At 47.6% G+C, this 71188-nt stretch overlaps 3 protein-coding genes and 1 pseudogene across 8 annotated transcripts; all 4 read left to right on the top strand.

Moving 5' to 3' along the window:
* Window positions 1-5961: 5961 nt before the first annotated feature.
* LOC123156415 (uncharacterized) lies at window positions 5962-14054 on the top strand. Of its 5 annotated transcripts, none has more exons than XM_044574548.1 (3): window positions 5962-7162; window positions 8330-8429; window positions 13515-14054. In XM_044574548.1, the coding sequence occupies exons 1-2, from the start codon at window positions 6028-6030 to the stop codon at window positions 8380-8382; spliced, it is 1188 nt and encodes a 395-aa protein (XP_044430483.1). In that variant the 5' UTR covers window positions 5962-6027; the 3' UTR covers window positions 8383-8429; window positions 13515-14054. The 5 variants fall into 5 exon arrangements, 3 of the variants coding, with proteins under 3 accessions (XP_044430483.1, XP_044430482.1, XP_044430481.1); XM_044574547.1 differs by lacking the exon at window positions 13515-14054 and adding an exon at window positions 12328-13002; XR_006478048.1 differs by having other exon boundaries at window positions 5963-7162; window positions 8262-8429.
* Window positions 14055-28866: 14812 nt separating this feature from the next.
* LOC123162749 (scarecrow-like protein 34) lies at window positions 28867-31485 on the top strand. The gene has a single exon (XM_044580512.1). It carries the CDS (start codon window positions 28950-28952, stop codon window positions 31155-31157), a length of 2208 nt encoding a protein of 735 aa, XP_044436447.1. The 5' UTR covers window positions 28867-28949; the 3' UTR covers window positions 31158-31485.
* An 18604-nt stretch (window positions 31486-50089) lies between these two features.
* LOC123161782 (E3 ubiquitin-protein ligase arih1-like) lies at window positions 50090-55350 on the top strand (annotated as a pseudogene).
* Window positions 55351-58404: 3054 nt separating this feature from the next.
* LOC123161869 (alternative NAD(P)H-ubiquinone oxidoreductase C1, chloroplastic/mitochondrial) lies at window positions 58405-64895 on the top strand. 2 transcript variants are annotated; one of them, XM_044579688.1, is made up of 12 exons: window positions 58405-58654; window positions 58854-59044; window positions 59601-59696; window positions 59893-59959; window positions 60064-60244; window positions 60833-60926; window positions 61213-61428; window positions 62023-62415; window positions 62488-62564; window positions 62704-62807; window positions 62897-63009; window positions 63688-64895. In XM_044579688.1, exons 1-12 carry the CDS (start codon window positions 58567-58569, stop codon window positions 64723-64725), a joined length of 2658 nt encoding a protein of 885 aa, XP_044435623.1. In that variant the 5' UTR covers window positions 58405-58566; the 3' UTR covers window positions 64726-64895. The 2 variants fall into 2 exon arrangements, with proteins under 2 accessions (XP_044435623.1, XP_044435624.1); XM_044579689.1 differs by lacking the exons at window positions 58405-58654; window positions 58854-59044; window positions 59601-59696 and having other exon boundaries at window positions 60829-60926.
* The last annotated feature ends 6293 nt before the right edge of the window (window positions 64896-71188 follow it).

Below are 71188 nucleotides of genomic sequence, written 5' to 3'. Positions count from 1 at the left end.
TCCATTAAAACTATGAAGGATAACATAGCATCACATGCTTTAATTTAAGAAAATGATTTTTGATTAATGCTAAACCAGAGGAAAGAAAGGTGTATGTTAATACAGATAATTCCTCCGCATATTTGTGCCCTGTTGTACAGAAATATTCAGCTTCCCTAAGTCGAAAACCAAAAATAGTATCATTTCATGTCTACTATAATTTTGCGAGACCACCTTCCCGAGTTCCCTGATATTGGATTAATAAGCTCACTCACATTTCACAAGAAATTGTTATTATTTTCTTAAAAATTTACCAATCATTTAGATCAATTTGTTTTTGAATGTGTGCAGAGTCTGTTGAAAACTTGAAATGATAAAGCTTCTTGAATCTCATTACCTCTTGATTGAGGTCTAAGACTGATACTGGTGGCAACCGTGTGCCTGATCCTAGCCGAGATACCGATGGTAACAGTGAAGCATCAGTTGTGATGAGTTAAAAAAGTACACGTAAGTATGATCAGATAGCCTGCAAACGAACCTTGATTACTACTCCGAGTCGCAACTGATGGAAGAATTGATCTTGCGTCAGTAGCTTCCTTGCCTGACAAAGTGGGAGGTTAGTAGATGATTAATGCCAAGAAGAGACACCAGCCCACCTAAGAGATACATGCACAGAAAAAAATCGATTAGGAGATCAACAATATCACACTGGCATATTGACAAACAGGTTGCACGCAGAATACGTACAAGATATGAATCAAGGCATAGAACTGCAGGGCAAAACTGCAGGAATGACGCCATCTTGGTACATCGCCTGGTGGCGTGGGCAAGCTGCCATGGCCGCCTTCGGAGGCTTTTTCCACCTCGTTGTTGGTGTTGACAAAGAAAGAGGGAGAGGCTCTCGTTGTTGGTGTTGACAAAGAAAGGGGGAGAGGCTAGAGGACACTGCTTGCTGCGCTGCATGTACCAGTGAGGATGGCGTCGCTGCCGCCGCCATCGTTGTTGCTGGAGGCTCTATGCCGCAACCCCCCATGCTCATCCATGAGAGGAAGTACAGCCACGCGCCCCAGCACATGGAAGACGAAGTACATCCGCGGTGCTCCTCTCTGGCCACGGTGGCAGCCGGTGTTGACAAAGAAAGAGGGAGAGGCTCTCGTTGTTGGTGTTGACAAAGAAAGGGGGAGAGGCTAGAGGACACTGCTTGCTGCGCTGCATGTACCAGTGAGGATGGCGTCGCTGCCGCCGCCATCGTTGTTGCTGGAGGCTCTATGCCGCAACCCCCCCATGCTCATCCATGAGAGGAAGTACAGCCACGCGCCCCAGCACATGGAAGACGAAGTACATCCGCGGTGCTCCTCTCTGGCCACGGTGGCAGCCGGCAAGGGGAATTGACCACGGGTCGATGTCCCCATGTCTGTGATGTCCTAGGTGCCCAGAATCATCCGAGAAGATGTCGCAACGAAGCAGATCGATGGGGCGGCCGAATGCTTGAGGTGTTGGTGCAGGCTAGGACGCGGTGTCCAGAATCGTTCGAGAAGGCTTCGTAGCAGAGGAAATAGATGGCGTTGCGCGGTGGCGGAAGCTTGAGGTGGTAGCGCAGGCAGGGGTAGCGCGCGGCTCAGGCGCGTCGAGCGCCACACGCATTGGGGAGGGAGGGAGAGACATGGGTGCGCGAGGCGGTAAGCTGTACAGCTTGGGGAGACGTGCGTGCGAACGTGCGTGGTGGGTTTCAACCGGCTGCTTTTTTTTAGGGGGAGTACGTGTGCTTTGCTTAACCCGGTGGTCTTTTTTACGGGAACACGATTTACGCTAAAAAAATCGGTGGGAGGAGGACACGAGGCGGGGGGATGGAACGAGGTGGTCGAACCATCACGACGACTGCAGATTCCCCTTTAATAGTAGAGATGAGCAAGAACTAAGTAACAAAAAAAGTACCGAAGAACAAAACAAGATGATGCAATGTAGAGGAGCCGAACCCAAGCAGGACGCTCTCTCGGACAGTCGGACTATCGGGCGTCACATGCTCGCACCGTGTGACCGTGCCCCGCGATCAACCCTACCAGTTGGTGCGTGAGATTGGAATTGGGAATGTGATGAGATGCGTCGCTGGTTCCCCTGATTGTTCGGTTCTGTGGTTCTGCTTCCTACAAGCGATCGGGCTACCAGGCTGTAAACGTTTAGAAAGTAGAGATTATGGGCCACTGGGCCATGTGGGGGTGGGAAGGGAGAAAATCAGAGGTGCGCTATCCTTGTTTTGGGCTGAATGTTTAGTTAGCCTCATATATTCTGTCAGTTTTCTTTTTTTTTCTACACATTTACGTACTATACAGAATATATCCTCTGAAAAAGAATATATGAGCACCTTAAATAATGGGCCAAAAATAATGGTATTCAGAATACCCTTGAATCGAACTGGGCCCGCCCTTACCTATGAGCATCTTTGAGAGACTGAGTCGGCATATCATGTTGAGATTTACAAAGTCAGCGTAGGCGCCTCGTCGTCGACGGAAACATCTCCTCCCACTGAAAGCGTGTCACCGGAAATCCTAAAATAAATCCTAGTGGGCTGGGGATACCACTGTCCCTCTAACCATCCAACCACAGGTTGGTTCGCATCAATAAGTTTCAATTGCATGAATTTCTTGGACAACTCATTCATTAACAACTATCGATTATGAAAATGATTGAACATCATCCGAAAAGATGAGAGTTTAATTAACATTTAGAATGTTTACATGCCGACTAAACATTTTTTCCATTTTCCATTTATATTGATTATGAATATGATTTTACATCATCCAAAAGTATGTTTTGAACAAAGTCATGTGCGCAAATCAACCTGTGGTTGAAGAGTAAATTGCAGAAAAGCACCACTTTAAATGCTAGGTTAGCAAAAGACACTATACTACATTTCTTTTGCAGAAAATACCACGTCTTGTGTAATCGTTTTGCAAAAACCACTGATTGACATATTTGACTATGTTGATGTTGATCGTGTTTATTACAGATGGGGCCTGCTAGTCAAGTTACGTGGCACCACTTAACGTCTCATATGTAACAGCGACATTAGGTAATGTTCAAGTTATGTGGCACCACTTAACGTCTGATATGTAACAGCGACATTAGGTAATGTCATCATCAAGTGTGCCGCTTCGGGGTCCACCTGTCATTGGAAGAAAAAAATCGGCTTCGTCTTATCTTCACCCCCAGGTCAACGCACAGGCGTGGGCGCCAACGCATAGGCTCGCCCCGTCCCCGGCCGAGGCAGATGCCTCCGCTGCTGTTGCCACACCAAGGGCCCGGACAGCGGCCTCGAGCAAGGCCTTGCTGAGGCCGATCCCCACGCGGTCGTCGTCGTCCTCGTGCTGCTGGGGTCGATGGATCAGACGAAACCACGAGGGCCAGCAGTGGACACCGGCCGTGCCCACAACACGTTGCGCGCGAGGCCCGCCTCCTATCCCACCTCCGGCAGTGGCAGAGGCCTCCGTATTCGTTGCCGCGCGGGGCCCGTCCCGCCCCCGGCCTAGGCAGAGGTCGTCGCCGTCGTGCCGCGCGGATCTGAAGTGCGGAAGCGGGAGGTTAGCAGCGGCTTGGTTCTTGCCAAATCTGCGCGAGGACGGCCTAACGGCGACAATGGTCGCGGTGTCCCAGTGCTATGACGTTGGGCGGCAGCGCGCGGTCCGACGAGAGAGAGAAAAAGGGAGAGATATTAGGAAGGAGAGGAGAACCAGAGAAAAGGAAGGTACTATTACACGGACAAGAGGGTCCCACATCCAGCAAAACAAGTCAACGTAACGGTGTGAGGAATTGATGCCACGTCAGCCTGACTAGTGGGCCCATCTGTCATAAACGCGATTAGCCAAAATCTGTCGATAGTGGTTTTTGCAAAAACGATTACACAGGACGTGTAGCATAGTGTTTTCTCCAAACCTAGACTTTTTTTGAGGGTAAATATTGCGATAAATCGCGAGTGGACATACCACCACGCGCGTCCGGAATCCACACCGCACGCTACCGCGCGATGCGTGCAGCTTTAATACCCTCCGGCCGTATAAGGAATTCACCTCGTCATATAGCATTCGGTATAGTGTGTGTATTTGCACCTGACATATGCAGTGCATGGCCCGCGAGGCAGCGCGTGCATTAATCCCACACCCAACATCCCAATGGCAATAATTCAACGATCTAGCAGCCCACATGCGGACAACATATCTGATGATACCGCAACTCAAGTGATACAATGCTCCGATGGATCATGGGCCTTTGGATTATGTTGGAAGGGACACGATGAAGGCACACATGATGAGCAGCCTCTCCACCGCAAAATATACAAAAACACTCTGATTCATGTTATTAATTAAGCATCACACCCTTTTCCTACTAGTACTGTACTAGTTTATGAGCCTCGGTTTCACTTACGGGCAGAAAAAAAAAAGGCTTGCTATTGTGCAATCTTCATATAAAATTATGCCATCTCCGTATTTTGCTTTTATACTGCTAAAAGTTCAACAAAATAAATCTAGTAATTGCTTGGTTACTTTGTTCAAACACTAATAGTAGTCTGGTATGTCTAGTCCGTAAATTTGCATATAATGTCAATTATGATAATCCACAAAGAGTACTATTATAAATGAATATTTTTCGTTGTTAGTCCTCACATATTCCATGTGCCGTTCTAGCTTGTACAATCTCAAATCAGTTGGACAACTGACCTAGTACATGCTATATTTGCTTTCACGGAAGCTAACTGAGTTTTTTGTAGAGAATGTACAAGCAAGCATTTCCAGCTATCTTGAAGAGGAACTGAATCTAATTGAGTGAATGTTGTGGTTAATTAAAATGCACAACTGTTTTTTCTAAGTTAACACCTACAGTTTTAGAATGTGTATATGTTTTTTACCAGTAGAGCGTGTCGTACTTTTTTTTCTTGTGATAACAAGGTTACATGCATCATTTCACGCATGCTTCTGCTAAATAAACAATGGGCAAAATTGAGGAAATCCAGATATCATCATCTTCCCATTCCCTTGGGCTTAATTAAGTATAGAATCCCGGGTGTTTCTGGTATATTCTGCGGTGGAGGAGCTGGTCATCACCCTTGCATTCATCATGTCTCTTAGAATATGATCTAGCGGTCCAGGATTCATTTGAGCATTGTAGCACCTGAGACCCGTATTACTACATATGTCCTCCCCACATGCGATGCACATATTAAAGACACAACAGAGGAGTGAATACGCTCAGCTGCCCCTGCAAAACGTAAATGCACCCAACAATCCATTGATGATCCATCAACGCAACGGCCTCCTAGCTGCGTGTCTCCCGCAACAAAGAAATTTGGAGAGATGCTTACGGGCGTGCCGCAGCTAGAAGACGACGACGACAGCACTGGTTTTTTCCTACTTGCTAAACGCGAGAGAAGCGTGCAGTGGGTATGTTGTGCAACCGATGCGCTCTCCGTCTGTGCAGAACCCATATCCACACCTTGCTCTGTTCGTCCACGGTCGATGGAAAGACAAGATGCGCACTGCGAAAACCGAACTTGGCAATGGCTCAATTATGTCCAGCCAGCGCCCAAAGCAATTATTCAATCGGTTGGGCATCGCCTGGCCCGTGTATTCGTACGACATTAAATGCAGCCCTGACCCACACAATGGCCGTATAAAGTGAGGTATTTGGGAAGCTTGTAATTAAGCCGCCCGGTATTCCAGATGGCTTATTAAAATTAGTCATCACGACGCACAGGCGGACGTCCTGGATATAGGCTGCGCGTGGCCGCATGTCTCAAAAATCCGCGTCGGTAAATATTACCGCTTTATTTAAACCACGAAGTTTGGAATGTCATCCGAGATTACATCAAGAACAAAATCCGGGGGAGCTTCTAACCAGTGTGGTTTGCTGCATTTTTTCATATGCTGTGTTAGAAAAAATAAACAAAGTCACGTGCAACAATGAGAAATGAAACCCAACTCCTCGCCACTCAAAAAAAAAAAAGAAAAGAAAAAGGCGAAACCCTCGACTCCATTTCCTCCCAAATCCCAAACCCCCATGGACGAGCTCGCCGGCGACAGCCGCCGCGCCGATTCGGCGCCTCCGCTTCCGCATCTCCCCGACGACATGCTCGTGGAGATCTTCCTCCGCCTCCCGCCGGAGCCCATCCACCTCTTCCGCGCCTCCTTCGTCTGCAAGCACTGGCGCGGCCTCGTCCACGACGCCCGCTTCCTCCGCCGTTTCCGCGACTTCCACGGGGGGACGCCTCCCGTCCTCGGCTTCTTCAACAACCAGCCGGTGTCTCCCCTCTTCGCCCCCACCTCCGACGGCTTCGCCGTCCCCGGCGCCGCCACGATGCGCCACGGCGAGTGGTGGGCCCTCGACTGCCGCCACGGCCGCGCCCTCCTCCTGGACCAACGACACGGAAGGCTCCTCGTCTGGGACCTCATGAACGGCGACAAGCACTACCTGCCGTTCCCCACGCAGGCCCATCTGGAGCGCGTTGAGTACAATGGCGCGGTCCTCTGCGCGGCTGGCCACGCCGATCACGGCGACTGTCATTTGTGCCCGTTTCTCGTGGCGTTCGTGTTCAGTCAGCAGAGTGATTTCAATACCTCCGCGTGCGTCTACTCGTCCGAGATAAGCGTTTGGGGTGAGATCTATTCGATCGAAATTCCAAATGTATTAGTTACATGGGCGCCGACGCCACTGATTGGAAATACACTCTACTGGATGTTGGATACCTCTGGCGGCGCTATCAAAAATGAGTGTTGGATCGTTGAGTTTGATTTGGATGCACACAATTTGGATTTAACTAGGGAGATTCCATACTACGTGCTCGATAAGTACAATAGGCAAATTGTTCTCATGCCAGCAGATGATGGACGGCTTGGTTTCGCCGGAGTTGACAAATTCAGTCTCCATTTGTGGTCAAGTGTAGCTTGTGTTGACGGGATGGTAACATGGGCACATTGCAGAGTCATTGATCTGGAGAATTTTCTTGCACTGGAAGCAGTAGCGGCGTGTCAGTATGTACCAGATGCAGTTGGCTATGCTGAAGATGCCAATGTGATCTTCATTCGTGTGGATCCAAACATCTATATGATTCATCTCAACACCATGCAGATTGAGGAGGTTTCAGAGAAAGGGGCCTATTGGTTTGTTTTTCCTTACACAAGTTTCTACACTCCAGGTATTGCCATTGTTTTTGATGTTCCAAAGTTCACTTCATTTTTCCAAATTGTATATACCCTGTAAGTGTTTTCAAGCACATGAGCCACTGTTCACTTCGCTACCAGTGACAAGTTTTCATGAACTCCTTTTGAAAGAACTGCTTATTAAATGACAAACCATTCATACTCTGCTTACTCCTGGCTGCTGCTGGTTCTCATGTTCTCCTCATTTTGTGGTGTTCTTAACGAACTATTCAATGTTGTTCCAATTTACAAACTGATTGATAATGTGCTGGAAAATGACCCTTTTGGTGTCTCACAACTCAAACAATGCATATGTGCATTTTTCATTTTTACTTGCAAGCGTTTCACGTGTTTTTGCATCCGAACCCAGATCCAACCATTTTCTTGTATCATATTCGCTGGATGAACTAGTTTATCTGTAGCACGGGGATCACAATTTCGTGATGTTATCCCGTGCCATACATATTTAGGTCTAAACAGTCAGGAAGTGTGTCATCATTTAAAGGCGCCTTTGCTTACCATACACATAAAAGAACAATATAGCTGCTTCCCACCAGAAAATTATAACCGTTCTGTTCTTGTGGCCTTGTCGTGGCACTGGATAATATAAACACTGACACATGAGAATTAATCAATTAAGGAAACAAGTGACTGATAGTCTGCCTTTCTTTAGTCAGTGCATAACTGTTCTTTTCTGTCAGTTTAAGCTAGTGGATTTTAGTGTCAATACGGTGCCTTGTTAACGTTAATTGCTTATAAGCTTCATATTATGCGGGGATTTAGGGTGGTATTTTTGTTTCTCAATTCTCTGCTTAGCATTCTTTGTTCAGGTGAGTACGAGAAGGGTATATTTTCTCATATTCCTTTTGCTGTATTACGCACGAAACTTAATTGTGTGTATGCTCTGTTCTCTCTTCTCTGGACTTATAACAACGAATGGGCTCGCACCAAAACAGTTCTAAAAATGATTCCTGGTACAAAGTAAATTGCTGAATGACATGTCCTTTGTTTTGAGGTAGTTGGTGTCCAGTGACTTGATGAATTATTTTAATCTTGTATTACATGTGATTTTTTTAATTGTTCCTAATCTTGCAGCAAAAGCTCTTCGCAGTTGTTTTATTGCCCACGATTGCCATCGGTTTATTGGCTCATTCTTCTCATAGGACTTGCCATTGGTGGTGGAGATGATCAAGCGGAAATATTGAACGGAAGTTAAGATGATTGGGCTTTCACATCTGCAGTCACGCTTTGTTGGTCTAAGAGGTGATGTAATAATATCTTTTACTACCTCTCTATTAGTTTGCTAGCGTGATTTGATAATTTTGTGGTTCAATGGATCAATATCCTTACCAAATGGTAATAACTAAGAAACTGCAGTGCCAGTGTTACACAGAATGCAGTCTGATCCTTTTCCCCTTGAACAGATCATTTCATTTGCCCTTTCCCTATTCTTTCTCAGCTACAAAGTTTCGATAGAGAAGTCTTCACTTGTCTTTCTCTAGCCTTAGATTAGATGACTATTATCTCCCAGACTTCATCCGGATTTTCTCTTGGAGCCTGGATCTGGGCACTTCGTTCTGCTGATGTACTAGCTTGATGCAATTCATCATGTCAGTCAGTTTTATATCCTTTCTCGAATATCCATTTGCTACATAGTACAACGATGCCTGCATTTGAGAAAAAAAACAGTGTCATTAAGGTTTCAGTCCTCCAAATGAGACGCCATGGTTCGATTAATCGCAACATGCTAGACTGCCAGTAATCATTTTGAAGCCCAAAAGTATAAAGTAGAAACCAAATGTTTAATATACATGCCGTGCCCCTGGCATTTACATGGTATTACCTCTATCCCGTACAAATGTACCACCACACATGACCGGTACGCCTTGCAGTATATGTTCATCTCTGGTGGCCTATTGTTTGTTCGGTTGTTGCATGTCAACTCGTATAAACTGTTTTAATTTGCATGTTAACTTGTGTTGTGATCAAACATGGGAAAATATCACCGTTGGAAGGGAGCTCTTGGGCGACACGGCCGGCGACCGTACTATGGATTTAGCACTTCTGCTCTCTGGCGGGAAGGAGGTGTCTCCTGCTGGCACGTATGGCGCCGCATTGCTGAAGGGGGCGCAAATCTCCTCGGCTCTCTCCTCGAGGAGGTCGGTGGGCAGGTTATAGGCACTCTCGGTGGGTGAGGCGGACTCGGAGGAGGATGAGGATGCGACTCCTCGGTCGTGCATCGCCATGGATCTGGGTGGAGACGACAAAGCTTGCTCCGGCGGCAGCGCGTGTAGCTGCTCTTGGCGTGGGCTTGGCAATCCTCGGCGAGGACGGGGGTGACTCTTTGGGTTTCGTGCTGGTGTCTGGGCGGAGGAGGCGCTTTGTGGGGACCTCCTGCTACCAGGCATCTCCAGCCTCGGTGGGCGTCCGTCAGCCCTCTTCAGTTTGAGCGTCAGGGCGTGGTGCCACTGGGCAAGGTGCTCAAGGTGGGCGCGATTTCCGCTGGCAGAAGGCCGTGTCGTCACCAAATCTGAGAGCTTGCGCTGGGATTTGTGTGTCGGACCTGGCCAGAGGACATGGAGCAACCTGATGCTTGGGTTCGAGGTCTGGTAATGATGTGTGACTCTGGCGGTGCCCGATGGTGGTGGCTCCTCTCATGCGCCTGGCGTCGCCTGCTTGTAGCGTGAAGGATTTTTTGCCATTGGGTGGGGGCGGTGCCCTTTTGTTGGACCCTTGTGGGCCGCTTCTAGAGCCTAGGAATGGCGGGTCGCTGCACTGGCACCTGGCCAAGGAGGGCCAGGGCCCTCTTTTGGCTTCATCTTTGCTGACTTGGTGGCCCAACCTGCGCGAGTAGTGCAGTTGGTTGATTTGGACCGTACACCTCTTCTGCCACCCAGGGTCGTTAGAGCCAAGAAGAGAAGGCTAGAAGGTGCTGGTGGGTGCCGAGTTCCCTCATCCTCACTTGCTAGGTTCCCTAGTCGCTCTCTGAGACATTTGTCACTAGGGTAGAACCACACGCTTCCTCTCTCGAAGTTGCGCCTCGTTTGCTTCGTGGTGCCCTCTCTTTGGACTGTGGCGGCGGTGGCCACAAGAGACATTGCAGCGAGCGCCCATTCGAGGAGGATGAGCTGCATTCCTCCATGAGCAGCTCGTTGGCGGTTGTGAGGGCAGGCAAGAGGGGGCGGAATGGTGGCTACCGTTGTGACCCCTCTCCTTCGCGCCGTTCTTCGTCGTCTGGTTCCTGCTCCCTCCCCCACCTCCAGGCCTGCCCCAGGCCGGGACGCGGCCGCCTGGCGTGTCTTTGGGTGTCTCCTCCCGTGGTGGTGATGTAGGGGGAGCCCAGGAATCGCAGTATAGGGAGGGGCTGCAATGGCAGTGGAACTACGGGGCAAGGAAGGCTGGCGGGAACCGGTTCAAGGAGCGCCTGGCGGCGTCAACCACAGAAGTCCAGTGCTACAATTGTGGCTCGAAGGGCCATTACATCCATTTCTCCTCTTTCTGCTTAGCTTGCGAGGTAGAAGGCCACACATCAACTCAATGCCCTGGGAAATTTCTGAAGCGGGAGTTGGTGATGTATGGGTTTGGCATGAGACAACTTGGCTTCTACCTTTGGGAGGGCGGTGTCAATGTGGAAGAGGTGGTGCCCAACGCGGTCTTCGTGGTGGTTACAGATGGCGAGGCGACGGTCGGGTCTCTCTTGACAGATCTCCATGGCATGCTCGAGGATGACGAGTGGCATTGGTAGATCAAGCAAGTCCAAGGGAAGAGCGGCACCATCACCTTGCCGATCAGCAAGCACGAGGCGGAGGTGGAGCCCAGGCCATCTCTTGGCTCAAGGAGGCGTGGGTTCGGGTTCATGGGGTGTCCGACAAGCTTTGTCCAGTGCCTCTCGTCAAGGAGTTCCTCCGTGTTGTTGGTAAGACCACGATGATCGACGAGGTGTCCATCATCCGCCTTGATGGGCCCTATACGTGCCTTGGTTTGGTGCCGAGACCTAGAGAAGATCAGAGGCAATTTTGAGATTTTTCGAGGCAAGGGGGCTTCATCATGTGCATGGAGATCTAGAAGGGCGGGCCTCCTCCTCGCTCAGGGCTGGACACCCCAGCACGTCCACGCCCGCTTCCGAAGACGACGGTTGCATCACCATGGAGTGGACACCGCCAGTCGAAAAGGAAAGTCATCGGCCTCCTCTGATGCTCACCAGCGGGTGTGGCCTCAGGCCAGCCGCAACTGCAGGTTGCGGCTATCTCATTCCCGTCGTTTATCCATGGGGGTCCTGTTCGTCCTTGCCTTCCCCTCCCTCCACCGGCTTTGACATCTCACACGGAGTTGCCGCCGGTGGTCCCTGGTCGCTCGCTTCGTCTTGTATCATTTCCGCAGTTGGTGCCCATGGATCAATATGGCTCTAATTTGCGTTGGCATCTTGCTTGGGCCTGCAGCACTCTGGGTTGATGTCGCCCCCGCACCCATCGTCTCTCCTGTTGTGGTTGGAGCCCTAAAACTTTGTGAGGAGGCCTCTCGCTCTGGCTCGGCGCTGCTATCGCCTCTGGAGGGCGTCGCTGGTTCTGTTTTACTGGTGACGACGGTGGCTTCCCCTGCCTCGGTCCCCATCTCCTCTGCGGGCTCCCCTTGCCCTACGATTCCGACAACTACCAACCCCTTTCTCTCCACGGCAGCCTGTGCTTCGGTTGCGAGACCGGGCCCGATGACCATGGAGCCTGTTTCGCTCTTGGATCGCTTAGAGGGAGAAGCCATCCTGGACTCCGTCCTGCCTGCGGAGGACTACCTTAAGGCCCAGGACCTGCTCGCGCCCACAGAGGAGTTTGGGGAGGGGCTGGACTCCAACCTCCCATCGCTCCCCCCTCGTCCTCCAGGAAGAGCTCCCGCACAAGGAAGCTCGGCGATGGCTACATGGAAACTGGAGCCCTCGGGGCAATTCTCTACGGGCTCCCTCTATAAGGAAATCTTTAGGAACCATGCGGTTTGTGACGTTATGGATTTGGAAATGCTCCAGCCCAGCCAAAATAAAGATCTTCTTATGGCAAATTGCGCGAAAATAGGATCCCTAGTGGCGACTAAGTGTTGAAATGCCATGTGCCAGGACAAATGTTTGTGGTGTGGGTGGGATGAGACCTGTGACCACATTATGTTCCGTTGCCAGGTCGCACAATTCATGTGGAGTGTTACTCGAAGCCACCGGCTACCGTCTTGGACTCCAGCTTGCTCTCTTCTACTTGTACAAATTCTGCTCAAGACCCCGAGAAGGCCCTGATAGAAGTGGGACCGTCTCTTCTGAGCTTTGAAGTCCCGAGTAATTGACCCGTTTCCCAAGCAGAGTCTCACGAAATTCGTCGAATACAAAGGGCTCCGAGAGGAAGCTTGCCTCGAAGGCATTTGGCGCACTTGCGTGGTACTTGTGGGGTGTCAGAAATAAAGCTTTATTTGAGGGTATTAGATTCAAACAGCCGGCTGATGTCTTCTACAAAATGATTGCCCTTCAGCTTGGAGACAGTTGGTGAGGCATGGGGAGGAATTACTGTTGCTTGACCACTTATTGGACACCATGCGAGCTAGGCTTGTCAGCACAACTCCACCTAGGCTGTTCTTCATGGTGCTTCTGTTTTGAGCTCATCTCTACCACGCTGCGTCGTGTGTACCCGGCCCTGAGGCCCTGTATTGAACCGATTCTTTATTTTCTGCTGCTTGTATGTGCCTCATCGCCTATTTGGTCCTTCGGATCCCGTACCTTTACACGGTGCTGCTACCAGACTGTTTTTTAGGGCATTATTTAAGGTCAGGTGACGTTCTAATTAAAAATATGTTAACTCGTACCGAATGTTAGGGCATTTGGCTCTGCAAGCTGAACATTAGGTCCCAAACCCATTTAGGGCATTTGGCTCTGCAAGCTGAACATTAGGTTCCAAACTCTGCTATTCGTCGATGCCATGCCATGCCAGCATGACATTCCCAGGCAAGTAGTTGTCATGCGGTTCTTTTAGCAATAAAATTGTAGCTTTGGGTGAGGATGCTTTTTGCTGATACGGTGCAGAAAGCTATCTCTTCAGATATTCTTGAAGGTTCATACTCGTGAACGAAACCACTTGATTTTGTTTTTACTGTCTTTTGGAGAGAACCGTATGTTTCAATTGGATTTAGAGTTTTGGGTTCATCTTCAAGTTACGTACTTGCACTGAGTTTGGAACCAAATGTTCAGCTTGCAGAGCCAAATGGGTTTGATTCATGTGCATACCGACTTTAGGATGCATGACCACGAGCATGATCATGAGCACCTGACGACTTTTGGGTTCATCTTTCATCTTTAATTTTTATTTACATTTTTTTTTTCAGTTTTGAAGAGAGAGAAAGAGAGATATGAAACTGAATCCCGTCGCCACCCAAAATAAGAAAAAGACAAGAAAAAAGGAAACCCTCGCGCCAATTGCCTCCGTCGCCTCCCCCCGACGACGTGCTCATGGAGATCCTTCTCCGCCTTTGTTTCCAAGCACTGGCGTAGCCTCATCCACGACGGCCGCTACCTTTGGCGGCTTCGCGGCGTCCACAGCTGCCAAGATGTCCCATGACGACTGGTGAGTCCTCCACTGCCGCCACGGTCACGCTCTCGTGCAAAGCCGCTTTACCAGGGCGTTCCTCGTCTGGGACCTCGTGACCGGCCGCCGGCGCCACCTGGAGCTCCCCACGCAGGCCTGTCAAGGGAAATTCGACTATGGGGGACAGTTCTCTGCGGGGCCGGCTGACTGCCATTCCTGCCCGTTGCTTATCGCACTCGTGTTTAGGAATCACAAAGAGGCTAAATTTCGTGTTTTGACCCTTTTTTGAAAGTTAGTCCAGACTCTAGTTTGCAAAAATTTCAGGATCTGACATTTTTCTTACCGTCAGAGTCTATGGCGGTAGGATATTTTAAGTATATTTTCTTGACGTGGGAGAACGCCGGCCTTCGGGAAAACCAATTTTCCCCGCGTCAAGAAAATATATTTAAAAAATACACAGCCGAAATGAACATAATTAAACATTATAGTCGGTCAACCGCGGGCCAAAGTCCACTTAAACATTAATAAAACTTAAAAGAAACTTGCGCGGTCAACACGCTGCCCTAGGCGGCGGCGGCGTTCTCCCGAAGGCTGTTCTCCCGACCGGTCGCGTGTTTTTTAAGTATATTTTCTTGACGTGGGAAAAATTGGTCTGCCATCCGTTCGTCGCACTGGCTGACCCAAACCAAAAAACAGATGCACTCGTCTGCTCGGCTGATTCAAATGAACAAAAAATGCACGTTCGTTTGGGTCATCATGTTGGCGTTGCTCTAAGTTCCCTAGTCTTTTCTTTTTCTTTTGATCATATACACAAAAGTTCCCTAGTCAACGTGTTGGCAGCGGCAGTGGCAGAGGGAGCTCCTATTGAGCGCTTTAAGCGCCGCCGAAGTAAACCGGCGCCTACAGCAAACGATTCAGATGAACAAAAAACAGATGCACTCGTCTGCTCGGCTGATTCAAATGAACAAAAAATGCACGTTCGTTTGGGTCATCATGTTGGCGTTGCTCTAAGTTCCCTAGTCTTTTCTTTTTCTTTTGATCATATACACAAAAGTTCCCTAGTCAACGTGTTGGCAGCGGCAGTGGCAGAGGGAGCTCCTATTGAGCGCTTTAAGCGCCGCCGAAGTAAACCGGCGCCTACAGCAAACGATTCAGATGAACAAAAAACAGATGCACTCGTCTGCTCGGCTGATTCAAATGAACAAAAAATGCACGTTCGTTTGGGTCATCATGTTGGCGTTGCTCTAAGTTCCCTAGTCTTTTCTTTTTCTTTTGATCATATACACAAAAGTTCCCTAGTCAACGTGTTGGCAGCGGCAGTGGCAGAGGGAGCTCCTATTGAGCGCTTTAAGCGCCGCCGAAGTAAACCGGCGCCTACAGCAAACGATTCAGATGAACAAAAAACAGATGCACTCGTCTGCTCGGCTGATTCAAATGAACAAAAAATGCATGTTCGTTTGGGTCATCATGTTGGCGTTGCTCTAAGTTCCCTAGTCTTTTCTTTTTCTTTTGATCATATACACAAAAGTTCCCTAGTCAACGTGTTGGCAGCGGCAGTGGCAGAGGGAGCTCCTATTGAGCGCTTTAAGCGCCGCCGAAGTAAACCGGCGCCTACATCAAACGATTCAGATGAACAAAAAACAGATGCACTCGTCTGCTCGGCTGATTCAAATGAACAAAAAATGCACGTTCGTTTGGGTCATCATGTTGGCGTTGCTCTAAGTTCCCTAGTCTTTTCTTTTTCTTTTGATCATATACACAAAAGTTCCCTAGTCAACGTGTTGGCAGCGGCAGTGGCAGAGGGAGCTCCTATTGAGCGCTTTAAGCGCCGCCGAAGTAAACCGGCGCCTACAGCAAACGATTCAGATGAACAAAAAACAGATGCACTCGTCTGCTCGGCTGATTCAAATGAACAAAAAATGCACGTTCGTTTGGGTCATCATGTTGGCGTTGCTCTAAGTTCCCTAGTCTTTTCTTTTTCTTTTGATCATATACACAAAAGTTCCCTAGTCAACGTGTTGGCAGCGGCAGTGGCAGAGGGAGCTCCTATTGAGCGCTTTAAGCGCCGCCGAAGTAAACCGGCGCCTACAGCAAACGACAAGTGGGCCGGCCGACGAATGCACCTGCGCAGAAATTGTTTCGCAAAAAAAAGACCCACAAAAACCAGAGAGTACGAGGGCTTGACCTCAGGTCGCTTCTTGGAGCGCTTTAAGCGCCGCCGAAGTAAACCGGTGCCTACAGCAAACGATTCAAATGAACAAAAAACAGATGCACTCGTCTGCTCGGCTGATTCAAATGAACAAAAAATGCATGTTCGTTTGGGTCATCATGTTGGCGTTGCTCTAAGTTCCCTAGTCTTTTCTTTTTCTTTTGATCATATACACAAAAGTTCCCTAGTCAACGTGTTGGCAGCGGCAGTGGCAGAGGGAGCTCCTATTGAGCGCTTTAAGCGCCGCCGAAGTAAACCGGCGCCTACAGCAAACGATTCAGATGAACAAAAAACAGATGCACTCGTCTGCTCGGCTGATTCAAATGAACAAAAAATGCACGTTCGTTTGGGTCATCATGTTGGCGTTGCTCTAAGTTCCCTAGTCTTTTCTTTTTCTTTTGATCATATACACAAAAGTTCCCTAGTCAACGTGTTGGCAGCGGCAGTGGCAGAGGGAGCTCCTATTGAGCGCTTTAAGCGCCGCCGAAGTAAACCGGCGCCTACAGCAAACGATTCAGATGAACAAAAAACAGATGCACTCGTCTGCTCGGCTGATTCAAATGGACAAAAAATGCACGTTCGTTTGGGTCATCATGTTGGCGTTGCTCTAAGTTCCCTAGTCTTTTCTTTTTCTTTTGATCATATACACAAAAGTTCCCTAGTCAACGTGTTGGCAGCGGCAGTGGCAGAGGGAGCTCCTATTGAGCGCTTTAAGCGCCGCCGAAGTAAACCGGCGCCTACAGCAAACGACAAGTGGGCCGGCCGACGAATGCACCTGCGCAGAAATTGTTTCGCAAAAAAAAGACCCACAAAAACCAGAGAGTACGAGGGCTTGACCTCAGGTCGCTTCTTGGAGCGCTTTAAGCGCCGCCGAAGTAAACCGGCGCCTACAGCAAACGATTCAAATGAACAAAAAACATATGCACTCGTCTGCTCGGCTGATTCAAATGAACAAAAAATGCACGTTCGTTTGGGTCATCATGTTGGCGTTGCTCTAAGTTCCCTAGTCTTTTCTTTTTCTTTTGATCATATACACAAAAGTTCCCTAGTCAACGTGTTGGCAGCGGCAGTGGCAGAGGGAGCTCCTATTGAGCGCTTTAAGCGCCGCCGAAGTAAACCGGCGCCTAGAGCAAACGACAAGTGGGCCGGCCGACGAATGCACCTGCGCAGAAATTGTTTCGCAAAAAAAAGACCCACAAAAACCAGAGAGTACGAGGGCTCGACCTCAGGTCGCTTCTTGGAGGCATCGTTCAGCTAACCACTTCAGCTCGTCGATCAACTTGACTAAAATGAACACGAATGCTTAAAGAACTATTGCAGCCGCGTTATTTATTACGCAAGAAACCTTACATTTTTTATACTTTATATGAGTTTATCCAATTTCGAAAAAGTTCACGATTTGGAAAAGTTCATCGTTTCTGAAAAAAGATCATCCAATTTGATAAGAAAAGTTCATCTATTAGAAAAATCCACCAATTTTGAAAAAAGTTCACAAATGTGAAAACAGTTCATCAATTTTTTTTAAAGCTAATAGAATTTGAAAAAAAAAAGTTCATAGAATGCAAAAAAAGTTCATTGAATTTTTGAAAAAGTTCACCGAATTTGAAAAAGTTCATCGGTTTTCAAAAAAGTTCATCAAAGCTATAAATAAGTTCACCAATTTTTTAAAAGATAAAAAAATTTGAAAAAAAAGTTCATCGAATTTGAAAAAAGTTCATTGAATTTGCAAAAGTTCACCGAAGCTATAAATAAGTTCAACTATTTTCTAAAAAGATCATAGAATTTGAAAAAAAAGTGCATCGATTTGGAATAAAGTTCATTGAATTTGAAAAAAGTTCACTGAATTTGAAATAGTTCATCAGTTTGAGAAAGTTCACCGAAGCTATAAATAAGTTCACCAATTTTCTAAAAAGATCATAGAATTTGAAAAAAAGTTCATCGATTCGGGAAAAAGTTCACAAATTTGAAAATAGGTTCGTCGAATTTCTGGAAAAGTCCATTGAAAATAAGTTCATTGGATTAAAAAAACATCAAATTTGAACAAAAATTCATCAAACTGGAAAAAGTTCGTCAAATTTGAAAAAAATCATCAATTGTTGTAAATAGTTCACTAAAAAAGTTCATTGATTTTGAAAACAAAATTTCATTAAAATTTAAAAAAGCATCATTGATTTGGAAAAAGTTCACGCATTTAAGAAAATAAAAAAACATGAAAATCGATGAGGGAGGAAACCTGGAAGAAGAAAAAAACCAGAAAATGAAGATGGAAAAAAGGACAAAGAAAAAAGAATACAGAGAAGGAAGGATAAAGAACGAAAGAGTTGCACATTAACAGATCCTGCTCGGTAGCGTGGTTTTTTTGGGGAAGGCCATCATGGCTAGCTTTATTACGAATCAAAAGGAATAACATCGTCCACAAGTTTTGAGACAAGATGAGCTGGAGCCTCATCTGTCCAACCGCTCGATAACTTATTACAAAAACTATGACTAGCTAGCACATGCGCCAGTTGATTACAAGATCGCATACAATGTTTAAATTTGACCTTCCCGATAAGTAAGGCCACATCCACGCACTCTGCAAAAATAGTTGCTGCCCCATCCCACCATCTGCTCTGACCTGTACAGTAATCTATAACTGTTAAGGAATCAGACTCTGCTTCCACTCGGGGGAATCCTAGTGAGTTTGCAAGCATCAGACCATCTCTCATGGCTAAGGCCTCCGCTGTAACAACATCAGCTACATGGGGGACATAAGAACACTGCGCTGCTAAAAAATTCCCATTTATATCTCTTAATATTGCCGCTGTAGCACCCGCTCCCTCATCCAAGTGAAAGGCCGCGTCAACATTTAATTTCACGAACCTCGGTTCCGGCTTGCTCCATCTCGGTTGTTGACCAATCTGCTTCTTCGTGTTTGCTTCGTGAAAATTGTTTGCTATTGCAAGGACAGAAATCGGCCATCTCGCAGGCGGTGGAGGTTTACCAGCATGTGTAAATTGGCGTCGGATCCACCACAAATACCATGCTCCCACCGCAATCACTTGCTTCACGTCCAGATTTGGTTTTATAGGGACTGGTCTGTCGCCGGCTAGGAATAGATGTTCCAGCACTACCGATCCTGATCGATCAGACTCCATAGCCTCATCCACATATTGTATAATTCCAAGGTAGCCCCAAAGTGCTCTCCATGTGTGCATTCAAAAAGGAGGTGCCTAATATCCTCAGCGGACTGTCGGCAGATTGGACATGCACTATTAGAACCCACATGTCTGTTTGTAAGAATAGACTTCAGCGGCAATATTCCATGAAGAGCTCGCCAACAAAAAATAGAGACTTTCCGTGGAATCTAAATCTTTCATAGTGTGGCCCATATTTCTGGCATCTTTGATCCACTCGGCCTCTGGGAGTAATTTGCATGTGCCTGATAAGTTCGCCTCCATTGTACTCATGTACGCCGAACGAACTGAGAAAGTGCCCTTCCGCTCCGGGTGCCATGCAATGAAATCTTCAAATGCGTTCAAGTTTAGTGGGATTTGCAATATTCTTCCAACATCCATGGGATTAAACACAGCTTGAAGGAGTTCTTCATCCCACTGTCCTGTAGTAGGATCAATAAGATCACTAACTGATGTAAGCACCGTCTGACCACGGATTGATATAACTCTTCGGTCCGGGCTTGCTGGCACCCATGGATCGTTCCATATATTTGTTAGAGTTGTGTCGAATATTATTGTACAAGTTAGGTTACAGTTGGACTTGGAGTCGTACAGTGTGTAGACAGGATACGGAGTCGTGTCCAAGTAGGACACTTGTATCCTAGGCCTCTCATATATAGCGGGGGTAGACACACGATGTAACCTATGTCAACATAATAGCACGGGCACGCGGGGGAGCCGGCGGCATGTGCCGGCGCCCGGGCGGCCGGGGTGCGGTATTGTGACGGTGTCACGGGGAGGAGCGCCCGTAGTCAAGCCCCGGAGATGTAGCCATATCGGTGAACCTCGTTAACAAATCTCGGTGTCGTGCTTGTGTGATTGCTTGGTCCTCGGTAGATCAACGGAGCGCCTCGGAGTTATTCTAACAAGTGGTATCAGAGCAAGGTTGCAAGGTCTGGAGACTGCAGATTGTTGATTTAGAGGATGGATTATCGTCAGCACGAGGACAACGTGCGGAAGAATTGTTCCGCGGAGGTCGTCAGGTGTGCTTTCGACGAGATCGGAAAAGAATCAGGAAACAGGCGGCGGCATGAGTAGTCTCAAGCAATTCGCGTGGTCGATCGGGAGAACTCGTCGAGACCGGTAACAAAAAAAATCAGTTCGGCGAGATTGGTAATCGACTTGAGTTGGGCGATTGATTTGGAAAGCGTGATACGGCGGCGCCTTACGCGTGCAGGAGCAGATGACGCATGCGGCATGCAGGGCTGCAGGAATCTGCTCGATCCTGAGGAGCGTGCGGCCCAAGCTTGGTGGGGCGCAGCTGATGGATGGCAGGAGTTTTCGTTGCGGAGGGCCCAAGGCAGCACCGCGTTGGATTGCTGCAGAATTGCACTGTGTGAGATGACCATAGACCAGTTGTGAGCATGTTGGGTAAACAAAGAAAACAAAAGAATACGAGTCTGGATAGCTACTCCGTGTTGGAAGATTGTGGACAGCTGTTTGTTGATCTCTTTGCCACACGTACGTGCAGGCTACGGGGGGCTATTTCTTGGTTGTTACTTTTTGTTTTGAACAGAGCACATGTATGGTCGGTGGCTGCTTGAAGGAGTCACGGAAGGCCAAATGCGTGGGAGGCTGCAAGGCATGAGATTTGTTGGTGAAAAAAAGGCAATCTGCATGGTTTGGTATTGACCGTGGTATAGACAACAACACAATAAGGAAAGAACTTTTGAGGTTATGGGAGCACAGTTTTATTGCGCCCATGGTGACTACCAGGAAAAAGTAAATTTCTTTTGGAAGTGTTGCTAATTGGATACGGGGTTTTACCATTATGATGGCAGATTGGCAACGTGTGTATAAGGCTCGAAGCAGGAGTCTGGAGCGCGTCGTGGCAGGATCATGCATATACAGGGCGTCAAAGCAATGCACAGAGATGTGCGGGCGGAAAACGACGCATGGTGGAGCATGGTTGCAGTCGGATAATTTCGGCAGGGTCGGACTGGAATGTCTGACGGATCGACGGGGATGTCGGTCAAAGCAGAAGACGGCAGTGATTTCAGTGACGACGACATAGGAGCGTGATGCTGATGGTGGCCGACTTCTGGGGCGTGGAAACACGTGGTGCAGGCTTGAGGGCTTGTGCGGCTTCGACAAGACTATGGCGCAGGGTTGATTCAAGGCGGTGTACACTTGAGAGCTTGAAGTCAACAGGGCGCAGGGTAGCATGGCACAGCTACATGGAGTCATGTTGAAGGTGGAGCTGGAGTCTGATGGACGACTTCACTCTGTGCTGATGGAGGGGCTATGGCGTAAGAATTCGGAGAGTCGAAGCCTATTTCAGCGGGATAGCGAGAGACACGTGGATCGGACTGGGTACCAGTGGTCTGATGGAGAGGTGATACTCGGCATCGGTCGGTGATGATCGGTGGTTCTCTGCAGTGGGGGTTGAGGCAGTATGGGCTAGCTATCCGGGAGACTCGACCAGGACAGCAGAGGCTCGACGCGGTGATAGCGGCGAGGCGTGCGGTAAGCACGGGACACAGCGACATGCCAAGGCACGGGTGGTCAGGCAAACTGTGCAGAGGGTGCTGAAGCAGTGTTGACGAGTACCGGATTCAAGTTGGTGACTGGGTCTATCGGTGCTAGTTGATGGACATGAGTTAACCGTGGAGAATCTGAGAAAGTGGCGGAAAGTCTGAAATTGTCAAAAGCTGAGAGAGTACATGGCCGTATATTCTGTGGTGTTCAGTGCACATGGCAAAGTGCGGATGACAAGTACAGAAGGAGGCGGAGTGCTATAGCTGTGGGACATGTCAGAGATTATCCGGGAAAAAGGATGAGATAACTGTGAATTTGACTCAGGATGACACAGGGCGACGGTGAAATTCCTTCAAGTTTGAGACAGACAGTCAAGAAAGAGCAGTGATGTTGAGTTCAGGTAACTCTTTTATGTGGCATCCAGTATGTGAGTTGTTCATTTTCACGCAGAAAAATTATCGGTGTGTGATGGCGTTGAACGAAAACTCTGGGAGTTGGGAGCACAAAGTAGAGTAATGAGAAACTTAACTTTGCTCAAGTGTTGACTGTGAAGAAGACGAGAAGGGACTACAGTTGCAGGTGGAGTCACATGGAGTCTGGGAGTAGCAGCGGTGCCCATGGCGTATCTCAAGTCCAATGTACATGGAGGTTGGACGCACGAACGAATTCAAGGTGGTGGAGAATATTCGCCAAGGTGGAGTTTGTTAGAGTTGTGTCGAATATTATTGTACAAGTTAGGTTACAGTTGGACTTGGAGTCGTACAGTGTGTAGACAGGATACGGAGTTGTGTCCAAGTAGGACACTTGTATCCTAGGCCTCTCATATATAGCGGGGGTAGACACACGATGTAACCTATGTCAACATAATAGCACGGGCACGCGGGGGAGCCGGCGGCGTGTGCCGGCGCCCGGGCGGCCAGGGTGCGGTACTATGATGGTGTCATGGGGAGGAGCGCCCGTAGTCATGCCCCGGGGATGTAGCCATATCGGTGAACCTCGTTAACAAATATCGGTGTCGTGCTTGTGTGATTGCTTGGTCCTCGGTAGATCAACGGAGCGCCTCGGAGTTATTCTAACAATATTAATGCTTTCACCCGTTCCAACCCTCCAGATGTATCCCAGTTTGAAAGTCTCCAATCCTTTCATTAGGGCTGGAATTCGAGCCGAGTCGAGCACTCGACTCGCTAAAGCTCGTTTCGTTAACGAGCTAGCTCGACTCGACTCGTTACAATAACGAGCTCAAATCCAAGATTGGCTCGACTTGGATAACTCGCGAGCTGGCTCGTTTAGCTTGTTAAGCTCGTTAAGGATATGAACACAAAACCTTACGAATAAGATAAAAATGAACATTGTTTGGGAACATCGTACATGTTTAATATGTACACTTTACATTCGCAAGTAATAATTTTTTTCATATTCGTAAGGTGCCTTACGCGGTTGGGCTTTGTGTTGTGCGCCTAGGACGCAGAGTGCTTGGCTGATCTCTTGTAACGAGCCTAACGAGTTACACGAGTACTCGTGAGATTGGCTCGTTTAAGTTGGTCTATAAACGATCTTAAACTAAAGCTCAGCTCGACTCGTTATTCTTCGAGTTCGAGTCGATTCGAGCCGAGTAATGAGTTACTCATTTAGCTCACGAGCTTCGAGCTTTTTTTTCCAGCCCTACCTTTCATAATACTTTGCCACGTAAACGATGCTCCATTTTTTAGGGTTGCTTGAAGCAAACTGCAGTTTGGGAAATATTTTGCCTTTAGGACTCGAGCACATAAAGATTCGGGGTTGGTGATAAGACGCCAAGACTGTTTCGAGAGCATTGCTAAATTGAACGAGTAGAGGTCTTGGAACCCCATCCCTCCTTCGTTCTTTGGATAACACAATTTCCACCAAGTGTACCAATGCATCCTCTTATGATCCTCGTCATCTTCCCACCAAAATTGGGCGATCAAGTCCGTGATATCTTTGCAGACCCCCTTAGTTAAGCAAAACACTGACGTAGCAAACACAGGTATGCCCTGGGCTACTGACTTAAGAAGAATCTCTTTCCCTCCAGTGGAAAGCTGCTTTTCCATCCAACCATGTAATATTTCTTTAATCCTCTCATAGAAGTGTTTAAAACAATTGCTTCTATCTGTCCCTCCCATAGCAGGGAGTCCAAGATATTTATCGGACAAAGCTTCCGTATCAATGTGTAGTTCCTGGCAGATTTCATCCCTAGAAGTGGCAGTTGTGTTAGGACTAAAGAAGACACTTGATTTTGCTAGACTCACCAGTTGGCCTGAACTCTGATAATAAGTATCCAGAACATGCTGTAAGGAAGCTGCATTTAACACATCTGCTTTCATAAGAATCAAAGAGTCGTCAGCGAATAATAGGTGTGATACTGACGGTGCATTTCTGCATACTTTGATTCCCTCTATGCCACCAGCTTCTTCTTCAAACTGCAATAGACTGGATAGACCTTCTGCACAAAGTAGGAAAAGGTAAGGGGACAGTGGATCCCCTTGTCTAATCCCACGAGTAGGGATAAACGAGTCCGTCTCCTGAGAGTTAAATCTCACATTATATTTAACAGAGCTAACACAGGCCATTATCATCTCCACCCATTGTTCATGAAATCGCAAAGTAATCATCATGTTCCGGAGGAAACACCACTCTACTCTGTCATATGCCTTGTGCATATCCAACTTGACAGCACAAAGACCTGACTGGCCAGCTCTTTTATTCTTGATCTTATGTACGCATTCATAAGCAATCAGTATATTATCAGTGATCATTCTATCAGGTACAAATGCGCTTTGAGTAGGGGAAATTATTTCAGGAAGGATATTTTTTAGACGTTGGGCCAACATCTTAGAAATGATTTTATAAAGGACATTACAAAGGCTAATGGGGCGATATTGAGTTACCAATTCTGGCGATTCGGTCTTCGGTATCATAATAATGGTGGTGTCGTTCCAATTGGCTGGTATATTTCTTGAAATTTGATGGAATAGCCTTCTTATGGAAGTCATCTAAATAGAATTTAACGGCTACTTCCACTTATCATACTGACATAATTGCTTTATATAAATGCATTGAAAATATGCTTGGCTTAGCAGAATGATTAACCACACTCAATACCATGTGGTTGAGATTCATCGGAATAACGTAACTTGATTTATCAACATGCTACCACTTGTGTTAGTCAATACATACAAGTTATATGAAGAGCAATATCACAAAGCACATTGGTCGAGATCACTTATCCTCATGAATTATAAAAAGTGAGGAAACAATTTACAGAAAAATACTGGAAAATCCAACGGATTATTCCTAATGTCATGATCATGTCAATGTAATTGATATGAGACATCCTCCAGATTTGCAAAGTTCAGGGGGAGTAATCTCCCAAAGTATAACCCATTAACAATCATTAGATTGCATATACTGTACTCTTTTTCCCTTCATGAGTTTTTCCCTAATGGTTTCTCATAAAAGGTTTTTAACGAGACAATATAGATACAAGTGTTCACATATGTCATATCATTTTCTCCTTATATTTTTCCCATTGGGTTTTAAAGGAGTTTTCAATGGCATATATAATTGCATTCTTTTCCGTTATGAGTTTTCTCTCAAAGTTTCTCATAACGGTTTTTAATGAGGCAATATCTTCTCAAAGATCATATGGCATGCTTTCTATTTTCCCTATCGGGTTTTTTAAAGGAAGTACTCAAGACATATTTATTGTTCTCTAAACTCACTAATGAGTTTTATCCTTCTTCAAAGGTTTTTCTCATATGGGTTATCAAGAGACAATAATCATTATATGTTGCATCATTTTCTCCTTATTTTTTCTATTGGGTTTAATGGAGTTTTAGCAACATATCAAATACAATTTTCCTCATATTTTTCCCACAGGGTTTTTGGAGGAGTCTTTCTCAAAATGAAGACGATGAACATTCTCAAGGCAAACACATATTCGGAGGAGTCTTTATCAAAATGATGCGTACTCCCTCCTTTTCGGTTTATCGGGCTCAAATCTGAAATCTCATCTATCAAGGCAGATGATGAGTGGAGGAATATATCTCGTACTTTATAAAACTACCCAAATTAAACTAATGCATTAATGTGGATTAATTACACTACATGCATGCTTGGCCACTAGATGAGTAGGAACATTGCATGCACTGGTGAGTTCCTTTTGAATTATTGCATGCAAATATTTAATGCGCCTCGGAATCTCAATAGGAGTTGGAGATGAGTCCTTTAAATCAGGAAAACGAAAAATTTGATATAAGCCTTATAAACCGGAAAGAGGGAGTATTAGACTAGCATAGATTAGGGGGAGTGTTAAGGATTAATTTAATCCTAATAATCCTAACTGCCTTGTAAAGTGGGTATAAATACCCGGTCTTCAATCAATGAGAAAGATCGTTCCATCATTTGATTTCTCTTCTAAACAGATACGACTACGAGCTAGCCAATCCCATGTCCCAAGTCTCATGACGAACCGCCATCTGACGTGGCTTTGTTGTTCACAAATAGTCCTTGCTGCCTGTGGACTTTGACCGGATAAGGTATTCTGTGTGCTTCAACAAAACCGAGAAAAGGAATCTCAGAGAAGAGAGAGGGAAAGGTGAAAGCAACTCTCATGGCCGATCGATATTTCTTCGATAAAATGGTGGTAGATCGATGTCATAGGCTATAGCTCATGTAAGGTCATGGAACCGCTTGATTGGCCACACCACGTACGGGCAAATACAAGAGAAGCATCAAGACACTGAGAAGAGGTCAAGCACGTGCGGTAATCAGAAGTCAAACAATCACCTTGCTTAATTACAAATTATCTGTCTTGTTCTGCAAGGACCAACAAGGAAGTGGAACCTGGCTTGATCTAGACTCCACCGGATTGCTCTCCAAGCACCTGCACACAAGTTGGCTAGCCAGATCGATCACTCGGGCTGGTCAGTGCATCATCTGATGTGGACGCAATTGGTTGCATACAAAACCAGATAACTTTTCCTCGCAAATCTTTTCTTTGGGACGCCAAGGTTACAATGCCAACATTTGACCCGTTCTGTAGTGCACTCTGCTTTTTGTGGTTTTGGTCGGATCGGACGGCTCCGGGTCGCCCAATAACGACCGAATATGTCTGTCACAACTCTGGAGGCTAGAGCTCACTGCACTTTCGTGGAAACCAACTCAGCATGCCGCGAGTTAGGTTGCTGGATATCAATTTTTGTCGAAAAAGAGCACCTGCCCGGTTGGAGTTGCTCTTAAGAGCATCTACAGCCGGACTTGACAAATTTGGCCCCTCAGACGCCTAAAAAATGCAATCCACATCCGAACATCTCAATTACCATATCTCAAATTCATACAAACTCATGCAACTATGTCGATTCACACGCATCGTCCGGCTACTCCATCACACTACACTAAACATGCCATCGGACTATCAAAATTTGGCATGTTTGGCTATGGTGAAGTTCATCCACGACTGCCCTTGCCCTTCCCGGCGCCCTTGTCGTCCTTCTCGCGGAAGTACCGGTCAAAGACGTAGTACGGATCGAGCCGGATCTGCTCGTCGCCGGAGCTGTCCTCGCCGTTGCTGTCCTCCTTCTCCTCCTTCGGCGGCGGTCCCGGCATGGCGGTGCTCACGGGCAAGGGCGCGCGTGCTCCTCCGCTGTTGTTTATTCACAATGCGGGCGCGGATGGCTTCCTCCTCTGCGTCCGCCCGTGCTGCCGCTTCAGCCGCCTTCATCGCTGCCATTTCCACTGCGAGATGGGCCTCGACGGCCCTTATCCTCTCATTCCCACTGCGGGCCGCCCGTCCCGGGGGGACTCGTACTCTGCCCGACCGGTGCTGGGGAAGGAGAGGTGTTCTGGCCGGGACCGCGAGGATCCAGCACCAGAGGACCCGAGCGCCCGGTGAGCCGACGCTATGGCGTCGCGGCGGACGGATCCTTCCGTCGGCCGGGCATTGTCTTCCCATTGCCTCCGTCAAACCACATGGGACGACATCCCAGTCGACAGATACGGACTGGTCGGAGTCCGATCCGCTGCCCGCCATGGCGGAGAAGGTCGCAAACCGCCGGAGGTGAGCACCGGTTGCGGAGGGGAATGGAGTGAAGTGACTAGGGTTTGGTCCGGCGAAAGGATGGGAATGAATATAAGTGGGGTCTAGTGGGCCAGTATGGGCCGGGCCCCACGTGACGGGCGTGCCCGGGCGCGCCCAGACGCCCCATATCCGCCCCATATTTGGGCTGGATATGGGAGGTGCCGGTCAGCGCGGGCGTTTGAGGCCCATTTGAGGGGTCCATCTAGATCCAAATTTCGTGACCGGACAGCGACCGGACGGCCTGCCCGAACATTTAAGACGGGTTTAAGGCGTCCGATTGTAGATGCTCTAAATACAGGTTATACATGCACGTAATTTAAAAATACAAAGGCTTGTATCGTGCATACACTAATCGGCGCTGTTATACAGACGACATATCTGTGGCTGACTCTTGCACGATCTTACTTGGCAGCTGCCTGTGAACGCAGGAAGCAATTGTTTTTTCCTTAGCTGATGCTAGCGCGGTTGGGGAGCAAGTGTCGTTTGCTGATCGTGCATCAAGTGTCGTGTGTGAAGCAATTTCGTACACTAATTGATGAATTGGTTCGCTTAGCAATGCATACATGGCAAAGCTAGCTGTCCACGAGGCCACGACGTACTAGCACATGCATGCATCGAGTCTTGCTGCAGCTAACAGTCTGGCCGCCACCGGCCTCCGTTCCGTAACGATTCGGTGTCAGGAGCTGCCGCCTTTACACTATGGCGGCAGGTGCTTTGTGTCGGCCGGCACGCCTGCTGCCGTCTTTTGAGGGTTTTTTCTGACAATTTCGTTGGACAGGTTGTCCTTTTCAACAAAAATTCCCTGGATATTGCATGGAGTGCCAAAAAGATTACGTGCGTTCGTCCCACCGTACGATATTCGTTGGACGAAAACTAGACGACGACGAATCCATTAGCGTGCCACAGTTTTGGCTGGCTTGATTACATATGTCGTGCAAGAACCGGCCACCATCTATCGTCCGCATAGCAGCGCTCGCGTTGGATCGCATCGCATGCCGTCTCCTCCTCCGTCGCCTCGGCCACGGTCGCGTTCTTGTCTCCGTGCCGGGCCGCGCCCTCCCTTCCACGAACCTTCGCTCCGGTTGGACTTTCAAGCCCAGAGCCGCCATTTTTATACCCCCCAACCCCTGTCCGTCCGTCCCCCAACCCCAGTAGCTCCATCCATGTCTCCATCCAGACCAGTCCATCCATAGCTCCACACTCGTCGCACTTCACCTAAGCCAGAGGTTGCCAGCCATGGACGCGACGCCGGAGGAGTTCGAGGCGCTCTCGCCGTCCCTCTTCCTCGACCTGCCGCCCACCCCGCCCCCCGCCGGCGACGTCGACCTCGACTTCATCTCGCGCATGCTCATGGAGGAGGACATCGACGACAAGTTCTTCTACCAGTACCCCGACCAGCCCGCCATCCTCGACGCCCAGCGCCCATATGAGCAGATCATATCCGACACCACGACCACCTCCTCCGGCTCGCCGAACGGCACCACCTCCTCCGACGGCAACGCCGCCACGTCCTCCTCCGAGGAGACCAACAACTCGAGCTGGCCTTACGACCCGCTCGAGCTCTCCCAGCTCCTCCGCTCCCCGCCCTGCCTCGACGACATGCTGTTCGGCGGCCTCGTCCCCGACTCCCCCGCCGACGAGGATGCCAGGGACTCGTTCCTTGCTGACGCCCCGGCTGCCGGGTTCCAGCAGAGTCCGGCGCAATTCAAGGGCGCGGCCGACTGGGCCGGCGCGTTCTCCGGCCAGAACGGCGGCAGCCCGGGCACCCAGAGTTCGGCAGTCTTGAATGGCCCGGCGGAGGAGAAGGAGGCCGAGACTAAGCCGGCGATGTTTTCCGCTGGCGACGGCGGCCAGGACGGGCTGCTCTCGGCCTTCTTCAGCAACGGCGGCGACATGGACATGCTCAACTCGGCCTTCCTCAAGGGCATGGAGGAGGCCAACAAGTTCTTGCCGACCAACAACGCCCTCCTCGAGGCCATCCCCGACAAGGAGCGCGGCTTCACCGTCAAGAAGAAGGAGGTGGTGGCGAACGGGACGCCTACGTCCGGCAATGGCCGGGGCCGCAAGTACAGGCACGACGAGGACGACGACCTGGAGGCGGAGACCGCCAGGAGCAGCAAGCTGATGACGCCGGACAACGAGGAGACCGGCGCGCGCGAGATGTTCGACGAAATAATGCTAGAGGAGTACGAGAAGTGCATACAGGGGATAGAGGAGCTGCGCCTCGTCATGGACAGCGAGGCCAAGAAGAAGAGCGGGAAGGCGGCGCGCGCGAAGAAGAGCGAGGCGGTCGACCTGCGCACCATGCTCGTCCACTGCGCGCAGGCCGTGGCCGCGGGCGACAGCCGGGGCGCGACGGAGCTGCTGAGGCAGATCAAGCAGCACTCCGGGCCGACGGGAGACGCCACGCAGAGGCTGGCGCACTGTTTCGCGGAGGGGCTGGAGGCGCGGCTGGCGGGCACGGGGAGCCAGGTCTACCAGTCGCTGGTGGCCAAGCGCACCTCGGTGGTGGAGTTCCTCAAGGCGTACAAGCTGTTCATGGCGGCCTGCTGCTTCAAGAAGGCCAACTTCGGGTTCGCCAACAAGACCATCCTGAACGCCGTGGCCGGGAAGCGCCGCCTGCACATCGTGGACTTCGGGGTGCAGTACGGGCTCCAGTGGCCGGGCCTGATGCGGTGGCTGGCGCAGAGGGATGGCGGGCCGCCGGAGGTGAGGATCACGGGCATCGACCTCCCGCAGCCCGGGTTCCGCCCGGCGCGCCAGGTCGAGGAGACGGGCCGCCGGCTCAGCAGCTGCGCCCGCGAGCTGGGCGTGCCGTTCAAGTTCCACGGCGTGGCGGCCAAGTTGGACACCGTGCGCGGCGAGGACCTGCGCATCGACCCGGACGAGGTGCTCATCGTGCACTGCCAGTGCGGCCTGAGCAACCTGATGGACGACAGCGTGGCGGTGACCACGGACGGCGGCCCGAGCCCGAGGGACGTGGTGCTGCGGAACATCCGGGACATGAGGCCCGACGTGTTCGTGGAGGGCGTGGCCAACGGCGGCTACGGCGCGCCCTTCTTCGTGACGCGGTTCAGGGAGGCCATGTTCTTCTACTCGGCGCACTTCGACATGCTGGACGCGACCCTCCCGCGGGACAACGACGAGCGGCTGCTGATCGAGCGGGACATCATCGGGCGGGGCGCGCTGAACGTGATCGCCTGCGAGGGCGCGGACCGGGTGGAGCGGCCGGAGACGTACCGGCAGTGGCAGGCGCGGAACCGGCGGGCGGGGCTCCGGCAGCTGCCGCTGGACCCGGAGGTGGTCGGGATGGTGAGGGAGAAGGTGAGGGAGCACTACCACAAGGACTTCCTCGTCGACGTAGATCACCAGTGGCTGCTGCAGGGGTGGAAAGGCAGGGTGCTCTACGCTCTCTCCACATGGGTCGCCCACGATGATAGCTAGCCTAGAAGTCTATCTTTTGTGTGTGTTTAGCAACAGAGATCCATCCATGGTTCAGTGGACTGCCGTTTCAAATAAGTAGAGATGCAACAAGAATACTACTCCCTCCGTCCGAAAATACTTGTCATAAAAATGGATAAAAATGGTTGCATGTAAAACTAAAATACTTCTAGATACAACCATTTCTTCGACTAGTATTTTCGGACGGAGGGAGTAGATGCTTATTAGAGATGTAATAGCATTTGTTTAGGCATTTATTTATAGCCAGCACTGGGCGCCGGCGCACCGGCCGAAACTTTCGGCCGGTCCAGCCCCAGTTGTTCGATTCACGTAATAATAACCGTCCAGATTGCATCTCCTCCCTTGCGCGTGGGTCAAAGCCTCCTCCATCCTCACGTACAGGCTCGTTGCCGTCGGTAGCTTGCTCGCCGGAGCCGCTCGTCGGCGCGCTCGTCAGAGCCGCTCGCTGGAGCTGCTCGTCGGCGCGCTCGTCGGAGCCGCTCGCCGGACCTGCTCGTCAGCTTCCTCGCCTGAGCTGCTCGTCGGCCTGCTCGTCGGCTTCCTCGCCGAAGCCGCCGCTCGCCTGCATGCTCGTCGGCGCGCTCGCCTGCATGCTCGTCGGAGCTGCTCGCCGGTGCACCATGTGCGATCGAACTTCGCCATGGCCGTTGCAGCAAATCACGTCGCCGGACGCAGCTTTTTGTGTGGCCAGTTGTAGCAAAAATCATGAAGCCATGTGCGATGTAATAAAATGCAACACCGGTAGTAGCAAAATACGATGCCGGTTGTAGCATATTGTGATGTCAGTTGAAGCATCTAGCAAAAAAGATGTTGGTTTCAGCATCCCTGTGACAACGGTGGTCATATGTAGCAAAAAACATGGTGGCCATGCGATGTAGCAACAAGCGACGTTAGATGTAACTGTGTGGGACGCCGGTTGTAACAATTTGTGACAACGGTGGTAACATGCAGAAAAAACACGGGGCCATATGATGTAGCAAATCGTGAAGCCGGTTGTAGCTGCGTGGGAAGCAGCTTGTAGCAATTTGAGACAACGGTTGTAGCATTAGGGAAACTACGATGTGGGTTGGAGGTAGAAGAAGGGAAAGAGATAAGATAGAAAAGAGAGCCCGATGCGTAGGACCCGCCATGTGCGGGAGCAGTTTTGCATGCAACAATTTTGCGAAGAGTCAGGTGCGTAGAACCCGCCATGTGCGGGAGCAGTTTTGCATGCAGCAGCTTTGCATGCGGCTGCGCGTGCGGGTCGTGCTGCATGTGCGGGTGTTTGGGTGTGAGCGCGAGCGGCCGGCCGAAAGTTCAGCCGGCGCGCCGTTTCGAAACATTTCCCTTTATTTATGGACATTGCTCTGAGCTGCGATAATGTACTGCAAATGAAAAACCCTGGTTTTGTTGTCCTTTTGTATGGCTCCTTGCCTTGGTGATTTGGTTGGGTCTTCAGGTCGGCCACGGTTACCGGGTTGCGGGCGGCGCGGTTGCAGATGCGGCGCGTCGGCAGCTGGGCGGATCTTAACTTGGTCTTCCGGCCACACTGGGATACGCCTTTACGGCGCGGCTCCGCGCGGATTTAGTTAGCTACAGGATCGGAGTGACGAGACTGCCGATGAAAATTGTGCCGACTTTGGTCATGATGGACTATAGCGAAGTCCTTGCCATCGTCGTTGTAGTCTGTCTCACATCGCTCGAGTTGTTCAAGGGGAAACCCTAGATTTTGGGTCTCCCGGATCGGACGATGACGGCACATTTGGTGTCATTCTCCCTCCCGGGGCATCATTTTTGATCAAGTGCTGGCTGGAGGGGTCAAGAAGTGGAGCGGCGTTATATCTACCGCATCAACAACAACGCGTCTCGACGGCGTGGCACAACGAGATCTCGGCGATGGACGCGCGCATGATGGTTGTGATGTCTTGCGGCGTGGCACAACGAGATCTCGTCTGAAGGATGGCATGTCATCTTAGATAGATAATGTAAGAAGGATCATTGAAATGTACCATTCTTTACCTAGTAATTTCATCAGCTTGATCTAAACCCCTCTTTTGGACATTATCACTACTAATTATAAATTAAAAAGACAAATGAGTAGAGGTTTTCCCTATTGTAATTGGTAAAAAAATCTGGGAACAATGGTCATCAGAAACACTCCGTACATCTCAATTTATTATCAACCACAAACAAATACTCGAAGAATTATGAAGCCTAACAAACAAATCCTACACAAATAAGAGAATGATCCGGTACTTCTAATTATCTAAACATGCATGCTGTGACATCCTCAAAATTGTTCTAGCCATCAGATTTACTAGGTTCATCCACTAACATCCGTTTGATCAATGCATAAGAATCCCTACCATACTATATGCCTTAGTGCATTCTAAGAGCATAAAAGCCGGAATTAGCAAATATGGCCCCTAAATACCCGCGGACGCGCCCAGTCAATGAACGAGACGAAGACATGTCCATTTTGAGCACCTATTTGTCCGTCTAGACAGTCATACTCGTAAATAACGAAAAAAAAGGTGGTCCGAGGTGAGCCGCGTCCTACGTAGCGAACTGACAAGCCGAGTCTGCAAGGCCTCATATCCTCCTACATTTGTCTTCAATATGAGGGTTCGCGGACAACCTAGACATATCGAGCTCGTTCGCAGACGTTTGTGAAAGGTTTGATAAAGGTTGTAGATGTTCTAAGTGAGTTTTAAATCACCTTGCATTTATTGTGACATGTACACTATTACATGTTAGGATTTTTTTTGCTTATGTAGAAATTTCTCACACATTTAAAATTGTAAGAATTGAATTAATATTCTCCCTCCGTTCCTTTATATATGATGTATTTGTTTCTGATAAAATTCCACAATTTAAGTTGCATTTCATATTATTCCTCATAATCCCTCTCTTAGCCCTCCAGAAAATAGGGAAGTATCTCAACCAATTGCATGTAGACAAAAGAAGTAAAGTATCTATGACCTGATTGATTGTATCTCTTCCTTTCGGACCTAACTGATTTATTGGCCACTAACAACCAAATTGGTCAAAGGTAGTTTTATTCTAAATTCTCTATAATTTGGTTCGTCGCCGTGCTAAAAAAAAAAACCTTATGAAATGGAACGGATGTTGATTAACACACAACACTTCGTATCCAATTATCACCACAAGAATTAAAAGAAATTAATGAAAGAATGCTCTTGTCCTCCATTCCATAATACCGTACTTGTCGTGATTTTAGTTCAACTGAATTAAAACCATGGAGTGAACCAAAAATCCCACTCCGCTCCCACCCGACCAAAAGTTAATCAAAGGATGTCATGATCGATCATTCCGAGTTCTGGTAGTGTTCGTCGATCCAAGACGTGTCGGCGAAAACGTATCCGCCGCCCATGCCCATCTCCCACGCCGGCATGCCGTCGTCCATCGTAACGAGAACACGCAGCTCAGGAGAGTCGTCGCCGCCGGTGCTTCCCTGCGCCTCCTCGAGGAGATTCTCCTTCATTGTCATGCTCTGATCATCGTCCGACGTCGCGGCCTCATCACCTCGGTACTCACTGAAAACGCCCGAAGGTGGCGGCGGCGGCGCTTCAAAGCTGCCGTGCGGCTCCTCCTGGCCGGCACCACGAGCGCTCGACGGCGACAGCAACGCCGCGATGGCGTGTAAGCAAGCCTCCGGAACCATCACGCGGGCAGCCTTCACAGGCCCACCATCGACGTGGTCGTCCCCGACATCTCTGCCACTCGTCTTCCTCCTCTTCTTGCCGGGATCGCGTGGGGTGAGGTATATCCTGTAGAGCGCGGGCAGGACGTTCCTGCCGTCGTTGCGAACGGCGCCTTCGTCCGGCGAGTCGACGTTGGTGTACTCCTCCATGAGCCACCGCGTCTTCTCCTTCTCCCCCTCGTGCTCGACGTAGAACCCGAAGGTGCGCTTGAACCCGAGGTGCTCGCCGTCCGCCTCGCACCTCACCTCCTTCGTGGTCTGCTCCAGCTTCCAGAAGCCTCCCGTGGCGACGCCGCGGTCGCCCCGGTGGCCGCCGCCGCCGCCGCGCGTGGCCTGCACCTTGCAGTGGCAGCGGAACCACCAGCTGGGGTCTGAGTCGCGGGTGCTGGCCGGCGGGTGCCTGCGCGCCAGCACGTCGGGTTGGTCGCCGTAGACGTCGTCCTCGATGACGACGGCCGCCTCCGCGCCCGACGTGCCGTGCCCGGCGATCCACCCGTTGAGGTAGGTGCGCACGATCTCCTCGTTCGTCGGGTTGAAGTAGACGCCCGGGGGCAGCGCCAGCGCTGGGGTTAGGTACTCGTAGTCGTCGCGGGCCGGCAGAGCCATCTTCACCGCGGTGATGTTCGTCGGCGGCGACCGCGCCGTCAGTTTTCTTGCTTCCTTTTTTGGCTTCTTCGCGGTCATCATCAGGTCGACTTGAGCAAAGCGGGTTCAAAGATTGCTCGGTGAACGTGCACTTATGGGCCGCCTTGCTCTCCGGTCTCCACGCGACCCCTTGCCGAACTCGGAATCCGATCCGAGATGCAGCCATTGCAGAACTTGCCTGTATAAACTTGTGAGTTGTTGTGCCGAAATTGCTTTCTCTCTGACCAAGATCGGAAGATGGAAGTACAGATCAACGAGCCTAAGAGCATGGTTAATAGTATAGCCAATTGCTGGCTATAAGCCACTGCCATGTCACCTATAGCCCATCTTATAGTCAATATGTACAATAATTGATTTAAAGAGTGTACTACTTTTTTATTATATGGCCCACCTTTCACTCTCACAAAGTGCCTAGGAGCACGTGCTAGAGCTGGCTCTTCACCAAGAGCCCGCTTACCTTCTCTCTCCTCTTCTCTCTCCTCCAACTAAGCAAGAATATACTAGTTTATTTCTTATGGCCAGCTGACTCAGCTCTATTGTACTTGCTCTAAAGAACACATGCAGCAAATCCTATAGTGCAGATCAGCTTCAGCTGACACAAGGAGAGAACGGAAACATGAATTTACTACCCACTTTCTCATAAACTCATTTTCCTTTCCTTCTTTCTTTCCCCGAAAGAGGCTGCTGGATATTTGTGTAAAAGGCTATATCCATTTAGCTAAAGCAAGAAAAGGAGAATTGCCCAGCTAATTACGCAAAATCGGACGGGCGAAAATTATCATATACAGCATGTCCACCGAGGGCATTACTAGCTGACGTGGCTACCCACAATACCCACAAATGTCACCGGAGAAAGAAACACCTTCGGGGTTGCCCATAAACCGTCATCGTGACACTTCTCTTCGAGCAAACGACTTCTATTTCATTGCATCCAACCAGCAAACACACAAGAACCCTGCCAGACATGCCAAACAGTTGGCCACAGGCGGTCACAAGGCAGCCAGCCGAAGTTGCCACCGGTCGGGCACATTCTTTGATTCGTGGTATTGTCATCTTCTGCTTATTCCCATCTCGCATAAGCCAACAATGACACAATCCAGCCATGTCAACCCCGTCTTCATTTCTTCTTTTTTTTTTTGCGAAAAACCCCGTCTTCATTTCATTCTTATCTTTCTATGGATGGCGACATCGCGGCCGGCCTCGGCGTCTCTAGCCCTGGCTCGATTTGTGTGTGCCCTCCACCGTCAACCGTGCTACCTTCGGCTCCGTTTCAGTCGGTCGCCGTTGTCTCGGCCATGGTGGGTTGGACGCATTAACGCTCAGGGTATGTGACGCTTCCGTATTTGCGCTTCGCAAATACTTCCTCCACTCGGGTTTATTAGCCACCCCTCACATCTAGCGTAAAATTTTGATCATAAATTGACTGGCAAAATATAAGATATATATGCCACATAAATGGTTCGGGGGGGGGGGGGGGGGCTCCCGGACAGTTCGCGAACTCGCGACTTTGGTCAAGTCGCATTCCCCTACTCTCGTTTTTCTGTGTGAGACGAGACAATCTGCTAGTAAGATGAAGAGGTATCGCTCAAGGTTGGGCCTGAAGGGTTTTGATGGTGTTGATTCTATTGGTAATAGTGGAGGTTTGGCACTGTTTTGGCATGAGGATTTGAAAGTGGATGTTAAATTCTCAAATGCCCGTTTGTATGGATGTTCATGTACAAGCTGGGCCGGATGAACAACCGTGGAGACTGACTTGTGTGTATGGTGAACCGAGGGTGGAGGATCGGCCTCTCATGTGGTCTTTGATGCAGAACTTGTGTGCCAATTCAGATTTACCATGGCTGGTGGGTTGGGGGGGACTTCAACGAGTGTATGTGGGACTCCGAGCATTTTTCTCTAACCACGAGAGCTCCAGTTCAGATGCAATTATTCCGGGATGCCCTGGAGACGTGTGACTTGGCCGATCTGGGTTTTATTGGGGTTCCGTATACATACGATAACAGGAGAGGCGGGCACGCAAACGTGAAAGTTCGTCTGGATAGGGCGGTTGCAAATCCGGCTTGGAGGAATATTTTCCTTAACACCTTAGTACACCACCTTGCTTCCCCCTGTTCGGATCATGTGCCTGTTCATGTGTGTTGTGGTGATATGGGTGATATGCCAACTAAGCCAAGGCGCAGGCAGTATGAGATTATGTGGGAAAGAGACCCTGCACTCCAGGACTTGATAGCGAAGGCCTGGCTGGAGGCAGGAGAGAAAGCATCCCTAGGGGACGTGCATGCGGCTTTAAGGGATACTATGAAAACGTTGTGCAAGTGGAGTAAGGAGAACTTTGGTGGTGTAGCGTGGGAAATTGAAAAGTCAAGGACACAGCTTGAGGAACTCATGTTGATGAATGCAGACAGATGTGAGATTCGTAAGGTCACGGATAGAATGAATGAGTTACTCTATAGAGAAGAGTTGATGTGGATGCAACGATCCCGTATTACTTGGCTTAAGGAAGGGGACCGAAATACAATTTTTTTTCAATCAAAGGCTGTGTGGAGAGCTAGAAAGAACCGTATAAAAAAACTTGTAGACACTAGTGGTCGGGTCTTCACGGGAGAAGAAGCTATGGGCCGGGCAGCAATGGATTATTTCAAGAACATCTTTACTTCTGTTCCTTCGGTTGATCCAAGCCCAATCATTAATCTAGTTCAATCTGTTATTGACGAAGACACAAACGCATCTTTGTGTGCTGATTTTACTGAGAAGGAGATTTCGGATGCTTTATTTCAAATTGGGCCTTTAAAGGCACTGGGACCGGATGGATTTCTGGCGCGGTTTTTTCAGAGGAATTGGGGCACTATTAAGGAGAGTATTGTGGCAGCGGTCCAGGAGTTTTTACGGTCAGGAGTAATGCCGGCTGAGGTAAACAACACTAATATAGTCCTAATTCCAAAAATATAAAACCCTGTTAGGATTACAGATTTCCGGCCAATTAGCCTCTGTAATGTAATCTATAAGGTGGTTTCCAAGTGCCTTGTTAACCACTTGAGGCCGGTGTTGGATGGGATTATTTCTCCCACGCAAAGTGCTTTTATTCCAGGGAGAATGATCACGGATAATTCTTTGATTGCATTTGAATGTATTCATCATATCAAGCAGGAAAAGGACCCCTCAAGGAGTTTTTGTGCCTATAATCTAGATCTATCCAAAGCTTATGATCGAGTTGTTGGGGAACGTAGCAGAAATTCAAAATTTTCCTACGTGTCACCAAGATCTATCTATGGAGAAACCAGCAACGAGGGGAAGGAGAGTGCATCTACATACCCTTGTAGATCGCTAAGCGGAAGCGTTGCAAGAACGCGGATGAAGGAGTCGTACTCGTAGCGATTCAGATCGCGGTTGATTCTGATCTAAGTGCCGAACGGACGGCACCTCCGCGTTCAACACACGTACAGTCCGGGGACGTCTCCTCCTTCTTGATCCAACAAGGGGAGAGGAGAAGTTGAGGGAGAGCTCCGTCAGCACGACGGCGTGGTGGTGGTGGAGCTCGTGGTTCTCCGGCAAGGCTTCGCCAAGCACCATGGAGGAGGAGGAGGAGAAGGTAGGAGGAGGGAGGGCTGCGCCAGGGAACAGGTCACGGCTGCCCTCCCACCCCTCCACTATATATAGGGGCAAGGGGAGAGGGGGAGGCGCCCTAGGGTTTCCCCTAGGGGGCGGCGGCTAGGCAGATTGGATCTCCCTAGGGAAAATCCTAGGGAGACTTGCCCCCCAAGCCAAGCAGGTGGAGGCTTGCCTCCCAAGCCAGGTGGAGGTGCCCCACCTCCCCATGTAACGTGGGAAAGGGTGTGGGGGGCGCACCAACCCTTAGTGGGCTGGTTTGCCCCTTCCCCTTTGGCCCATGAGGCCCTCCAACACTTGCCGGGGCTCCCGAAACACCTTTCGGTCATGCTGGCCATAGCCTGGTACCTCCGGAACACTTCCGAACTCCAATACCCTTCGTCCAATATATCGATCTTCACCGCCGGACCATTCCGGAACTCCTCATGATGTCCGGGATCTTATCCGGGACTCCGAACTACCTTCGGTAACCACATAATATTTCCCATAACAACTCTAGCGTCACCGAACCTTAAGTGTGTAGACCCTACGGGTTTGGGAACCATGCAGACATGACCGAGACACCTCTCCGGCCAATAACCAATAGCAGGATCTGGATACCCATATTGGCTCCCACATGTTCCACGATGATCTCATCGGATGAACCACGATGTCAAGGACTCAGTCGATCCCGTATACAATTCCCTTTGTCTAACGGTATTATACTTGCCCGAGATTCGATCGTCGGTATGCCGATACCTTGTTCAATCTCGTTACCGGCAAGTCTCTTTACTCGTTCCGTAACACATCATCCCGTGATCAACCCCTTGGTCACATTGTGCACATTATGATGATGTCCTACCGAGTGGGCCCAGAGATACCTCTCCGTTTACACGGAGTGACAAATCCCAGTCTCGATTCGTGCCAACCCAACAGACACTTTCAGAGATACCTGTAGTGCACCTTTATAGCCACCCAGTTACGTTGTGACGTTTGGTACACCCAAAGCATTCCTACGCTATCCGGGAGTTGCACAATCTCATGGTCTAAGGAAAAGATACTTGACATTAGAAAAGCTTTAGCATACGAACTACACGATCTTTGTGCTAGGCTTAGGATTGGGTCTTGTCCATCACATTATTCTCCTAATGATGTGATCCCGTTATCAACGACATCCAATGTCCATGGTCAGGAAACCGTAACCATCTGTTGATCAACGAGCTAGTCAACTAGAGGCTTACTAGGGACATGGTGTTGTCTATGTATCCACACATGTATCTGGGTTTCCTATCAATACAATTATAGCATGGATAATAAACGATTATCATGAACAAGGAAATATAATAATAACCAATTTATTATTGCCTCTAGGGCTTATTTCCAACAGTCTCCCACTTGCACTAGAGTCAATAATCTAGTTCACATCGCCATGCGATTAACACTCACAGGTCACATCGCCATGTGACCAACATCCAAAGAGTTTACTAGTGTCATTAAACTAGTTCACATCACCATGTGATTAAGACTCAATGAGTTCTGCGGTTTGATCATGTTTTGCTTGTGAGAGAGGTTTTAGTCAACGGGTCTGCAACATTCAGATCCGTATGTACTTCGCAAATCTCTAGGTCATATTGTAAATGCTGCTTCCAGGCTCCACTTGGAGCTATTCCAAATGGTTGCTCCACTATACGTATCCGGTTTGCTACTTAGAGTCACTCGGATAGGTGTTAAAGCTTGCATCGACGTAACCCTTTACGCCGAACTCTTTATCACCTCCATAATCGAGAAACATGTCCTTATTTACTCCCAGGATAATTTTTGACCGCCGTCCAATGATCCATTCCTGGATCATTCTTGTACCCCTTGACTGACTCATGGCAAGGCACACTTCCGGTGCGGTACACAGCATATCATACTATAGAGCCTACGTCTGAAACATAGGGGACGACCTTCGTCCTTTCTCTCTTTTCTGCTGTGGTCGAGCTTTAAGTCTGAACTTCATACCTTACAACTCAGGCAAGAACTCCTTCTTTGACAGATCCATCTTGAACACCTTCAAGATCATGTCAAGGTATGTGCTCATTTGAAAGTACCATCAAGCGGTTTTGATCTATCCTCATAGATCTTGATGCTCAATGTTCAGGTAGCTTAATCCAGGTTTTCCCTTGAAAAAATACTTTTCAAATAACCCTATATGCTTTTTAGAAATTCTACATCATTTCTGATCAACAATATGTCAACAACATATACTCATCAGAAATTCTATAGTGCTCCCAGTCACTTCTTTGGAAATACAAGTTTCTCATAAACTTTGTATAAACCCAAAATCTTTATCATCTCATCAAAACGCACATTCCAACTCCGAGATGCTTACTCCAGTCCTTAGAAGGATCGCTGGAGCCAGCATACCTTTTAGCATCCTTAGGATCGACAAAAACTTTTTGATTGTATCACATACAACCTTTCCTTACGCAGACTGGTAAGGAAACTCGTTTTGACATCCATCTGCCAGATTTCATAAATGCAGCTAATGCTAACATGATTCCGACGGACTTAAGCATCGCTACGGATGAGAAAATCTCATCGTAGTCAACTCCTTGAACTTGTGAAAAACTCTTCGCCACAAGTCGAGCTTCATAGACGGTGACATTACCGTCCATGTCCGTCTTCTTCTTAAAGATCCATTTATCTCAATGGCTTGCCGATCATCGGGCAAGTCCACCAAAGTCCATGCTTTGTTCTGAGACATGGATCCTATCTCGGATTTCATGGTTTCTAACCATTTGTCGGAATATGGGCCCACCATCGCTTCTCCATAGCTCGTGGGTTCATTGTTGTCTAGCAACATGACCTTCAAGACAGGATTACTGTACCACTTTGAAGCAGTACGCATCCTTGTCACCCTACGAGGTACGGTAGTGACTTGATCCAAAATTTCATGATCACTATCATAAGCTTCTACTTCAATTGGTGTAGGTGCCACAGGAACAACTTCCTGTGCCCTGCTACACACTAGTTGTAGTGATGGTTCAATAACCATATCAAGTCTCCACCATCCTCCCACTCAACTTTTCGAGACAAACTTTTCCTCGAGAAAGGACCCGATTCAAGAAACAATCCTTATTGCTTTCGGATCTGAATTAGGAGGTATACCCAACTGTTTTGGGTGTCCTATGAAGATGCATTTTATCCGCTTTGGGTTCGAGCTTATCAACCTGAAACTTTTTCACATAAGCGTCGCAGCCCCAAACTTTTAAGAAACGACAACTTAGGTTTCTCTAAACCATAGTTCATACGGTGTCATCTCAACGGAATTACGTGGTGCCCTATTTAAAGTGAATGTGGTTGTCTCTAATGCCTAACCCATAAACGATAGTGGTAATTCGATAAGAGACATCATGGTACGCACCATATCCAATAGGGTGCAACTATGATGTTCAGACACACCATCACACTATGGTGTTTCAGGCGGTATTAATTGTGAAACAATTTGTACAATGTCTTAATTGCGTGCCAAAGCTCGTAACTCAGATACTCATCTCTATGATCATATCATAGACATTTTATCCTCTTGTCACGATGATCTTCAACTTCACTCTGAAATTACTTGAACCATTCAATAATTCAGACTTGTGTTTCATCAAGTAAATACACTCAGCATCTACTCGAATCATCTGTGAAGTAAGAACATAACTATATTCACTGCATGCCTCAGCACTCATTGGACTGCACACATCAAAATGCGTTACTTCCAACAAGTTGCTATCTTGTTCCATTTTACTGAAAAACGAGGCTTTTTAGTCATCTTGCCCGTGTGGTATGATTTGCATATCTCAAGTGATTCAAAATCAAGTGAGTCCAAACGATCCATCTGCATGGAGTTTCTTCATGCATATACACCAATAGACATGGTTCGCATGTCTCAAACTTTTCAAAACGAGTGAGTCCAAAGATCCATAAATATGGAGCTTCTTCATGCGTTTTATACCAATATGACTTACATGGCAGTGCCACAAGTGAGTGGTACTATCTTATATCTTTTGGCATGAAAATGTGTATCACTACGATCGAGATTCAATAAACCATTCCTTTAGGTGCAAGACCATTGAAGGTATTATTCAAATAAACAGAGTAACCATTATTCTCCTTAAATGTATAATCGTATTGTGATAGACATAATCCAATCATGTCTATGCTCAACGTAAACACCAAATCTCGATGGTAGAGGGAGCGTGCGATGCTTGATCACATCAACCTTGGAAACACTTCCAACACATATCGTCAGCTCACCTTTGGCTAGTCTCCATTTATTCTGTAGCTTTTATTTTGAGTCACTAACACTTAGCAACCGAACCGGTATCTAATACCCTGGTGCTACTAGGAGTACTAGTAAAGTACACATTAACATAATGTATATCCAATATACTTCTATCGACCTTGCCAGCCTTCTCATCTACCAAATATCTAGGGTAATTCCGCTCCAGTGGTTGTTCCCCTTGTTACAGAAGCACTTAGTCTCGGGTTTGGGTTCAACCTTGGGTTTCTTCACTAGAGCAGCAGCTGATTTGCCGTTTCATGAAGTATCCCTTCTTGCCCTTGCCCTTCTTGAAACTAGTGGTTTCACCAACCATCAACAATTGATGCTCCTTCTTAATTTCTACTTTCACGGCGTCAAACATCGCGAATACCTCAAGGATCATCATATCTATCCCTGATATGTTATAGTTCATCACGAAGCTCTAGCAGCTTGGTGGCAATGACTTTGGAGAAACATCACTATCTCATCTGGAAGATTAACTCCCACTCGATTCAAGTGATTGTTGCACTTAGACAATTTGAGCACAAGCTTAACGATTGAGCTTTTCTCCCTTAGTTTGCAGGCTAAGAAAATCGTCGGAGGTCTCATACCTCTTGACGTGGGCACGATCCTGAAATCTCAATTTCAGCCCTCGAAACATCTCATATGTTCTGCGACGTTTTGAAAACATCTTTGGTGCCTCAACTCTAAACCGTTTAACTGAACTATCACGTAGTTATCAAAATGTGTATGTCTGATGTTCGCAACATCCACAAACGACGTTTGGGGTTCAGCATACTGAGCGGTGCATTAAGGACATATGCTTTCTACTGTCCGCATAATCGCTACTGTCAACTTTCAACTATATTTTCTCTAGGAACATATCTAAACAGTGGAACTAAAGCGCGAGCTTACGACATAATTTGCAAAGACCTTTTGACTATGTTCAGGATAATTAAGTTCATCTTATGAACTCCCACTCAGATAGACATCCCTCTGGTCATCTAAGTGATTACATGATCCGAGTCAACTAGGCCGTGTCCGATCATCACGTGAGACGGACTAGTCATCATCGGTGAACATCTTCATGTTGATCATATCTACTATACGACTCATGCTCGACCTTTCGGTCTCTGTGTTCCGAGGCCATGTCTGTACATGCTAGGCTCGTCAAGTTAACCCTAAGTGTTTCGCGTGTGTAAATCTGTCTTACACCCGTTGTATGTGAACGTAAGAATCCATCACACCCGATCATCACGTGGTGCTTAGAAGCGACGAACTTTAGTAACGGTGCACAGTTAGGGGAGAACACTTCTTGAAATTTTTGTAAGGGATCATCTTATTTACTACCGTCGTTCTAAGTAATGCATAAACATGATAAACATCACATGCAATCAAATAGTGACATGATATGGCCAATATCATTTTGCTCCTTTTGATCTCCATCTTCGGGGCTCCATGATCATCATCGTCACCGGCATGACACCATGATCTCCATCATCATGATCTCCATCATCGTGTCTTCATGAAGTTGTCTCGCCAACTATTACTTCTACTACTATGGCTACCGGTTAGCAATAAAGTAAAGTAATTACATGGCGTTGTTCAATGACACGCAGGTCATACAATAAATTAAGACAACTCCTATGGCTCCTGCCGGTTGTCATACTCATCGACATGCAAGTTGTGATTCCTATTACAAGAACATGATCAATCTCATACATCACATATCATTCATCACATTCTTCTTGGCCATATCACATCACATAGCATACCCTGTAAAAACAAGTTAGACGTCCTCTAATTGTTGTTTGCATGTTTTACGTGGCTGCTATGGGTTTCTAGCAAGAACGTTTCTTACCTACGCAAAACCACAACGTGATATGTCAATTGCTATTTACCCTTCATAAGGACCCTTTTCATCGAATCCGATCCGACTAAAGTGGGAGAGACTGGTACCCGCTAGCCACCTTATGCAACAAGTGCATGTCAATCGGTGGAACTTGTCTCACGTAAGAGTACGTGTAAGGTCGGCACGAGCCGCTTCATCCCACGATGCCGCCGAATCAAGATTGGACTAGTAACGGTAAGCATATTGAACAACATCAACGCCCACAACTACTTTGTCTTCTACTCGTGCAAAGAATCTACGCAATAGACCTAGCCCATGATGCCACTGTTGGGGAATGTAGCAGAAATTCAAAATTTTCCTACGTGTCACCAAGATCTATCTATGGAGAAACCAGCAACGAGGGGAAGGACAGTGCATCTACATACCCTTGTAGATCGCTAAGCGGAAGCGTTGCAAGAACGCGGATGAAGGAGTCGTACTCGTAGCGATTCAGATCACGGTTGATTCCGATCTAAGTGCCGAACGGACGGCACCTCCGCGTTCAACACACGTACAGCCTGGGGACGTCTCCTCCTTCTTGATCCAGCAAGGGGAGAGGAGAAGTTGAGGGAGAGCTCCGTCAGCACGACGGCGTGGTGGTGGTGGAGCTCGTGGTTCTCCGGCAGGGCTTCGCCAAGCACCATGGAGGAGGAGGAGAAGGTAGGAGGAGGGAGGGCTGCGCCAGGGAAGAGGTCACGGCTGCCCTCCCACCCCTCCACTATATATAGGGGCAAGGGGAGAGGGGGAGGCACCCTAGGGTTTTCCCTAGGGGGCGGCGGCTAGGCAGATTGGATCTCCCTAGGGAAAATCCTAGGGAGACTTGCCCCCCAAGCCAAGCAGGTGGAGGCTTGCCTCCAAGCCAGGTGGAGGCGCCCCACCTCCCCAAGTAACATGGGAAAGGGTGTGGGGGGCGCACCAACCCTTAGTGGGCTGGTTTGCCCCTTCCCCTTTGGCCCATGAGGCCCTCCAACACTTGCCGGGGCTCCCGAAACACCTTTCGGTCATGCTGGCCATAGCCTGGTACCTCCGGAACACTTCCGAACTCCAATACCCTTCGTCCAATATATCGATCTTCACCGCCGGACCATTCTGGAACTCCTCGTGATGTCCGGGATCTCATCCGGGACTCCGAACTACCTTCGGTAACCACATACTATTTCCCATAACAACTCTAGCGTCACCGAACCTTAAGTGTGTAGACCCTACGGGTTTGGGAACCATGCAGACATGACCGAGACACCTCTCCGGCCAATAACCAATAGCGGGATCTGGATACCCATATTGGCTCCCACATGTTCCACGATGATCTCATCGGGTGAACCACGATGTCAAGGACTCAGTCGATCCCGTATACAATTCCCTTTGTCTAACGGTATTATACTTGCCCGAGATTCGATCGTCGGTATGCTGATACCTTGTTCAATCTCGTTACCGGCAAGTCTCTTTACTCGTTCCGTAACACATCATCCCGTGATCAACCCCTTGGTCACATTGTGCACATTATGATGATGTCCTACCGAGTGGGCTCAGAGATACCTCTTCGTTTACACGGAGTGACAAATCCCAGTCTCGATTCGTGCCAACCCAACAGACACTTTCGGAGATACCTGTAGTGCACCTTTATAGCCACCCAGTTACGTTGTGACGTTTGGTACACCCAAAGCATTCCTACGGTATCCGGGAGTTGCACAATCTCATGGTCTAAGGAAAAGATACTTGACATTAGAAAAGCTTTAGCATACGAACTACACGATCTTTGTGCTAGGCTTAGGATTGGGTCTTGTCCATCACATCATTCTCCTAATGATGTGATCCCGTTATCAACGACATCCAATGTCCATGGTCAGGAAACCGTAACCATCTGTTGATCAACGAGCTAGTCAACTAGAGGCTTACTAGGGACATGGTGTTGTCTATGTATCCACACATGTATCTGAGTTTCCTATCAATATAATTATAGCATGGATATTAAACGATTATCATGAACAAGGAAATATAATAATAACCAATTTATTATTGCCTCTAGGGCATATTTCCAACACGAGTTGACTGGGATTACCTTAAGCAAATGATGCAAAAGCTTGGCTTTGCTCATTGGTGGGTTGACTGGATAATGTCATGCGTAACCTCGGTGAGATATTCAATAAAATTCAATGGAGCCATCTCTAATTCATTTGCACCGTCTTGTGGATTACGGCAAGGTGATCCTTTATCCCCATACTTATTTCTATTGGTGGCTGATGGTTTGTCAATTCTGTTTAATAATGGGATAAACTCAGCTGAGTTGTCCCTGTTGAAGATCACGAGGAGAGCCCCTGGAATATCACATCTATTATTCGCAGATGATACTCTCTTGTTCTTTAAGGCCACTGGGCAGCAGGCGAATACTGTTAAGCAGATTATTAAGACTTATGAGCAAGCCACGGGCCAACTATTGAATCCGGCAAAATCATCTATCCTTTTTGGAGATTCTTGTCCGGCCAGTATAGCAGCTGAGATAAAAGGTGTGCTGGAGGTGGTCAGCTCGGGTTTTGAGGAGAAATATTTGGGCTTACCAACGCCGGATGGCCGGCTTACAAAAGGCAAGCTTCAAAACCTGCAGGAGAAAGTTAGTAAAAGGTTGTTTGCTTATGATGGACATCCAACACAGGCTGGGAAGGAAACGTTGATAAAATCTCTTGCGCAGGCAATCCCCACCTTCATTATGAGTGTTTTTAAGATACCACTAGGGGTCTGTGACGATCTGAACCGCATGATCCGTAACTATTTTTGGGGTTCGGAGAAGGGAAAGCGTAAAACGCATTGGTATGCATGGGAGAAAATGTTGCGAGCAAAATCACAAGGAGGCCTTGGATTCAGGGATTTTAGACTCTTTAATCAAGCTTTGCTTGTAAGGCAAGCGTGGCGATTGTTGATCCATCCTGATAGTCTGTGTGCAAGGTTGCTAAAGGGAAAATACTACCCAAATGGGAGGCTAGAAGATACTGTTTTTTCGGGTAACCCATCACAGTCATGGCAAGGGGTCTGTCATGGGCTTGAGTTGCTAAAGAAAGGGCTCGTGTGGCGCATAGCGAATGGCCAGAATGTGAGAATATGGCGCGATCAATGGTTAATGAGAGGCAACACAAATTCTCTGCTTTCGAGTAGAGGCCGGTGCCGCCTCAAATGGGTAGCTGAGTTATTTGATCTTAATGGCAACTGGGATTTGGAAAAGCTCCAACGATTCTTCTTACCGATTGACATGGCACAGATCTGCAAGATAAAACCTTCGCCACGGCTTGGGGAGGACTTTCTGGCGTGGGCGCCGGAGAGGAGTGGAGTTTTCACTGTAAAGAGCGCTTATTGGCTTGCTGCAAATGAAATGCTACAACCATCGATCCCTTCGTCGAGCTCTGTTGCGGATAGTAGTAGGGAAGTGTGGAAGCACATTTGGTCTTGTCCGGCTCCGCCGAAGGTTAAGTCGTTTGCTTGGCGACTAGCAACGGACTCTCTGGCGACGTGGAAGAATAAGAAGCGGAGGACTATGGAGGAACAGGACACTTGTCCAGTCTGTGGCAGAGAAGTTGAGGACTCGTTTCATGTGTTCTGTGCATGTGATAATGCTCAGCAGCTCTGGTGTGCAATGGCGAAGGTGTGGGAGCTGCCCAAACTCACAGATATAAAGCGGCATGATGACTGGTTCATCCAGGTAATATGTGAAGCTGAAGTTCACCTGTGTGTCCGCTTAATTACGCTCTTATGGAGAATTTGGCACGTCAGGAACGAAGTTGTCCATGCAAAGCCCGCTCCTCGGGTGGATGTATCTGCCCGGTTCCTGGAAAGTTATTTGAATTCTTTGGCAAGCTTGACTGCTAACCAAGACGTTGATTATGACAAGGGCAAGTTAGTTCCGGCTCAGTTCCTCCTAGAAGCGAACGCTGCACGTGAGGTACAGATACAAAACACTAGCCCTTGGATCCCCCCAACCGAAGGAAGAGTGAAGCTAAATACGGATGGCTCTGTTTTGAATGGCAATGCGGGAACTGGTATGGTTTCGCGGGATCATTGCTGGAAATATTATTTTCAGCGCTTGTAGGTTTGTGTGGGGTTGTGAAGATGTACTCGAGTCTGAGATATTGGCCATCAAGGAGGGCATCAGTTTGGCGTTGCAATGAAGTTCTCTTCCTATAGACATTGAGTCTGACTGTCTCGAGGCCGTCCAGATGATCAAGGATGCAGGTCGCAACTTCTCAAGATATGCCTTTATGATTGGAGAGATCAAGCAAAGTATGGGAGAACGGGACTCTTGTATTACTCATATCCGCCGCTCGGGCAATAGTGTTAGTCATGCCATGGCTAGGTTTGGGAGTGGGCAGGGGCGAACCATGGTTTGGCTCGGCTCAGCTCCTGATGAAGTCTTATGTATTGCCTCGCGAGATTGTAATTCCTTATGATTGAGTAATAAAAGAGTTAATTCGCAAAAAAAAATGGTACCATTGAAAAGTTCTTGCGAATACGAATCAAAAACATAATTTTGACACATATAACTTACCTTTTGCTGGTCAAATCTATGATGAAATTTTGATTCAAAATACGAGGCGACCAATAAATCTGAACCAAGTAGAATTTTTTATACGTACTGTTTTTTTTTTGAGAAAACTTTATGCCTACTGGTGACTCATTTGGACCATTAGGTTACAGTCACGAAGGAAGGCCCGAGAGATGATTGGAAAGCCCAGACGAGATGGGCCAAAATGCTCCCATAAACGAACGAAACATCCCATTCCATCCCGACATTTGGCGTCACACTCAAAACCCTCGTCTTTGTGGGCTGTGGCACCGCCCGACCGCCGGCTCCGATCATGGCCGGCGACGGCGACCTCGCCTCCCGACGCCTCCGCCAGCAAGTCGCCCTCGTCTCCGACCACGACTTCGCCTTCCAACTCCAGCTCAACGAGGCCATCCAAGCTTCCCTCCGCGTCCCAACTCCCAATCAGCCCTCTTCCAGCGCCGCCACCGCCGCCGCCTCCTGTTCTTGCCGCTCATGTCAACCCGTCTCTGCGCTCTGGTCCTCCGAAGTCGCACTCGCCGAACTCGCGCGCCAAGAGAAGAACCGCCGCGACGCCCAGGCCTTCCGCGCCGCCCACGCCAAGGCAAACACCTCCTCCCGCGTGGCCTCCCGCGGCGCCCTCTTGGCGCGCGAGCTCGCCGGCACTCCAGACCTCTTCGAGCGGCCTCTGGACCCAAGCCGCTCCCCTTCCTCCCGCGTCTTCTACAAGGGCTTGTCGAACAAGGAGGGCGCCGGGGAAAGGTTTGTGGTGCGCACCATACAGAAGCGCGTGGAAATGTTTGTGGGCGGACGCATGGAGCTCGAGGTGCTGGCGCTTAAGGAAGGCATCCAGGCTGCGCTCGAGGTGGGGATACGATGGGTTAACATCGTCTCCGACTTCAAGGCGCTGCACAAATATGTATGCCATGCTAAAATCTCCAAATCTGCATCTGTCATCTATCTTAATACAGTTTCTGCGTGGTATCAATTGCGATCTCTTATTAGAAATATCATCAGAAGGAGATGGGAAATATATGATCTGTTGATATGGGGATTTGGGATTTTATTTACAATTGTTCATGAAATGCTGTACTGCTAGAGTTAATCACAAAGTGATGATTAAATCATCACATAGTCCGATCTCTAGCTAAATTTAGGCAAAACATAAATTTGTAGCACTATTTCAATGCTCATTATAATTAGTTGTACAACATTCAGTTCCACTATCTGCTATTCTTGCTTATCGCACTGCAAGAAAAACAAAGTTTAACCCATCATTTTTGTGTGAAATGTCAATAGTTCAGGAGAGATACTTGATGTACATGTAAGCTAGCAAGGTGGCCCTCGCATTTAAGCAGTTAGATTCATTGTGCATTACCATATTTAGTGTTCCCTTTTTTTCAAAGCTGTTGGGTTGCCTAGTTCTCCTTAATTGCTAGTTGACTTTACTGATGATTATACTATATTTTTATATGTTTGCGCGACTTTGCATAGACATTGAAAATTCTAGAAAGATTGTAGCTGGAATTCATCTTGAGCAAAGATCATTAAAGTTTGGGTATGAAAATTTTCATTCTGTCCAACGCGCCGATCTTCTGTCAGTTTTAGCTATTAATTAAGAACTCTCCAAAAAGCAAAGGCGCCTGTTGTCAAATGTATCTCTGTTTTACTTGTATTATTCGTACGCTGCTCTTTGTCGATAGTTAATTAAGCACAAGGTCAAGACCATCTCGATATGTGCCATGCTGAGGACTGATGGCAAGCAAGTAAGTGCCGTCCAGCATGCAAGGCGATATGGCGTCTTCTCTTCTGTAGCTTCGACTTATCTGTTGCTCCATGAGGCATGACTGCATGAGTGCCAATACTTCCGCCAGTAATTGAAGCAAGAATTCCATGGTTATTTACCATCCACCTTATCAATCAATGCGATGCAGCTTCACCGTTTTGGGTAGCATGATATTATGCCCTGAGAACCTTCATTATACTTTCTCATACCTTGCCATTGTCGGTTCCGAAAGAAACACTCTCTCTACCTCAAATTTTCTCTTGAATACTCTAGTCACACCCAGTGTCAAACCTATCACCTCCCCCTTGTCAACAGGTCGCTCCATCAACAAAGAAACCAACCTCGTAGACTTACGGAAAGTTTATATAGAGTGTAAATCTCTTTGATTATTGTTGCATCAACTCCTCTGCATGCATAATCTCAACTAGTTGTTTTTGGAGAAATTGGGTTTGTTGTACACGTTGAGAATTTGTGCTGATATTTTAATATCTAGCATTATCCAGGACATTTATAATTGAAGCACACATTACATTATGTCATGTAATAAATATGTGTTGTCATAAACCCACTGAGAATTGAACATGGTTTAGTTAATGAAGATTCGTCTTTCTGTCATACGTACTTGGTTCAAGTCCTAGGACTGGTTTGTGTGTGTGTATTTCGTCAATGCTAATGCTCCAATATAGATTTCCATAAACATAGAATGAGATCAGCATCACTTGTGGTTATTATGTTTCTCCTTACTGTGTTACACAATTGACTTATAGGACTTCTGTGAAATACCTATAGAATGTATGAACCCATGGGAATATTCCCTGTTCAAGAATTCATCCGATTAACGAGTTAACTTGCCGATTCATCCCTACTCGTAGGGTCACCGAGTAGCCTATAAACCGATAAATCGTCCGATTAATTGATTAAATGGCTGATTAACTTGCCGATTAGCCGATTAATCCCCTACTCACCAGCCAACCGAGCAACTACCAGTTAACGATTTCCTCAACAATGGGAATATTTAAGGAATTATAAAATGAAGTTAATTAATGCAAAAGTACTATGGTGCTCCATAGAACAGTTTCTCTTGTTTGCGATCATATGGGACTGCACTGTTGTTCCTATCCCATTCATGTACATTGTCTGTTTCTATCCAAAGAGGCCCCAAAATCGCACCTATGTTTAGAAATGCTCTTACATTTCACATCAGACTGCAAGCAAGTGATGTTACAGGGCGAGATCAGTGTGCAGCATCCACTGTGTAAGCTTGACTAAAGCGCTAGCTATCTGATATCCAAGCTTGGTATAAGCCACCTTTTCAATACGCGTGAGATTTGGTTATGGACTGATATCTCGATTATATAGCATATTAATGCGAAAATTTTAGTCTCATGACATACATGATTTTGAGATCCAACCTTTGATCAGATTGTACATCACACCCACTAAGGGTAGAGCTCTAGAACTGTTTAGTGAATGCCAAATCTCCTCGACGATATAAGTATCTTTGCTTTAGCTTGAATCTTCAACCTTTAGTTTGAACTTTGGATCCATTTCTTATGTCCTGTGAGCATGTTTTATAAATAATATCCAATTCTGTAGTGCTAGATCGAACCTTGAGCCTTAAACACTCTTTCTCTTTATTTTTCTTTTCTAAAAGCACCATTAGCATTCATTCAAATTCATCTCTTGTTTCTGTAACACATGCCTTTAAAGAAAAAAAATATGTTATTACTACAGGCGATAGAAGTGCTATGCATGTTAGCCAGCGGAAATCTTGCATAGTTTGAGTTTGTAATCCACCCGAAACTAATAATTTAGCCAAGAACAATCTGAATTTGGATAGGATTTTGAGCAGATCAGATAGTGCTAGGGGCTTTTGTGTTTGCTTTAGACTCCAAACTAAGTATGCCAGTCATAAGAATTATGGACTCCCATTGATATTTGAAAAATCTCAAACAAGATTTATATCCGCTTCAATATGCTTAATGTAGTTTGATCAATCTCAATTGTTATTTTTTATTTTATTTTTGCGATTGTCAATCGTTATAATCGTGACCTACCTGTAGATCTTTTCCATCAATGTAGGAGTTTTCAGCCTTTTATATCAAACAATGTAGCTATGTCTAGGTTATTCTAGCTGTAATTTTACCATCTCACGCTGATTGCATATTCTACGATCAGGATGGTTAAAGTTGCCAATCACTTGAGGCTAGTAGACACTTGTTCTCTTCCTGCTTTGGTTATATTGCTTCTCCTTTTCAGCATGCATGTTTTTTTTTCCTTTCATTTCTACATGCATCCTCTAGATGTGGGTTTCATCCACCAATTCCCTGCCAAGAAATCCTTGGAATTAGGTATCTACCAAACTACAGGAGGAGCTTTAATACAATATGCCAGCTATATAAAGACTTGTGTCTGCTTTGCATGGACCATTTTCCCTTCATCTTTTCATCTCTGTCTGTCGTCCGTTTTATAGGACAACTACAATGCTCTTTTTATTTCCCGTGGTCAGGTTTGCTCAACACTAACTCATGTTGGTTCATACGAGGTGTCTGATTCCATTGTTATAGAGCATATTCTCAGCTGCTCTTTTTCTATTGCTGGTGCCAAATTGATCTGAAACAAAAAAATTCCATTGTGTTAATAATATAATAGATAGATTTAATGGTCAAGTAATTGAATTCTTTAACACTGTACTAATCTTATTGCGATGCCATATGTTTGCAGATGCTTGGAACTTGGCGTCCCACAAAGAACAAGAGTGAACATTTGGTAAATGAGGCTCTGTCACTAATGAGGAAATTCAATCATTGTGAATTCTCACTTATTCCACGCGGCCAAGTCGGTTACGCAACAAAATTAGCAACAGATTTGGTAGGCACCAAGAAGAGAGAGGCCTGCAAGAGAGAGACCTGCACCATCTGCTTGGAAGACACTGATGTTTCCAAGATTCACGCAGTTGAAGGCTGTGCGCATCGGTTTTGCTTGTCCTGCATGAAAGAGCATGTGAGAGTTAAGCTGGGCGATGGAACGCTCCCAGCTTGTCCACAAGATGGCTGCACTACCAAGCTAACCGTGGAGGGTTCAAAGATATTCCTGTCGCCCCAACTGTTAGAGACCATGGCGCAACGCATCAGGGAAGCACAAATCCCTCCCACTCAGAAGGTTTACTGCCCGAATTCCAGGTGCTCAGCCTTAATGTCCTCGAGTGAAGCGATAACACCCACTGCAAGAACCTGCTGCTGGAGCCGAGACGTTGGGGAAGTGCGTGAAATGCGGGCGCTTGTTCTGCGTCAAATGTAAGGTCCCATGGCATTACGGGATAAGTTGCGTTGACTACAAGAGAAGGTACCCTCATGCTCTACAGAACCTTGCACAGCGGCGGTCGTGGCGCCAGTGCGTCAAATGCAAGCACCTGATCGAGCTCGCTGAGGGTTGCTACCATATCACCTGCGTGTAAGTATTTGCCTCTGGTTGTTCAGTGATTTTTTCACGTCAGGCTGTTCCTTGGTCTCCAGGATGTGTCTTTTCCGCGCTAATGCTCATCGTGTTCTTTGCTTCTGGCAGGTGCGGCTATGAGTTCTGCTACACCTGTGGGAAAGAATGGAAGGACAAGAAGGCGACCTGCTCCTGCCTTTTGTGGGATGAACGCAATATAATCCGTGACCGAGGAGGGCGACGATGATCACACTGCTGAAGTGCTGCTGATGACTACAAGGACGATGATCTTTACTCTGTCAGTGAAGGCCTTTTTTTTTTTTTTTTTTTTTTTTTTTGCGGGGAAGTGAAGGCCTTGTGAGTTGTGACTATATAACCTGAGCTACGGGCGGTGTGATGAGAGGTTCATTGCCATGGCGATTTCTGTCATTAGAACCACTTGTCTTTCTTCCAACGTTTCAGAACCAACTTGTTTTGTCGCTATATGCGCGTAGTCGGCAGCTACATGAGATAAACAGGATGTCCTACCGTACCGTTTTCGCATCTGAATGACCGATAGTCTGTAGCTAGTAGCTTGTCTCGCTGTCTTTCTGTTTTAGTTTCTTTATTGTGAACTTTTTGTAATACACTTTGGCGTTTCTTTTATGGAAATCGACGGGTAGCCCGTTTTTCAAAGAACTGACTGGCCGATATTTTTCGTGCCAGCTATGCATGAACATTATTTCGTGGTATGTGCATATGAATTTCCAGCAATATATATTTTCATACGTGCCTACTTTTTTTTAATTGTTTTTGGGACATAATTTTATCTTTTTTATACCCTACATATCATCCTATTATTTAGTAAAACTTTCCAAAAAAAACTTGGAAAGAACATCTATATGTATCTTTCCAAAAAAAAACTATACTTTTTTTAAACTTGTAAATAGCATTTCTGGTCTTATCCAAAATTTTGGCTGTAGGCAGACATCAAGGGTTTCTTCATATAGCATGGACAAGGATTTATTAGGCTTTACAATACTTGTTTTGTCTATACCATTATCTAGCTTGGTCATATTTATATTTGCAATTTTTAAATCTTGTAACAATACCTCTGTTCCTAAATGGTAGACATTTTGGTTGAGTGTATTAGGGACGTGCACCATATGATGCAAAGGTCACGCAAGTTTTCTTCTTTGTTAAAAAAGATTCAACACCCTGTCATATTTTTATCTGCCATATACTGCATTAATACACTTATACAGCATCGAGCTAGGATCTTGAATTAGCTCGGTGCTGGAAGTATTTTATATATTTTTTCATAGACATGAAAACCAACAACCAGCTCAGGGGTTGAGTTGAGATCAGCCGAAACATCGTTATTGTTGAAGCGAGAGTTTCTTCCACCCTCCAGGGCCGCACGCGCGTGCGGCTCCCCCAAACCCTAGCCTCCAACACCTTAGATCCCATCCCCCTGGCCGCTGCCGCCGCCGGCGCCGGCGGTGGCGGCCGCGCCTGGTCGGCGAAGGCGGCGGGCGCTGGCTGCGCCCTCTGGACGGCTCCCCTTCGCGCGGAGCGGGACGTCCCTGAGGCGGCCATGGTGGTGGTGGGCTTTCACGGCGGGGGACGCGGAGTGCGGCGGCGCGAGCAGATCCAGGGGCACAGCAGGATGGCAGAGGTAGGTGGAGCCCAGCTCTACTGGTGGCGGCGGCGTGAGCTCGGCCGTGGTGGTGGCGGCGCCGAGGAGGCCCTGCCAGGAAGGTATCTTGGCGGGCAGCGGGTGATCGGCCGGCCGCCGTGTGAGGAGCGTGCGGTGATGCCCCGGTGGAGTAGGCGCAGGAGTGTGAGTAGAGGCATGGGTCAGCTCCATGCTTGTGGTAGTCCCCTGGTGTGGGTGAAGGCCGACAATGCTGGATCTGGCCCTTGCACGACTTGGTGGATGCTGTGTTGGTCGCGTTCTCTCGGCAGTGAGGGTGGGAGAGAACCACGGCTGCGCACCCACCCTCGACGGCAATTTGCTGCGGTGGCGGCGGTGCGAGGCATCATGGACGGTATTGTCCAATACCTTGGAGGAGTGGAGTGACGCGGCATTACGGATGAAAATCTAGTCTGGTTTATGGTCGGGCCGGCGGCGATGGCACCCGTGGGTGTCATTCCCCTCCCTGGAGGCGTCGCCGAGTGTGTCGCCAAGTTCCTCACTTGCTTGGTATTGGCAGTTGTCTCCGGGCGAAAGCCTTGATTCGGACCTGAATCGACATGATGGCGGCGTCCTCGACGTCGTCTCTCTGTTGGGAGCATCGTGCTGGGAGACTTGGAGTTCCTATGTTGCGCTCCTCCGGTGTTCACCGTTGCCCTGATCGTTCTTCCCCGACGCAATGCACGGTCGTCGCCGGTGATTCCAAGACGGTGTCTTTCTCAGGTCGGATCGAGTCCCGCCATCCTCTTGCCACCTCCTCTTGGCTTTATGGGGGATGGTGCATTGATAAGGGAAGCTTGGAGGGAGCTGCTGTTCTTCGGAGGTGACCGCCGCCGGTCAAGACGCGGTGAGGTTTTTCGGTTTGGGTAGGCTCTTTTGCGTTGTTGTTGTGTTGTCGTGGGTGGCTGTCCTTGGACAAGCCAGGTGTGGAGTTTTGCTACGCTCGTTGTTCGCAGCAAGTGGTAGTGGCCTTGTAATTGATATTCTCTTCTTTTATAAAGCTATGGTATACAATTTGCGTACTCTCGAAAAAAAATTGTTGAAGCGAGATGATCTCTCAAATATTTCTTTTATGTCAACAGAAAGATCTATAATTCTATTTTCCTGCATCAACAAAAAGTTTTTTTTGCGGGGAACAAAAAGATTTTACTGAACAAATAAAGACAATGCGGTCGATTTTCTTGGACATGCTAAAAAAACACATCACTCTAAACCAGATAACGAAATAAAAATTACATGCAGCAGGTATTACTTGGTGCGAAAAGGGATTTTATAGTATTTTAAAAGTACCCTTTAGGATATTAAGCAAAGAAAAACCTTTATTAGACCCTTTTTTAGTGAAATCTGTTCTAGACCAAGAATGCTATTTTCTCTTTCAAAAACCACCTAGAAGGCCGAAAATCCATAGCGGATCATGAGCTCATATGCTCCAGGGCGAACATTGAATTCAAATAAAATAGTAAAGAAAATAAAAAAAGGACTGAAATTTTTGTAGAGATGAACAAGTTTTCTATCTGCGTGCAAATCCTAGAAGAATGCTTTATTTTTTAATTTTTTGAGGACGCTCCAGAGCACAAATCAGGCCCATCTTGCGCATTATGGGCCGCGCAGATTCCCAAGCCTGATCTTCAGCGGGTGGCTGCCAGCGGGCTCGGAGGCTCCGCGACGACGCGGCCGGCGGAGGAGCCGCAGCGCTACTACGACTGGTACGGGTACGCTGCCGGCTCTCGTCGTGTCGTGTCTCTCCGGAGACAACTCCTTTTGCTTCTCCCCCCCTATCGCCGGGAGCTAGGCTACGACCGCACGCGCGCCACGTCTCGCTCGCACCCGTCCCCCCTAGCCGCCGATGAGCTGCCGCGCGGCTCCATGGGGCCGCCCGTCGGCCCCCCGCGGCCGGCCCTTCCCCGCCTCGGCGCGCCTCCGCGGCCCGTTCGGTGAGGCCACAAGCTCCCCCAGCCCTCTTCCCGCGACTGCGGTTCTCTGATTTAAGCTCCATGCGGAGTACTGTGGCATACTCGAGCATGGTTTTGTGCGCTTTCCAGTTTTGCGGAATGGGGCGATTTGGAAAGTGGCGGATTCGTTGGGTGACATTTTGTTCTCAGGCTAACTGACTGCTCGTCTGGATCCTGACAGGGGGTACGAATTCGTGGAAGAATCCAGTCCTCAAAAACTCGTGGAGAATCGGTGATGTCCCGGCAATGTTTGGGCTGCCGTCTGGACTGTTCAGATGCATGGCTTCAAGTAGCTCCGGGGATGGTGGGTTCTCTCGTCCTCAATCAATTGATGAAGCACCGATTCCGCTGTACCCCTGGCCGGACAAGCAGGTATACTGGATTTTGATTACCCACATCCTTAAATCCATTGTTGTCTGATGATATATATTTTTTTCTGTTTGATTAGCACACTGGTAATACTATCAATGTGTATTTTACGGATCAAGTCCTCTACAGCTGTTTTAGCACTGACTTGTGTATGTAGAGTTTGCAGTTTTGTGCTAACTTAGTCCCAGTGAACACACTTTGGTTTGGCACACTTCATTCAGATATATATACCCAAATAGATCTTATGTTTAATAGAACACTTGAGTAACTCAGTATTGTTTTGATATATGGCAACTCTAGAGTTTAACTGCTTGATGGGGACTCGTTATTCATATGCACGGATTTTATTTTTTGAGGAATTGTGTGCCCTTATGTTTTTTCTAGACCAGGGTGTCCTTAAGTTTTGCTTCTGGAGTTCATGTCCGTCCATGCATTTTGTCTGTATGTAGGGTAACTTGTGAGTATTATTGTTCAGCGGAAAGTTTGGCATGCTTCTGCTAAAGCCTTATGCCCTTATGTCCCATTTACAGATTTACTGAATGTGTTCTCTTGTTTTCAGCGGCCACGAGTATGCATTTTGGGTGGTGGATTTGGTGGGCTGTATACTGCTCTGAGACTAGAATCTCTTGTATGGCCTGGTAATAACAAGCCTCAGGTAAAATGATGATGCTCCTTGTGCTAGAAACTTATAGATTTGCCTGGTGCTATCCCATTCTACATCGAAGTAGCGTGGGTTGGTGGTATTTGTAGTTTGACACTTTTTCTCAGTCCCCATATCCTGCAATCCAATCATTTGTGTTTTCTAAAGAAATGATGTAACATTTTACTAAGAAGGGGGAAAAATGTTGCAGGTGATGCTGGTTGATCAATCTGAAAGATTTGTATTTAAGCCCATGTTGTATGAGCTCTTATCAGGAGGTACTGCAATTTCAAGTGTAAAATGCTTTTGCTGGTAATATTATATATGGTGTGTTTTCACATTATTTCATGTTTTGACTGTTGGACTTTAATTTGGATGCCAGAGGTGGATGTCTGGGAAATAGCTCCGTATTTTACAGAGCTACTGAAGAACACTAGTGTTCAATTTGTGAAGGATAGTGTAAAGCTTCTTCGCCCTTCTGATCACTTAAGAAGAGAGCCTGGAGTATCATGCACTGGTGGAGTTGTTCATCTTGAAAGTGGCACCGTTGTTGAATATGATTGGTACGATGATATTAAATGCCATGGAATTGCAATAGCTGTCGTGTTTAGGCTTTTTGAAAAAAAAACAAATTTAAGAATTATATTTATCTTGACAGTGTTTCTTCTTTATGAATTATTTTAAACATGGGGCTGATTGTTCTATGCTGCTAAAAGGTTTTGAAACTTCGAACACATTGTGTGTCTTACTGACATGTAGATCTGGTCCCACCTTTTCAACCTCACAAGTGACAATGCAACTGCGCATACAAATTTCTTGGAATTGCCTCTTCGTACATAATACCTGATTGTCATTTGACGCCCTTTCCTTACATCAGCCTGTTCCTGAATCCAATATGAATCAAAATTTCTCATGTAGCTGTACAGCCCACGATTCATCTTCTGTCAATACTCTGTATCAGGGAACTTTAGCAATAATGCAATATTAATCTGTATAATACAAGTACTTTCTTTAGATGTTATTGAAATATGTAACAAAAATAGTGATGTATTTTACTTCATATTTTATGCCGAGTTTTTTTTTGTTGGGATGTTCTATGCTAGGTTTAGAATAAGCTAACTGGTGATATATCTTTCGGAATGGGCAGCCAGGCTCGTTCTAGCTCTAGGGGCTGAAGCTAAGATTGACGTCGTTCCAGGATCTGCCGAATATGCACTTCCTTTCACAACTTTGGAACATGCTTTGGTAAGAATCAAGCCTTTGTTGAAATAACAGCTCTAGGGGCTGAAGCTAAGTTCAACTGTTTATCATCTACTGTTTGGGATTGCTAAGTTGATAGTGATACTAATCTAAAATACATCAGTGATGTCTGTAACTCTTGATGCATCCACGTTAATTATATGATTTTATTGGTTTTTAATGATATATCTCTTGTTGACATGTTCTGGCAATTGTTTGTGTATAACAAGTTCATATTGTATGACTTACGGTGATCATCAAGAATCGTAATGTCGCCTTATTTTATCTGCAGAAAGTTGAAAGTGAATTGAAAATGTTAGAAAGGAGAAAGTTTGGTAAGAAGTCCCCACCTATTCAGGTGGCCATTGTGGGACTGGGTTACTCTGGTGTTGAGCTAGCTGCCACTATCTCTGAGAGATTAAAGAACACAGGGACTGTCAAAGCAATCAATTTTCAAACAACCATCTGTCCTAACGCACCACCAGGAAATCGTGAAGCTGCTCTGAAGGTGATTACCTAAGGATCTACACATTACAGACTGTTTTGATTAACTTCATCTGATCATCTCAGGAAATTATTACAGAAGATTAAAAAGCTTCTGTTCCCTACTTCGGTTTTTGGTGCCACTAGTAGTCCTAAGACTATAATCTGAAGTTAATAATAACATAAGATGCTGCATGTGCAATGTAAGACTTTGCGTCAGCCAAACTATGTTGTGGCTTCTTTCTTTCTTCTCCTCTCTGTTCCTTTTGAAAGACTGTTGCAGCTTTAATGCAACAGTGCTAACTTGATAAATATCAACCAGGCAACCACTTACTAATCTGTCATCAAACTGTTCATTTATGGACTATATAGAATTATTTAGGCAACAGTGCTAACTTAATAAATCCCAACCAGGCAACCACCTACTAATCTGTCACCAAACTGTTCATCTATGGACCATGTAGGATACAGCATAGAGAAGTGCAGGCTGTTTATTTATATCATTGTGCTGGTCCTTGATGCCTATTGTTTTCATGATTTCTTTGCTGAACTCCAAAATGAAAGTAATCCTATCTTCCGTGGTAGTAGCTAATTTTGGTTTGGTTGCATTTCCTACCAGGTTCTTGAGTCTCAAAATATCCAACTTTTCTTGGGATATTCGGTGAACTGCATCAGAGAGGTTTATGCATCTGAGGATTCAGGTAGCATGGTTGCAGATGCAAAAGAAGCTGGTGGTGGCGATAAGAAACTAGTTTTGGAACTTCAAGCCGCTCAAAGAGGCCTCCAGAGCCAGGTTCTGGAAGCTGATCTGGTATTATGGACAGTGGGTTCACAATCTCAGATTCTTCGGTTACAACCTCCTGATGCCCCATACGTTATTCCTTTGAATGGCCGGGGGCAAGTAGAGACAGAGGAAACCCTTCAAGTAAAGGGCCATCCCCGGACATTTGCAATTGGTGATTCAGCAGCTCTAAGAGACCCATCAGGAAAATTTCTCCCAGCCAACGCACAGGTAAGGCACAATCTGTCATGATGCTGCATTGGCAGTTTAACGTTACTAGTGATGACTCTTTTTATCTCCCAGGTTGCTTTTCAGCAAGCAGATTTCGCTGGTTGGAATCTCTGGGCGGCAATCAATGACCGGCCCCTTTTGCCGTTCAGGTTTGAACCTAGCATCAGCGTTGTATTATTCATTTCGATACACCAAGCATCACCATTCTGCTTGACGATGTTCGATCATTTTCGTGGGAAAAGTTAAGTTGCATAACGAGTTGAGCCGAAACAACCTGTGCATTTCCAGGTTCCAAAATCTTGGTGAGATGATGACACTGGGTAGAAACGATGCCGCGATAACAGCAAACTTCATCGAGGGACTGACCTTGGAAGGGCCCATAGGGCATGCTGGTATGGACCCTTGCAGGCCTGTTGTTTCACCTTTTTGTTAGCTTAATAACCTTTTCGTGTAGGAGTAAAAAATTAACCTGGCTGTGCAGCTAGGAAGCTAGTGTACTGCCTCAGGATGCCCACTGATGAGCACCGGGTGAAGGTTGGAGTCAGTTGGTTGGCAAAGGGCGCTGTCGATTCGCTCGCCTCTCTGCAGAACGCAGTAAGTAACATGATTGGAAGCTCCTGATGGTAAAGGAAACCTGCTAATTCATGAATTGGGCGAGCTGGATGATGTATTTGAGATTTGTTTTATGTAGTACGAATTTTCAGTTTCGAGCTTACGTTGCACCTAACTTCTGAACATACGAATTTTGAATATAAGTATTGTTTTTTTGTGGGGAAATATTAGGTATTTTGCTCCTGAATGTTTTACGTTTGTGCTGGCACATCGATTTCCATAAGTATAGCATTTTGCAAACTGAAGATCCCAAAGGGGGAATTGAAATTCACACCTGATTGCGAGTCCCAATCCAAAAACTGTAAAAAAAAAAAAAACTCAACCGAGGTCAGTGCCAAGTTCAGCATAGTGTCTTGAAGAAAAAAGGTTGCATCGCAAGGATTGCAAATTGCAATGGAAGGTTGTGATCTTGGTTGTCACATCACATCCTCTTGCAGCAACCGCAAATTATCACGGTGGAATTACTTGCCAAAACATAGCGACTGAAAACCTCCAACCACACGGGGAGGAAAAATCTCAGGGAGGTGCCGTCGTGCAACGATCACGCTCACATGTTTGGTTGGCGCATGGTTGCCGTGGTTGGTGAGAGTTGACTGCGCGTTTGTTACGCCGGATCGAGAAACTGCCACTACTAAAGTCCACCTCCGTTTGTTGTTGTAGGTGGCCACCGCACTTTCCCCTCCCACCGCTCCCCCCACCACCGCCGCCGACGCCAACGCCACCAACCGCCGCGCCATGGATCCCGACTCCGAGATCGCCTTCGACTTCCCGCCCTACCTCTGCCAGTACAAGAGCGGCCGCGTGCACCGCCCGGGCGGCGACGCCTTCGCCCCCGCCGGCACCGACCCGCTCACCGGCGTCGTCTCCAAGGACATCCACGCCGGCCCCGCCCGCGCGCGCGTCTACCTCCCGCCCGACGCCTCCTCCGCCGCGGCCCCCGGCAAGCTCCCCGTCGTCGTCTACTTCCACGGCGGCGGCTTCGTGGTCGGCTCCCCGGCCCGCCCCTCCACCCACGCCTACCTCAACGACCTCGTCGCCCGCTCCGGCGCCGTCGGCGTGTCCGTCTACTACCGCCTCGCCCCCGAGCACCCGCTCCCCGCCGCCTACGACGACGGCTGGGCGGCCGTGCGCTGGGTCCTCACCGGCGGGGACGGCGCCGACCCCTGGCTGCTCGACCACGCCGACCTCTCCCGCGTCTTCCTCTCCGGCTGCAGCGCCGGCGCCAACATCGCGCACAACATGGCCGTCCGCGCCGCCGCGCCCGGCGCGCTGCCCGAGGGCGCCGCCGTCCGGGGCCTCATGGCCGTGCACCCCTACTTCACGGGCAAGGAGCCCGTGGGCGCGGAGGCCGCGTTCGGCCCCGACGTGCGCGACTTCATGGACCGCACCTGGCGCTTCGTGTTCCCGGGCTCGCTCGGCCTGGACGACCCCAACGTGAACCCGTTCGTGACCGACGAGGCGCGCGCCGCCGTGGCCGGGATCCCGTGCGAGCGCGTGCTGGTGTGCGTGGCCGAGGACGACGTCCTGCTCAAGGAGCGCGGCCTGTGGTACGCCCGCGAGCTCAAGGCCAGCGGCTACGCCGGCGAGATCGAGATGTTCGAGTCCAAGGGCGTCGGCCACGCCTTCCACTTCGACCAGCTGGGCTCCGGGGAGGGCGTCAAGCTGCAGGAGCGCCTGGTGAAATTCATCAAGAAATGAGCGCCCGGTGAATGGATTCGGCATGGGAATAAAAGATTAACTCGGACGCTTTGATTTTTCGGACAATCTTTGGAAAGTTTGAGATGTAATGCGTGCGTGCAAAGTTGTTTGATGATTCGTTGGTGATTATAACAGAGCATTTTCGATCTTGCTTGGTCGATTTGGGCTGAGATGATTCTCAACTCTCAAGGAATCCTGCAGATCTGGAGGCCCTGAACGAGCTTTGTAGATCAATCGCCATAAAGGAACGAAAACAGATCTGGATCCTACTGTACGGGTTAACGGGTGTCATTTGCTCCAGCCCGTCAAATCTGATGCTCCACTGTTTGGCTAGTTGTGAGAGAATTCCTTATCTGCCCATTTTAAGTGTTCTTTCCTATTTGGCCTAATTTTTCCCTCCTTTTGACACTACATACATGTAGGTTGTGTTCTCTATGTTGCACTTTCATCCATTTTGACCGCCAACAGTAATAAGGGCCAGTTTTTTGTAGCTTCTAGTAGCTTGTTGTTAAAACAAGCCAAAAGCTCAAGAACTCGTTTTGGAGAAGCTAGCTCAACTTAGGGCCCTATTCATTTTCCATCTCCATCTCCTTCACAATGGAAAAAAAGCTAGGGGGAGAGTTGCTTCCCGCAGCTTCACACTTAAAAATCGAAGGGGTATATACCGAAGTGGCCATATTCTTTGGTCATATTACACGAAAACGGCCACTACGCCCAGGCCCGCTGTCACGACCGTGGGACGGACCGAGTCGCCGATGGTGAAGTAGCTACTGAGAGAGACAGCGGAGCGAGGCCATGGCGAGGGGAAGGGGAAAGTAGCTCGAGAGGGGGTAAGACAGAGAGGACGAGAGAGAGACAGCGAGAGGCTCAAAATGATTCAATTCAAACTTGATGATCTACAGTGCCAATGCTTGCTTATAAACCGCAAGCCCACACACCACACCTACTCTGGCCCACGGCCCATGACTTACAACGCGACCCAACACGACTCATTCAAATCTTCCCTCCTACGCCGCGGCTCCCGCGCCACTTCTCGCGCCAGCCGGTTCTTCCTGATCCTAGTGCCATTGCCTCTGCACTTACACCTGCGTCCAACCGAACCCCCACTCAAAATAAAGCCGCACCTAGGCCTGAGTGCTCATTAACTGGCTATAAGGCCGATTTATCCCACTGGTCCGATTATGGCCCATTCCCTCCTTTACGCCAAAACTGGGTGTTTAGGCCACAACATGTTCCTAAAGGAAATATGCCCTAGAGGCAATAATAAAGTTATTATTTATTTCCTCATATCATGATAAATGTTTATTATTCATGCTAGAATTGTATTATCCGGAAACATGATACATGTGTGAATACATAGACAAACATAATGTCACTAGTATGCCTCTACTTGACTAGCTCATTAATCAAAGATGGTTATGTTTCCTAACCATAGACATGTGTTGTCATTTGATTAACGAGATCACATCATTAGGAGAATGATGTGATTGACTTGACCCATTCTGTTAGCCTAGCACTTGATCGTTTAGTATGTTGCTATTGCTTTCTTCATGACTTATACAAAGTTCCTACAACTATGAGATTATGCAACTCCCGTTTACCGGAGGAACACTTTGTGTGCTACCAAACGTCACAACGTAACTGGGTGATTATAAAGGTGCTCTACAGGTGTCCCCAAAGGTACATGTTGAGTTGGCCTAATTCGAGATTAGGTTTTGTCACTCCGATTGTCGGAGAGGTATCTCTGGGCCCTCTCGGTAATACACATCACTTAAGCCTTGCAAGCATTGTAACTAATGAGTTAGTTACGGAATGATGTATTACGGAACGAGTAAAGAGACTTGCCGGTAACGAGATTGAACTAGGTATTGGATACCGACGATCGAATCTCGGGCAAGTAACATACCGATGACAAAGGGAACAATGTATGTTGTTATGCGGTTTGACTGATAAAGATCTTCGTAGAATATGTAGGAGCCAATATGAACGTCCAGGTTCCACTATTGGTTATTGATCGGAAACAGTTCTAGGTCATGTCTACATAGTTCTCGAACCCGTAGGGTCCGCACGCTTAACGTTACGATGATAGTTTTATTATGAGTTTATAAGTTTTGATGTACCGAAGTTTGTTCGGAGTCCCGAATGTGATCATGGACATGACGAGGAGTCTCGAAATGGTCGAGACATAAAGATTGATATATTGAACGACTATATTCGGACACCGGAAGTGTTCCGGATGATTTCGGAGAAAACCGAAGTGCCGGAGGGTTACCGAAACCCCCTGGGAGAAGTAATGGGCCTTAGTGGGCCTGAGGGGAGAGAGAGGGCAGCAGCCCAGGAGGTGCCCACCCCTTGAGGAGTCCGAATTGGACTAGGGGAGGGGGCGCGGCCCCCCCTTTCCCTCTCCCTCTCCCTCTCTTTCCTTCCCCCTTCCTCCTTCCTAGTGGGACTAGGAAAGCGGAGTCCTACTTCCACTAGGAGGAGGACTCCCCCCTCCTTGGCGCGCCCCTAGGGCCGGCCAGCCTCCCCCCTTGCTCCTTTATATACGGGGGCAGGGGGCACCCTAGAGACACACAAGTTGATCTACGGATCGTTCCTTAGCCGTGTGGGGTGCCCCCCTCCACCATATTCCACCTCGGTCATATCGTCGCGGAGTTTAGGCGAAGCCCTGCGCCAGTAGAACATCATCATCGTCACCACACCGTCGTGCTGACGGAACTCATTCCCGACACCCTGCTGGATCGGAGTCCGGGGAATGTCATCGAACGTGTGCTGAACATGGAGGTGCCGTACGTTCGGTGCTTGGATCGGTCGGATCGTGAAGACGTACGACTACATCAACCGCGTTGTCATAACGCTTCCGCTTTCAGTCTACGAGGGTACGTGGACACATTCTCCCCTCTCGTTGCTATGCATCACCATGATCTTGCATGTGCGTAGGAATTTTTTTGAAATTACTACGTTCCCCTACAGTGGTATCAGAGCCAGGTTTTATGCGTTGATGTTATATGCACGAGTAGAACACAAGTGAGTTGTGGGCGATACAAGTCATACTGTTTACCAGCATGTCATACTTTGGTTCGGCGGTATTGTTGGATGAAGCGGCCCGGTCCGACATTATGCGTACGCTTACGCGAGACTGGTTCTACCGACGTGCTTTGCACACAGGTGGCTGGCGGGTGTCAGTTTCTCCAACTTTAGTTGAACCGAGTGTGGCTACGCCCGGTCCTTGCGAAAGTTAAAACATCACTAACTTGACGAACTATTGTTGTGGTTTTGATGCGTAGGTAAGAACGGTTCTTGCTAAGCCCGTAGCAGCCACGTAAAACTTGCAACAACAAAGTAGAGGACGTCTAACTTGTTTTTGCAGGGCATGTTGTGATGTGATATGGTCAAGACGTGATGCTATATTTTGTATGAGATGATCATGTTTTGTAACCGAAGTTATCGGCAACTGGCAGGAGCCATATGGTTGTCGCTTTATTGTATGAAATGCAAACGCCCTGTAATTGCTTTACTTTATCACTAAGCGGTAGCGATAGTCGTAGAAGCAATAGACGGCGTAAACGACAAGGATGCTACTATGGAGATCAAGGTGTCGTGCCGGTGACGATGATCATGACGATGCTTCGGAGATGGAGATCACAAGCACAAGATGATGATGGCCATATCATATCACTTATATTGATTGCATGTGATGTTTATCTTTTATGCATCTTATCTTGCTTTGATTGACGGTAGCATTTTAAGATGATCTCTCACTAATTATCAAGAAGTGTTCTCCCTGAGTATGCACCGTTGCCAAAGTTCGTCGTGCCCAGACACCACGTGATGATCGGGTGTGATAAGCTCTACGTCCATCTACAACGGGTGCAAGCCAATTTTGCACACGCAGAATACTCAGGTTAAACTTGACGAGCCTAGCATATGCAGATATGGCCTCGGAACACGGAGACCGAAAGGTCGAGCGTGAATCATATAGTAGATATGATCAACATAATGATGTTCACCATTGAAAACTACTCCATCTCACGTGATGATCGGTTATGGTTTAGTTGATTTGGATCACGTGATCACTTAGATGACTAGAGAGATGTCTGTCTAAGTGGGAGTTCTTAAGTAATATGATTAATTGAACTTAAATTTATCATGAACTTAGTACCTGATAGTATTTTTGCTTATCTATGTTTGTAGATAGATGGCTCGCGCTGTTGTTCCGTTGAATTTTAATGTGTTCCTTGAGAAAGCAAAATTGAAAGATGATGGTAGCAATTACACGGACTGGGTCCGTAACTTGAGGATTATCCTCATTGCTGCACAGAAGAATTACGTCCTGGAAGCACCGCTGGGTGCCAGGCCTGCTGCAGGAGCAACGCCAGATGTTGTGAACGTCTGGCAGAGCAAAGCTGATGACTACTCTATAGTTCAGTGTGCCATGCTTTACGGCTTAGAACCGGGTCTTCAACGACGTTTTGAACGTCATGGAGCATATGAGATGTTCCAGGAGTTGAAGTTAATATTTCAAGCAAATGCCCGGATTGAGAGATATGAAGTCTCCAATAAGTTCTATAGCTGCAAGATGGAGGAGAATAGTTCTGTCAGTGAGCATATACTCAAAATGTCTGGGTATAATAATCACTTGATTCAACTGGGAGTTAATCTTCCGGATGATAGCGTCATTGACAGAATTCTCCAATCACTGCCACCAAGCTACAAGAGCTTCGTGATGAACTATAATATGCAAGGGATGAACAAGACAATTCCCGAGCTCTTCGCAATGCTAAAAGCTGCGGAGGTAGAAATCAAGAAGGAGCATCAAGTGTTGATGGTCAACAAGACCACTAGTTTCAAGAAAAAGGGCAAAGGGAAGAAGAAGGGGAATTTCAAGAAGAACAGCAAGCAAGTTGCTGCTCAAGAGAAGAAACCCAAGTCTGGACCTAAGCCTGAAACTGAGTGCTTCTACTGCAAGCAAACTGGTCACTGGAAGCGGAACTGCCCCAGGTATTTGGCGGATAAGAAGGATGGCAAGGTGAACAAAGGTATATGTGATATACATGTTACTGATGTGTACCTTACAAGAGCTCGCAGTAGCACCTGGGTATTTGATACTGGTTCTGTTGCTAATATTTGCAACTCGAAATAGGGACTACGGAATAAGCGAGCACTGGCCAAGGACGAGGTGACGATGCGCGTGGGAAACGGTTCCAAAGCCGATGTGATCGCGGTCGGCACGCTACCTCTACATCTACCTTCGGGATTAGTTTTAGACCTGAATAATTGTTATTTGGTGCCAGTGTTGAGCATGAACATTACATCTGGATCTTGTTTGATGCGAGACGGTTATTCATTTAAATCAGAGAATAATGGTTGTTCTATTTATATGAGTAATATCTTTTATGGTCATGCACCTTGAAGAGTGGTCTATTTTTATTGAATCTCGATAGTAGTGATACACATATTCATAATGTCGAAGCCAAAAGATGTAGAGTTGATAATGATAGTGCAACTTATTTGTGGCACTGCCGTTTAGGTCATATCGGTGTAAAGCGCATGAAGAAACTCCATACTGATGGACTTTTGGAACCACTTGATTATGAATCACTTGGTACTTGCGAACCGTGCCTCATGGGCAAGATGACTAAAACACCGTTCTCCGGTACTATGGAGAGAGCAACAGATTTGTTGGAAATCATACATACAGATGTATGTGGTCCGATGAATGTTGAAGCTCGTGGCGGATATCGTTATTTTCTCACCTTCACTGATGATTTAAGCAGATACATGTATATCTACTTAATGAAACATAAATCTGAAACATTTGAAAGGTTCAAAGAATTTCAGAGTGAAGTTGAAAATCATCGTAACAAGAAAATAAAGTTTCTACAATCTGATCGTGGAGGAGAATATTTGAGTTACGAGTTTGGTCTACATTTGAAACAATGCGGAATAGTTTCGCAACTCACGCCACCTGGAACACCACAGCGCAATGGTGTGTGTCCGAACGTCGTAATCGTACTTTACTAGATATGGTGCGATCTATGATGTCTCTTACTGATTTACCGCTATCATTTTGGGGTTATGCTTTGGAGACGGCTGCATTCACGTTAAATAGGGCACCATCAAAATCCGTTGAGACGACTCCTTATGAACTATGGTTTGGCAAGAAACCAAAGTTGTCGTTTCTGAAAGTTTGGGGCTGCGATGCTTTGTGAAAAAACTTCAACCTGATAAGCTCGAACCCAAATCAGAAAAATGTGTCTTCATAGGATACCCAAAGGAGACAGTTGGGTACACCTTCTATCACAGATCCGAAGGCAATACATTCGTTGCTAAGAATGGATCCTTTCTAGAGAAGAGTTTCTCTCGAAAGAAGTGAGTGGGAGGAAAGTAGAACTTGATGAGGTAACTATACCAGCTCCCTTATTGGAAAGTAGTTCATCACAAAAATCGGTTCTTGTGACAC

The sequence above is a fragment of the Triticum aestivum genome, chromosome 7B, assembly GCF_018294505.1.
Source record: "Triticum aestivum cultivar Chinese Spring chromosome 7B, IWGSC CS RefSeq v2.1, whole genome shotgun sequence".
NCBI lineage: Eukaryota > Viridiplantae > Streptophyta > Magnoliopsida > Poales > Poaceae > Triticum > Triticum aestivum.
This window is presented reverse-complemented; position numbering and strand designations above follow the sequence as displayed.

Excerpts from the sequence above, each read along its gene's own strand:
- LOC123162749 (XM_044580512.1), top strand. The coding sequence starts at position 28,950 with ATGGACGCGACGCCGGAGGAGTTCGAGGCGCTCTCGCCGTCCCTCTTC.
- LOC123156415 (XM_044574546.1), top strand. The coding sequence starts at position 6,028 with ATGGACGAGCTCGCCGGCGACAGCCGCCGCGCCGATTCGGCGCCTCCG. Across the intron at positions 7,163-8,261 it reads CACAAGTTTCTACACTCCAG|CAAAAGCTCTTCGCAGTTGT; the intron begins GTATTGCCATTG and ends CTAATCTTGCAG.
- LOC123161869 (XM_044579688.1), top strand. The coding sequence starts at position 58,567 with ATGAGCTGCCGCGCGGCTCCATGGGGCCGCCCGTCGGCCCCCCGCGGC. Across the intron at positions 59,045-59,600 it reads ACCCCTGGCCGGACAAGCAG|CGGCCACGAGTATGCATTTT; the intron begins GTATACTGGATT and ends TCTTGTTTTCAG. Across the intron at positions 60,245-60,832 it reads ACCGTTGTTGAATATGATTG|GCTCGTTCTAGCTCTAGGGG; the intron begins GTACGATGATAT and ends ATGGGCAGCCAG.